This window comes from Serinus canaria, chromosome 6, assembly GCF_022539315.1.
Source record: "Serinus canaria isolate serCan28SL12 chromosome 6, serCan2020, whole genome shotgun sequence".
Lineage (NCBI taxonomy): Eukaryota > Metazoa > Chordata > Aves > Passeriformes > Fringillidae > Serinus > Serinus canaria.
The window spans coordinates 30,909,299-30,965,283 of record NC_066320.1 but is presented as its reverse complement, the minus strand read 5'-3'; the positions used below and the strand labels follow the sequence as shown (position 1 = coordinate 30,965,283).

General features: G+C 46.6%; 1 protein-coding gene across 1 annotated transcript; it reads right to left on the bottom strand.

The window, feature by feature from the left end:
- Nucleotides 1-8,597: 8,597 nt before the first annotated feature.
- DMBT1 (deleted in malignant brain tumors 1) lies at nucleotides 8,598-48,988 on the bottom strand. The gene is given in 34 exon segments (XM_050975972.1): nucleotides 8,598-8,883; nucleotides 9,521-9,909; nucleotides 10,507-10,749; nucleotides 10,834-11,116; nucleotides 11,428-11,605; nucleotides 13,894-13,898; nucleotides 14,609-14,924; nucleotides 15,779-15,805; nucleotides 15,808-16,092; nucleotides 17,312-17,638; nucleotides 18,495-18,806; nucleotides 19,686-20,030; nucleotides 20,870-21,181; nucleotides 22,399-22,716; nucleotides 23,628-23,966; nucleotides 25,245-25,556; nucleotides 27,052-27,495; nucleotides 28,628-28,939; nucleotides 35,934-36,205; nucleotides 37,245-37,633; nucleotides 37,987-38,159; nucleotides 40,352-40,399; nucleotides 40,648-40,959; nucleotides 41,611-41,658; nucleotides 41,907-42,205; nucleotides 42,732-43,105; nucleotides 43,533-43,942; nucleotides 44,867-45,217; nucleotides 45,421-45,468; nucleotides 45,729-46,104; nucleotides 47,556-47,877; nucleotides 48,215-48,230; nucleotides 48,420-48,731; nucleotides 48,973-48,988. Coding segments are annotated over 34 exon segments (8,799 nt in total).
- Between the last annotated feature and the right edge of the window lie 6,997 nt (nucleotides 48,989-55,985).

Genomic DNA, 55,985 nt, shown 5'->3' with positions numbered 1-55,985 from the left:
GCTGTTTGGTAAGGATTCTCATGCCACCCATTAAGACATTTTCCAATTTACAACCATATTGACCAGATTAATTGGTGTGAGGATTGTGCCAAAAGATTAGCGTCCTGAAAGTCAGGCAAGCCTCAAACAAATTCTCTTTGTTTGCCAAAATTACTCAAGTAAGATGCAGTTTTTCTTATTTTCCTGACTTCTCTTTAACCTGGGAGAAGATCCCTCCAGCATGTTTCAGATCTGAAGCTCTCTGTGTCTGACTTGCAGCCCCCAGAGCAATAAAAGATCTTCCAGTCTTCTCCCTGGCATGGGGTGATGGTGGCAACACCACCATGGCCTCTGATATCCTAAAGGATGCCTCCAGCTCTGCCTCATTTTGTTCTGCCAGGGAGAAGGGACTCAGCTACAGAGAGAAAAAAAACCCAAGATGAATTTTCTTAGCTGAATTAAAAATGAACATAAATTCTTTCTTTTCATGAACGCTTCTCTTATTTTCATGGCACAGTACAGCTCTGTTTGGAGCCCTGATATAGGGATGGAAGGTGACATGGAAGGAACACGGCTGAATGCAAAAGTCTTTAGTTATTAAGAAGCACCAAGATTTGCTTTTTCAGCATTCCTCAGTCTCCTTTAGGAAACCAGTAAGGTCCCAGGGAGGTCATGCAGAGGGTAAATCCTGCCTGCCAAGCACCAGCAATGATGACACTAAAGCTGACCTTTGTGGTCTTGGAAGGACAAAGCTGTTCCCCAGAACATCTTAAAGAATTCTATCAAAATCTGCTCCCAGAAAACAAACAGGGTGTGTGGTGAAATCACTTTGGGCTGGAGGGTCAGCGTTAATCTTTCTTCCCAGAGCGAGGTTCTGCTGCTCTGGCAGATCTCCCCCTCTCTGGAAATAACTTTATTTAGAGTTATCATTTCTCTAAGTATCTGGGCCTAAAGGGGCTAAAAGCAGAAGGAAAATGCGGAGCTGTTCAGGTGGCTGCTGCCACTGGAGGGCAGCGGGGCCCCGTCCTTGGGAAGAGAGCGCGGGGCTGGAAAAGATGCTCCAACACCACAGAGCTGCTGTGGCACCCATAAAAACCCTCCACCTGAGCAAATCCCTTTAAAAGTACACGTTTTTGTAAGGAATTTCACTAAAGTGGTTTTGAAGGAATGAACTAGGGCTGACTGCCTTTCTCCAGTGCGTGTATTTATTTGTATTTCTCATTCCCTGGGGAAAAAGAAAAATCACGGCTGTGTGTGAACTCACAACTTTTCCCCATGCTCTAGCAATGTATAAGTAATTTCTTTCAACATCATACTGCACTCCTGGAAAGTTTTCTTATGGGGTAGATCCTGTTTTTTGCTGCACCCACTGCATTCCCCACAATCTGGGGTGGGCCGTGTCCAGTGTCTTGCCACAGTGGAAGTGTTCCCAGTGCCAAACTCAGTTCTGTACCAGCCCCTTCCCCAGCTCTGCTCCCTTCCCTGGACACACTCCAGCCCCTCAATGTCTTTGTCATCCTGAGGGACCCAGAGCTGACCCCAAGGACTGAGGTGCCTCAGCAGTGCTGGCACAGGGGATGGCCACTGCCCTGCTCCTGCTGGCCACACTGTGCTGGAACAGGCCAGGCTTTCTCTCTGACAGCCTTTCCACTGAACTCCAGTAAGTTCTGAAGTGAGAGGTGTTTGTGAGGAATGACTAGAGAAGAGACAAATCCCAGCTGAAGTCAGTCACATCCTCAATACCAAAACATGCACAGTGATTTATGGTGAATTTATTGCAAAGTGAAAGCTTTAGGTATGAAGCCACTGTCTTTGGACAAAACTGAGTATTGAGTGCTGGGCCCAGCTGCCCAGTCCCAGAGGAGACTTTCCTTGGATAAGGATATCACATCAGCCTCTAGAAGCCCCAGTGGGGGAAAATCTTTGTCAGGGGTGAAGGCTGTGCTGAAGTGGAGGGGTGTCAGTGACCTTGTCCCCACACATGGCAGGAGAGGTCATTCCATCCTGTTACCCACTGAGGCTTTCTGTCAACACACCCTGCTTGTCTTGGCACCTGCTGCATTCCTGCAGCTTTTCCTGCTTCCCATTTTCCTGTGGACAATGGTCTTAATGGAGAACTTTCCTCAGCTTCCAGCAAATCCCTTTGACCTCAGCAGTGCCAGGGCAGGGTCACATCAGTGCTGGTGACCTTCTCCAGCACCCTTGGAATATTTGTCATCAAACATGGGAGTGGCCTCGGGGTGCCAGGGACTGAGCTGTCACTACTGTTGCCTTCAAAATTAATTAAATTTTTTAAATGGAACTTTTAAGTCAGTGCAGTGAGACACATGAAGTGTGCAGTGGAGCTTACTGCCAGTGCAGGGAAGAAGAAAGACTCTGTAGGCTGCCAAAGTTAAAGTGATTTATTCCCAGCTGAGTGGTAGTTATGAAATTAGTCATAATTAAATAAATTACCTGTGCTAGACAAATGATGGTGGGTGTTTATTGATATGTTTACAATGAAGTATTTAAATTAATAGAGCAAAATCAAGGTTCAACTCATTGAGACAAGGTTGTGACCAAGACATGAGGTTGATCAAGCCAAAGCAGCACAATATCTCCATGACTTCCCTACAACTGCATTTCCTTTTCTCTTTGCATTTTAATAGCACTTTAGGGCCTTTGAGTTTCATTAGGAACTACAAAAAATTTTCTTATGGTTTTTTTTTGTGTGAGGTAAATCCAGATAACAGATAATATTTAAAATGCTGGTTTATGCAACACCTTTCCTTTTTTAAGACTGGAAACTTTTAACAACCTGATGGAGTGAAGAGGTTTCTCACACTCAAAAGGTCACATCCTTTCAGTCCTGTGGCAAATCAGATTTATATTTAAATTTCATATATTAAATCTCCCTAAATATTAAAAATCTATAGTTAACCTCATGAAAATTCATGTAACTCAGAATTACTGCTTTCACTGTGGTCAAAAAACACTGTATATTAAATTTTTCCTTATGCATAAGCTACTGAAGAAACTAAATAAGGTGCAAATCAGTAAAAATTTAAAGAGCAAGTTTTTTATGGTAGGGAATTTTTTTTTCAAGATAGAAATGGTTGAATAAATATGAAATTGAAATTTCCAGGTATTTCAGTTCCCATAGAAGCTGTCAGAGGAGGAAAGAGACAAAAATATACATTTTAGGAATTTCAGTTTCTGTAAAATTAACTGTATTTTTCAAAGAGGTTCTTCACCCAGAGGGTGATTGGACACTGGAGCAGCTCCTCTGGCTACAGCACAAAACCTACCAGAGCTCAAGAAGTGCCTGGACAGCACTATTAGTCAGGTGGTTTAATTTAGGCAGCCCTTTTGAGGAGCAGGGAGCTGGACTCAAACATCATGGGCTGTTTCCAAATCAAGATATTCTATGATAACACCTCACCTTTTTTGTAAAACCTGTCTTGTTTCACAAAGTGTCCAACAACTGGATAATTAATTAAGAGCTGACTGTCCTTGCCAACAACTTGAAAAATCAGAGGAGAATGAGACTTTGAACTTTTTTTACCATTGGGCAGACATTTTAAAAAGTTGTCAAAGTTAAATTTGGGTAAGGACCAAGAAGGGCCAGAAGGTCATGGCATATCCTTCAGAGGGATCTGACACAGCTCTGGTTCCTTTTTCTTGCTTTCTGCCCCAAAGCTGCAGAGGTGTTGTGACTCTGAACCTTTGCATTTGGTTTATCCTGGCTATCTCACTCAAATAAATGATCCTCAGGTGCTCAATAAAAGCTTTGTCAAGATGAGATATGTGGGATTAGCACTTTAAGCTCAGGAAAAGTCCCTGTCTGAAAGTTTGTTGGTTCTGTGAGGGCAGAATGTGCCTTGGGATTGATTTTGTTGCTCCTCCCAAGCCCTGGTAGAGAGTAAATAGAGTTAGTTAAAGGAGGTTACAGGTGACTAAAAAAGTGTGGGAGTGGTGTAACAGGATGGACTCTGAGTGACACTGCTTAAAATGCTCTAAAAGGTTTTGAATTTTAGTTGGATGGAAGTTTGCCATGTCAAATATGGATTAAAAATAAAGAAAAAGGAGGGAAGCACTGCATAGGACCGAGATTTGGTGGCAGTGTGGGTATTAAGAGAGGCATAATGCTGCTGAGAAATGTGTTTTATAGTTCAGGGCAGCACTTTTGAATTTGACAAAATTAAAAATTCACTGTGGCTCCTCTTGAGCAAGAAAACATTACGATGACAGTGGACTGCCTTATCAGCAGTCAACAAAATGCTATTTTTTTCTGGGTTTTTTTTCCAAAATGCAGTACCAGGAACCTTTTAAGACTGTCCAAATTCTAGCCTGTGTTTCAAACAGTTAATTCCCAGCTTGATTTCTGTCACCCCAGCTGTGACACTGCTGCCTTTAGGCAGCACCTCCTGTGACGCCAGGATGAATCCTTGCAGTGCTGGCAGGGAGCAGCCCTCTTGTGTTCCCCAACAATACATTCCTTAGCAAAATCCACTGACTCCTGGAACAAAGAGGGCTTGTCTCAGGCTGGCAAGGCTCAGATCAAGTGTTTACTCTGCTTGCTCAGAGTGCTGCTCTCAAACCAACGCTGCCCAGGACCTCCAAGGGAAACTGAAGCAGCAGGTTCTGCAGCTGGGGCTGCACCTTTGGATTTCTGAGCCTGAGCTGGGGATAGCAACATCCAGCATTTGGGATAGAAGGTTTGGCTTTGCCAAACAGAGTCATGGAATTGCTGGGGTTGGAAAAGGAACACCTCTGTGTGGAGGCACAGAGCCCTCTCATGAGCACAGCTCGATTCTCATCGTATCTCGTGCAACAAAGCCCTGCTTGAATCCAGCCTTGGCAATAGAAGGTGGCAACTAAAGCCAAATGCCTCCAAAACATCTCAACATCACTAGTCAGCCACTGGGAGGAAACAGAGAACCCACCTTTCTGAAATGATGGAAAAAATACAGGAAAAAGAAAAGTGACAGTCATTGAGACTTGGCAGGCTCTCTAGAACAGCAGCAGTACAATTAATGTCTACATTACAGCCTGTGACTAATCCACTTATTTCAGACAAAAAGAGAGGAAATTTGGTTGGATGGGTACCAGGTGATTCAGGGCAAAAGAGGTGCTCCAAGTGTTATTCTAGGAAATGGAAACAGCTCTCACTCCAGTGACACAGCCAGGTCACTGATGGGTTTCCTCAGCCAAGGGAGTTTTCATTAAAATAGATTTCTTGTGTCCTGAGTCTGAGAGAGATCTCCTAACATTCACAAGCTGCTGTGTGAATTTTAGTGTCTCCTTAGCTTTTGCCATCTAGATGAAAACAGCCAAACATTTTAAAAATACCATAGGGAGATTCTAGTGCAATCCTGTTTAAAAAGCTTGGTTGTGACTTGGTGAGTCTGATGGAGTTAACTAAGAAAATAAAATAATCAGTGGAGTGAATTGATAATCTCCAGAGTATATTCCCTTAGTTGTGTAACTGGAATTTGGTGCAAGCAGCGGGGCTTGGGCATTAAAGAACCCCATGGCCAGAACTGGGAGCAGAAGGTTGTGCTCAATGCATGTCTGTGGGATTCCATGGGAAAGCATGGGGAGAAAGTAATGAAAACCAGAAAAATGGTGTTTCTTACCCATACCCTGCAAACCCTAACTGGCTTTTTGAAATCTCAATCTACATGAGGATTTGTTATTAACAAATCAAAATTTAAATTTACTTGCTGGCTATGAGATGCAGAAACAAAACAATATTGATTTATACCCAGTTATAAATATTTTTGTAACTCCTGGGAAGGAGGACTGCAGAGCTGAATGATCTGCTTCATTCTCCAAAATTAGAATGGAAGGGTAAACAGGACAGGAAATCCAGCATACAAAAAAGCTAACAAGGCCTTTGTCTCTGAGCTTTGCTTCAACCCCAGTTCTGGCCAAGTAGGTGCCTTGGAAGCTCTGGGAACAGCATGAAGTCAGGAACCCACAGACCCCATGCAATTATTTACTAAAAAATACACATGTATTTTAAATCAAATTGCTTTTGATCCCTTCTCTTCCCAGTAAAGAAGCCTTGAGGAGAGTTTCTCAGGGATGTGCTGTTTTGTCAGAGTTCTGAGCACCTTCAGCTGTTTGCTTGTTCCCCTCTCCCAGTGGGATGAGGGAGAGAATTGGGGAAAAATTTAAAATAAAATAAAATTAAATTAAATTAAATTAAAAAAAAATGTCTTGAGCCCCCCCAGGCTCCTCACTGGCAGGGCAGCATGAGGAGCTGACAAATCCTTGACTGAGTGTTGCTCAGAACCATCTCAACATTATTCTCATCCTAAATCCAAACAGGGCACTGTACCAGCTGCTAGGTAGAAAATTACCTACCCCAGCCAGAAGCAGTGCAGGGTGTGATTCTGTCATTGGGTTGACACTTCTAAGGGATTTTCTCATGGTGCTGCAAACAAAATATTCATCATTGGTGCCGAGATGATGAGTGCTGAGTGAACAAGCACATGGCTGAGTCGTGACAGACACACCAGGAGGAAATAAAATAACCCAATTCCAAAGTCAGGCAGTTGTTCAAAGGAAAAAGCTGCCAGGTGGTGGTTGGTGGGTCTTGTCTGAGGGCAGAGCAGGTGACAAAAATAAGCAGCCCCAGAAAGCTCATTTAAAAGAGCAAAAGAAGTGTCCTGCTCGTGCTCCTTGTTCTTGACATCCTTGTGTTTGCAGGCATCAGCCTTCACTGGGAGGTTGGCATAACTGATCCCCTACAAACCAAACAAAAAACCAAAACAAAAGGCCAAATAAACAATTTTAGCTTATATTTTGGCTTTAATTCTTTGTATTTTTTAACGAGGACATGAAAGGCAAGAAATCCCAGGTCTTGCTTTTCATGTTTTCATGCATCAGTGATAAATGTTTATGTGGCATTTGGCTGTTTGCATTTCCAGCATATTTCAGTCTGATTTCTAAATGTGCACAAGACATTCTGAAAGGCTGGGTAAGTCCTGAGAAGCCAAACTCCTCACAACTGCAAAGCATCCAACCACGGAGGGAAGAAAAAATTAAATAGTTTTGTGATTAGCAACCAAAAGTAATAAAAATTGAACAAAACTCTTCCTTCTGGGAAGCAGATATTTCATATCTTTCGCCTCTTGGCATTTGGGTGAGAGCTGAAAACTCTCCTGGCTGAGATTCAATCTCTTGGATGACATTTGTGGTTTTGCTTTGTTTAGGATATATGGAATGGAAGGCTAAAATTGATAAAACAAGCCTTTTGAATAAATTGTGTGTTTCAGCCTTAAAGATTGCAAACAAAATATCTTTAACAGCTCAGCGTATTTTGAATTTTGATTTATTCAATCTAGACGAGTTAAAGCTTAATGGAAAAGATATCAATCAATGCACAAAATAATTAGGATATTGTATAGCCACAAATCCAGTTGCTGTGGTGAGATCAATTTTTACATTTCCTTTCCAGAGATGATCCATTCTCACCAAATTAAATCTTCCTTCCTTTCAAAAAAACTTGAAATATTTCTTGGTGCCTCACTCACATTTTCACTCCAGCTCACAACATTTTGAGGCATTAGATGAATGGTTTTAGAATTATGTGAGAGGAGAATTAAAGAGGAGAAAATGATAAAATAATTGTGCTAAATAACTTGTGGCATGAAAGTTGAAATTGTTTCTTAATCCTTTAAGAGGTGTTAGGACTACAAAGCTGTTCTAAGGCATTGTAGCAGAATTTATTATGTCAAACAGATCACACTCTTCAAAACAGTAAAACATTTGTATTTTAAGCACAGAGACATTAATTGGAGAGACAAAATAGATTTATTGCTTTGTAAACATTCATTCCTTTGATTATAAATTACACTGCTCACAGAACAGATTCATTTTAGCTTGGAAATCTCTGCATTTTATAAATAAGCACAGATCCATCATTGTTTCAATGAGAAATGTAGCACTAAAAGCAATACTCAGAGTAATTAGAATATTTTATGGCTATAATTCTGGTTGCTAGAAGAGCCCAGCCCTATGAGTGAATTTTTTTGGGGTTTGATCTCAGTGTATTGAAGGTCAAGGCACAAAGATCTCCAGTTTTAAAGGGATGGCTCCCAGACCAAAGTCAGAAATAAGCAAACTCACAGATTCATTGCTTTCAACTATTTGGATAGGCTTCATATTAGCAGGGACAACAACTCAACTGAGTAAACTTCATAAGCAGAACACAATTGAGGGAATGAAATATCTCTCAAGAAGTCTGGGAGCTTGCTCCCAGCTGGGTGTCATGGAATCATGGGATTATTTAAGTTAAAAAAGACCTTTAAAGTTATTGAGTCCTACCATGAAACTAGCACAGATAAGTCCACCAAGAAACCATATCCCCAAGTGCCATCAAATCCACAATCAGACTGGAGCTAATTAGCACAGATCAAGGAGTTACTAAAAAGGATTACAGGGAACTCTCCTTCGGGACAGCCAGAGAAGTTACACTTTTTTAAATGTGGGTGAAAGCAGAAGCTTGCAAGGTGTGGCTCTCTTCCTTTTCATGGCAAAGTTGGCAAAAGCAGATTTCAGTGAGAGGCGACAGAGCTGTGGCTTTTCTTGAAGCCCATTGGTCACTCTGGAGCAAACGCGAGAGAAATTTATTCGCCTTTCCCGGTGCTCCCACTGGGAGCATCCCCTCCTCGGAGCTGAAGGGGCCCAACCACCACATCCACTTGTTCCTCAGCAGGGCTGGTGTCTCTCTTGGCCCTGGAGCTGCAGCCCTGGTAGCAGCGGGAGGAGTAGTCCCCGAGCCTGCAGACCAGCATCTGGCACTTGAGGTACACCAACGGGTGCCGGCTCATGAACTCGAAGGCGTTAAACTTGAACCGAGCAAAGTGGCCAGAAGGGGAGTAGTAGGTGGCATAGGAAGAATCTCTAGGACACCTAGAAAGGAGTAAAAGAAGGGGATTAGTCTTCACAGATGCGCACATGCTCATTCCTGCAAAATTAAAATTCAAATTATTCCATTTGTTATGATGAATTCCAGATTAAAACTGAATTATGTCATAGTCGGGTACTAGGAAAGCACTGGGATAAAAATGTAACCTTCATAGCATAGTATGGACTTAAAAAATACAGACTTTTTAAAGTACTATGAAGCAGCTGGAGGGTTGGCAACTCTTCTTCTTTTTCCAAGAGAAGGACACTTTAAGTGATGAAGAGGGAACAAACAGATTGTTAGTAATGTCAGTGTTATACAAGGCATAAAAATTAGTGTGATGCTTGATGTTTTACAAAAATATTTAACTCCTAGGATGACAATTCCTACTGCCAGTTTTCAGTGTGTCATCTACTTTTCTGCCACTATTTCAAATTTTGTTCACAGGACCAAGAAATTAAATGAAAGCAAGGTCTAAATAAAATTTCTTATTTCCCAGCTCATACTGCACAAATAAAAAAAAATCAAAGACCACTTTTCACAGTCTGTTGACAGGGAGTTCTAACCCCATTCAGATTGGCTGTATTATTTAAAATAAATGTGGATGACAGGTGTGCTTCTAGCTTTGAAGACAGCTCTTACCTGTTCCTGACTAAGTAATAGGCCAGCGTGTTAAAATCACGAGGGTCAGGTGATGCCACACACGTGTCCACAACCACCTTCAGGTTTGGGTCCGAGCTGTGAAGACAGGCTTGCAGGTAGAGGTTTTGGTTGAGGTCAATGTAGTAGGGGGAGCCGCGCACTTGGCGCCGGAACGCCGGGGACTCGTAGAAGGTGATGTTCATCTTGTATCTTCCAAACTGGTACTCGTCCACATCCACGGTGTCCTCAGCAGCGTACACCACCTGCTGCCAGCTCTTCCTCAGCATTTTGCAGCTGACGTGCAAGTTGATGTTCTTCTTCCTCCTGATTATGTACCCGGAAGATGCGACCCTGATGGTGTTGGAGTAGTTGATTGTGTCGTTGTTCTCCTGTTGAACCATGCAATTTAAAATCAGGAATTGTGCTTTTGTCACGTGTCACCGTGATATTTCCTGAAAAATCCCTTAGCCAGGATTTCTTCTCCTGGGAAGATGAGAAGCCTCAGCTTCTCCTGTGTTTGCTGCTCTGGAATGTGGTCAGAGATTGTTTACCCAAACACATGAATTGTTTTTACTTAATGACCAATCACCATCACCTGTGTTGGACTCTGAGGAGTCAGTCATGAGTTTTTGTTATTCATTCTTGTTAAGCCTTCTGACTGTATCCTTCTCTTTCTTTGTATAGTATAGTATAGTAGTATAGCATAGTATAGTATGTATAGTAGTATAGTATAGTATAGTATAGTAGTATAGTATAGTATAGTAGAATAGATAGTAGAATAGAATAGAATAGATGATAGATGATAGTGAATAGATAATAGAATAGAATAGAATAGAATAGAATAGAATAGCCTTCTGTGAACATGGAGTCAAGATTCCTCATCTCTCACCTCAAGCTGGGGACCCCTCACAAACACCACAGTCATGTTCCATCCAAGTTTTGCCAAGCTTAGCTATGCAATTGAGTGCCCAAAACAGGGAGTTTACCTCTTGCATGGTCCCACAGCCGTTGTAGGGAATGTTGAATACCACCTCCTGTGAGGTGACTGTGGGTCTGCAGCGACTGTCCTTCAGGGTAACCCTCTGTGCTGAGTAGCCCTGAGACTGGAGGTAGTCTCTGCTGACCACTACGTGCATGTAGTCTGGCAAGCACTGAATGGCTGGTGGAAGAGGAAGGTACAATATATTTGTGACTTTAGGTATTTGGTCATGATTAGAGGCAGGTTTTTTCTGAATTTAGAAGTCAGGCAGTTCCCACCCCAACCCACTCTATCATACACATCATTCAGTTTTCACAACAATCTTTAAATTGACACAGATATTTATTCTGCACACAAAAGCAATAAATAGGCTTGTCTGTTGGGAAACATTGGCCAGGAACTTACTGGTGTTGTGACCTGCTGGAATGGAGGAGTAGTGAGCCTGGAAGCCTCTGAAGGAGTATCTGGAATCGCTGTGGAAGCGAACACACATCATGTTTGAAGAGGACACGTATGTGGGAAAGGAACCAGAACAGAATCTCCCAAGAAGAGGGGAAGAGTGGAGAGGTCCATCATAGACTTCAATGTAGTCGTGTTGGCACGTCCCGCTTTGCATCCTGTTAGAAAAACATCAGCACCTTGTCAAAATCATTTCAGAAACTCTGATTTCACTGCCTAACATGTGATAAAGTCTTTCAGCATTTAAAGTTTCCACAACACAAATTTAATTTTGCTTTTATGCAGCTCTAGCAGAAATTTGTGAATAAAAAATGCAACATCAATCTAGATTTTGATCTGGTCTTCCAACTGTGGATGTTATTGGAAGTATCTTTAAAACTGGGAAGGTTGCTTGTTTCAGATAAGATCACAAACTTCTCAAGTAAGTTTTGACTTTGATATTTGCCCAGGGAATCAAGGTTTTACTTACACAATATCTCTAAATGTGAGCGTTACACGGAAATTGTTCTCCACTTGTATTTCCCACGTGCAGTCAGCGTCGTTTGGATAATTTCCAGGATAGTTGGGACTCTGCAGCACCCCAGAGGGATCTGAGACTGAGCCACCACAAAAATAAGGTGCTGCAGAAAGAAATGGGAAAGAATTTACTCACAGTAACCTCTGCAAAAGTGTACTTGAGCTCTGTTTGCCTCATCCACTGCTATTGAAAAGCAGGTCCCCTGCTGACTGCAGGTGGTACTGTAGGAGCTGAGTCAAATCTAATATTTGTTTTTGCTTTAGGTTTGCTTTCATGTTGGGTTTGGAATTCCCTCAGGGGTGGATTTCCATCCATGGTGTCAGACTACCCTCTTCAGGCTGGGCTGGTAACACCTGGATTCTTTCTGCCCCTTTTTAGAGTTGTGGTCCAACCTGGGAGGTGTCATGACACTTGAAATGGAAGCACTTTCCTCAACAGACAGCCTCTCATCAGTTACTCTGCTGCTTCTCTTTATTCCCCTAAGGTCTTTGGAGGGTAATTAAATTGCAAGTTTTCTAGAAAACTGCAATTTTCTGGTCTCAGACTGAAATAAGCACTTCAGGCTGCTGCAAGAAGTCCCAAGTACAAACAAAGCTGCAAAAAGCTTTAGTGTTCCTGCCAGCATGAATGACATAATTCTTGCCACAGTAATCCTAAAAGTGTCTTTGTAGGAAGGTGAGCACAACCTCTGAATATAAATGCTTCAAGATGTGACATTTAAAGATGAAAATCCATTTTATATTCTGCTTGAAAAAGATCACTCAAACTTGCAGCAATATTGTCATAGAGACAAAGGACAAATTTACAGAAATGTGCAGCAGGGAGACAGACAGACCACAAATTAGCAAGGTGAGAAGAGCCACAGCAGAGCATTACCTGGTGGAGGTGTTGAGGTGGCCACTGGAGCTGTGGGTGTGAAGGAAGAAGAGACACACGTGAGAAATGCAATTCAAGAGAAAGGAACTGGGGCCTGGACATGGCCTCACTTTGAGGCACAGAGTGACAAAATGGGGATCAGAGAGAGGCAGGGAAGTGGAAACAGGAGATGAGGCACAGAGGGCCAGGAGCTCTATGGGAGACCCAGTTGCAAGCACTGCAAATGACCATATTCTCATTTCTTCTGATCATATCCCAAACACCAGGGTGTATGTAGAAAACGCTGGTATAACAATGCAGAAAGTGAAGGATGAAGGGAAATTGATCCCTGGGCCTGATACTCCTGGTTGCAGTGGGAGACAATCCCTCTGCAGAGTTTCATTAAACCAGCAATGGCTGCAGAGTTCCTGGACTCAAAGCACAGCTGTCCCATTTGCCAGTTCTTCCCCATGCCCTGTTTGCATCCCCATTTTAGTATGAGGTGGCCTAACAGGAGAGGCCCATGGCTGGGAGACTGCCTACAGTGAAGTCTGCTCTGGCAAGGGAGATGAGGAGCAGTGGGGAGGGCAGGGAGGGAAATTGGACAGGGTTACCTGGCGTGCTGCTCTCTGCTGTGCTAGCCACTGTGCTTGTAGTGGTCAGCAGAGCTGGGCTGGACTCCTCAGCTGTGGCAGGAGCTGGTGCTGTGCTGTTCATTTCCAGAAGGGTGGATGTCACTGTAAGTTGGGGAGGTGATGAGTTCAATGGCAATGGCCATGAAAAGCAGAGCTGGAGGCCTAATGCCAGGAGAGAGGGTGGAGCTCTTTCCTTCCTTTCCCATATCTTGGCACCAGCTGGACCTGTCCCCAGACCTGCCCCATCTTCCCCAAAAAGCAATCCCTCAATCCACATCATTGTCCCATCAGTGGATGTCAACAGCAGGACTTGTGGAGATCCTGACATTGCTTGTGTTTTCAGCAGTGGGGATTTTGGATGGCATGGGCTTGAGTCCCATGCAGCAGAAGAGCCCAGCCTCACCTCTGCCCTGGCCCAACCCTAAATCATCTTAGAATGATATGTAAAAGAGCCAGAGTTCCGTGCTGGCCATTCACCTGCACAGATGACACTGGCATCCTCCACGTGCCCGCAGTTGTGCACGCCCCAGCCACTGTGCCGGCACATCTGGAGGGAGGGCTCGTCCCCGCGGCACTGCACGTCGTCCAGGAAGATGCGGCCGGAGCCCGGGCCAAAGCGAGCGTTGCCTGGGGCTCCCAGGGGCTGGCCACAGCCCAGCTGCTGGCACACCACCCGGGCATCCCTGCAGGTCCCACTGGTCATCACACACCGTGCCCCAGGTGCTGCCGTCGTACAGCTCCACGCGGCCCTCGCAGCCGTTCCTGCCGCCCGACAGCCGCACGCTGGGCCCTGCCACGTGGCACAAGGCATTGGTTTGTGTCCCTCCAACCCAGCATCCACAGCTCCCACCACCTCCCCTACTGTTTTAGAGATTTGGTCACAGAGACCATGGTCTGTGGTGGTGCAGACTCCGAAAACTAAGGGGACAGTGGCTGAGGAAAGACCCTGTGTTTGGAGATGGCACTTGTGCCCTGTCCAGTGCCCTACTGTTTCTGCCTGGGGACAGAGATGGTCAAGACCCTGTGTCATGTGCAGAAAAGTCCTTTGCCTGCCATGCATGTGGCCCACTGACAGAGAGGGGGAGATTCATGCAGCCTGGAGATGACAGGGGAATAATAGGGGAAGAGCAGCATTGCACTGACCACGATAAAACCTGTTGAACTCACTTCTCTTACTCTGCCAAGTTGGGTCTGGCTTTAAAATTGGTCCTAAGCTGGGTGAGCTGGACTTACCTGTTGTGAGTTGCCATTGAGGAGGTGGGTTTGGCTCAGGGGCTGCAAGAAAGAACAAGGAGTGAACAAATGGGCAGTGAATGCAGCTGTATTGTATCAATGGATGGACATGGACATGGGCATGGATGAAGATGTGTATATGGATGTGCACATGTACATGCATGTGGATGTGGACATGAAAACAGTCTGTAGGATGTAAAGGAGATGCGAGCAAGGAGTTCTGTCCAGCCTTTCCCCCATCAAGACACCAGTGTGATGTGCTCCCAGTCCTGCTCCATCTTTCCCACTCTACAATCTCTCAATGAGTTTTCTGTGACATCGTCACTCAGCCCCAGCACAGCCAGGAGAAGTCAGCATGCCTGCCTTCAGTGGAAGAGCCCAAAACCCTTCAGTTGGACTGTTCTGGCTACTCACCTGCACAGATGACACTGGCATCCTCCACATGCCCACAGTTGTGCACGCCCCAGCCGCTGTGCCGGCACATCTGGAGGGAGGGCTCATCCCCGCGGCACTGCACGTCATCCAGGAAGATGCGGCCAGAGCCCGGGCCAAAGCGAGCGTTGCCTGGGGCTCCCAGGGGCTGGCCACAGCCCAGCTGCTGGCACACCACCCGGGCATCCCGCAGGTCCCACTGGTCGTCACACACCGTGCCCCAGGTGCTGCCGTCGTACAGCTCCACGCGGCCCTCGCAGCCGTTCCTGCCGCCCGACAGCCGCACGCTGGGCCCTGCCACGTGGCACAAGGCATTGGTTTGTGTCCCTCCAACCCAGCATCCACAGCTCCCACCACTTCCCCTACAGCTTTAGAGATTTGTTCACAGTGACCATGGTCTGTGGTGGTGCACATTCCAAAGACTAGGTGGGGACAGTGGCTGAGGAAAGACCCTGTGTTTGGAGATGGCACTTGTGCACTGTCCAGTGCTGTACTGGATCTGCCTGGGGACAGAGATGGTCAAGACCCTGTGTCATGTGCAGAAAAGTCCTTTACCTGCCATGCATGTGGCGCTTTCACTGAGAGGGAGATTCATGCAGCCTGGAGATGACAGGGGAATAGGGGAAGAGCAGCATTGCACCGATCAGGATCAGACCCTCTTCACTTACTCTGCCAAGTTGGGTCTGGCTTTAAAATTGGTCCTAAGCTGGGTGAGCTGGACTTACCTGTTGTGAGTTGCCATTGAGGAGGTGGGTTTGGCTCAGGGACTGCAAGAAAGAACAAGGAGTGAACAAATGGGCAGTGAATGCTGCAGTATTGTAACAATGGATGGACATGGGCATGGACAAAGATGTGAATATGGATATGGACATGTAAATGCATGTGGATGTGCACATGGATGTGCACATGAAAAACCAGCCTCTAGGACTAAAAGGGGGAGAGAGCATGGAGTTCTGTCCAGCCTTTCCCCCACCAAGACACCAGTGTGACATGCTCCCAGTCCTGCTCTGTCTTTCCCATTCTACAATCTCTCAATGTGTTTCTGTGACTTCGTCACTCAGCCCCAGCTCTCTACCATGAGAAGTCAGCATTCCTGCCTTCAGCAGAGGAAGCCAAAACCCTTCAGATGGATTCTGCTGGCTACTCACCTGCACAGATGACACTGGCATCCTCTAATGCCCGCAGTTGTGCACGCCCCAGCCGCTGTGCCGGCACATCTGGAGGGAGGGCTCGTCCCCGCGGCACTGCACGTCATCCAGGAAGATGCGGCCAGAGCCCGGGCCAAAGCGAGCGTTGCCTGGGGCTCCCAGGGGCTGGCCACAGCCCAGCTGCTGGCACACCACCCGGGCATCCCGCAGGTCCCACTGGTCGTCACACACCGTGCCCCAGGTGCTGCCGTCGTACAGCTCCACGCGGCCCTCGCAGCCGTTCCTGCCGCCCGACAGCCGCACGCTGGGCCCTGCCACACGGCACAGGGACAAGGACGAGCTCACACCAGCCCTGCACTCTCCTCTGCCCACATGGGCCACGGCAACAGGGTGGCTGCATGGCCAGGCATGGGGCTGGGGGGGCTGGAATTACCTGTGGAGTATGGCCTGGATGTGGTGGGTGCTGGAGCTGTGGATGTAAGGAAGAATTGGTGGCAATGACAAAGGTTCCATACAGAGTAATCCCAATGTTATGCAGATGAGTGTAGCCCATTTCTAGGGGCCCTGTTCTCTGATTCCTACAACAGCCTGGAGAGCTCTTTCACTCAAATCACCATCCTGACTTTGCTGTTTCACATAGGACCCCCATGCACACAGAGACCTCTCCTGAATGTCAAAATATTTAAGGCAGCATCTTTCTTTGCTCCTCCCACACCCCCAGTGCCAGAGCACGTCTAGGAAATAGTTCTGGTACTACCTATGCAGGACATGAGGCAGTTAAGTCAGAATGAATTTTTTGCTCCTGGTCACAGTGGGAGACAATCCCTCTGCAGAATTTCATTAAACCAGCAATGGCTGCAGAGTTCCTGGACTCAAAGCACAGCTGTCCCATTTGCCAGTTCTTCCCCATGCCCTGTTTGCATCCCCACTTTAGTATGGGGCAGCCTAACAGGAGAGGCCCAGGGCTGGGAGACTGCCTACAGTGAAGTCTGCTCTGTCAAGGGAGATGGGGAGCAGTGGGGAGGGCAGGGAGGGCAATGAGTGGACAGGGTTACCTGGTGTGTTGCTCTCTGCTGTGCTAGCCACTGTGCTGGTCAGCATTGCTGGGCTGGACTCCTCAGCTGTGGCAGGGGCTGGTGCTGTGCTGTTCATTTCCAGAAGGGTGGATGTCACTGTAAGTTGGGGAGGTGATGAGTTCAATGGCAATGGCCATGAAAAGCAGAGCTGGAGGCCTAATGCCAGGAGAGAGGGTGGAGCTCTTTCCTTCCTTTCCCACATCTTGGCACCAGCTGGACCTGTCCCCAGACCTGCCCCATCTTCCCCAAAAAGCAATCCCTCAATCCACATCATTGTCCCATCAGTGGATGTCAACAGCAAGAAATTGTGGAGATCCTGACATTGCTTGTGTTTTCAGCAGTGGGGATTTTGGATGGCACGGGCTTGAGTCCCATGCAGCAGAAGAGCCCAGCCTCACCTCTGCCCTGGCCCAACCCTAAATCATCTTAGAATGATATGTAAAAGAGCCAGAGTTCCGTGCTGGCCATTCACCTGCACAGATGACACTGGCATCCTCCACGTGCCCGCAGTTGTGCACGCCCCAGCCACTGTGCCGGCACATCTGGAGGGAGGGCTCGTCCCCGCGGCACTGCACGTCGTCCAGGAAGATGTGGCCGGAGCCCGGGCCAAAGCGAGCGTTGCCTGGGGCTCCCAGGGGCTGGCCACAGCCCAGCTGCTGGCACACCACCCGGGCATCCTGCAGGTCCCACTGGTCATCACACACCGTGCCCCAGGTGCTGCCGTCGTACAGCTCCACGCGGCCCTCGCAGCCATTCCTGCCGCCCGACAGCCGCACGCTGGGCCCTGCCACGTGGCACAAGGCATTGGTTTGTGTCCCTCCAACCCAGCATCCACAGCTCCCACCACCTCCCCTACTGTTTTAGAGATTTGGTCACAGAGACCATGGTCTGTGGTGGTGCAGACTCCGAAACTAAGGGGACAGTGGCTGAGGAAAACCCTGTGTTGGAGATGGCACTTGTGCCCTGTCCAGTGCCCTACTGTTTCTGCCTGGGGACAGAGATGGTCAAGACCCTGTGTCATGTGCAGAAAAGTCCTTTGCCTGCCATGCATGTGGCCCACTGACAGAGAGGGGGAGATTCATGCAGCCTGGAGATGACAGGGGAATAATAGGGGAAGAGCAGCATTGCACTGACCACGATAAAACCTGTTGAACTCACTTCTCTTACTCTGCCAAGTTGGGTCTGGCTTTAAAATTGGTCCTAAGCTGGGTGAGCTGGACTTACCTGTTGTGAGTTGCCATTGAGGAGGTGGGTTTGGCTCAGGGGCTGCAAGAAAGAACAAGGAGTGAACAAATGGGCAGTGAATGCAGCTGTATTGTATCAATGGATGGACATGGACATGGGCATGGATGAAGATGTGTATATGGATGTGCACATGTACATGCATGTGGATGTGGACATGAAAACACAGTCTGTAGGATGTAAAGGAGATGCGAGCAAGGAGTTCTGTCCAGCCTTTCCCACATCAAGACACCAGTGTGATGTGCTCCCAGTCCTGCTCCATCTTTCCCACTCTACAGTCTCTCAATGAGTTTTCTGTGACATCGTCACTCAGCCCCAGCACAGCCAGGAGAAGTCAGCATGCCTGCCTTCAGTGGAAGAGCCCAAAACCCTTCAGTTGGACTGTTCTGGCTACTCACCTGCACAGATGACACTGGCATCCTCCACGTGCCCGCAGTTGTGCACGCCCCAGCCGCTGTGCCGGCACATCTGGAGGGAGGGCTCGTCCCCGCGGCACTGCACGTCGTCCAGGAAGATGTGGCCGGAGCCCGGGCCAAAGTGAGCGTTGCCTGGGGCTCCCAGGGGCTGGCCACAGCCCAGCTGCTGGCACACCACCCGGGCATCCCGCAGGTCCCACTGGTCGTCACACACCGTGCCCCAGGTGCTGCCATCGTACAGCTCCACGCGGCCCTCGCAGCCGTTCCTGCCGCCCGACAGCCGCACGCTGGGCCCTGCCACATGGCACAAGGCATTGGTTTGAGTCTCTGCAACACAGCATCCACAGCTCCCACCACCTCCCCTACTGTTTTGGAGATTTGTTCACAGAGACCATGATCTGCAGTGCTGCAGACTCCGAAGACTAAGAGGGGACAGTGGCTGAGGAAAGGCCCAGGGTATGGAGATGGCACTTGTGCACTGTCCAGTGCTGTACTGGATCTGCCTGGGGACAGAGATGGTCAGACCCTGTGTCATGTGAAGAAAAGCCCTTTGCATGCCATGTATGTGGCCCACTGACAGAGAGGGGGAGATTCACGCAGTCTGGAGATGTCAGGGGAATAGGGGAACAGCTTTCTTGCACTGACCAGTCTTGCACTGTTGAACTCCCCTCTTCCCATATTGTGCCAAATTTGGGCTGGCTTTAAAATTGGGCCAAGGATGGGTGAGCTGGACTTACCTGTTGTGAGTTGCCATTGAGGAGGTGGGTTTGGCTCAGGGGCTGCAAGAAAGAACAAGGAGTGAACAAATGGGCAGTGAATGCAGCTGTACTGTAACAATGGATGGACATACATATGGACATGGACATGGACGAAGATGTGGATATGGATGTAGACAAGTACATGGATGGGCATGTGGACATGGATGTGGACACGAAAACCCAGGCTGTAGGATGAAAAGGAGACAGGAGCATGGAGTTCTGTCCAGCCTTTCCCCCATCCAGACACCAGCCTGATGTGCTCCTAGTCCTGCTCAATCTTTCACACTCTACAATCTCTCCATCTGCTTTTTGCCACCTTGTCACTCAGCCCCAGCTCTCTGCCAAGAGAAGTCAGCATGCATGCCTTCAGTGCAGGAAACCAAAAGGCTTCAGATGGTCCCTGCTGGCTGCTCACCTGCACAGATGACACTGGCGTCCTCCACATGCCCGCAGTTGTGCACGCCCCAGCCGCTGTGCCGGCACATCTGGAGGGAGGGCTCGTCCCCACGGCACTGCACGTCGTCCAGGAAGATGCGGCCAGAGCCCGGGCCAAAGTGAGCATTGTCTGGGGCTCCCAGGGGCTGGCCACAGCCCAGCTGCTGGCACACCACCCGGGCATCCTGCAGGTCCCACTGGTCGTCACACACCGTGCCCCAGGTGCTGCCGTCGTACAGCTCCACGCGGCCCTCGCAGCCGTTCCTGCCGCCCGACAGCCGCACGCTGGGCCCTGCCACACGGCACAAGGCATTGGTTTGTGTCCCTCCAACCCAGCATCCACAGCTCCCACCACTTCCCCTACTGTTTTAGAGATTTGTTCACAGACACCACGGTCTGCGGTGGCGCGGACTCCGGAGACTAAGGGGACAGTGGCTGAGGAAAGGCCTCGGGTTTGGAGATGGCACTTGTGCCCTGTCCAGTGCCCTACTGGATCTGCGTGGGGACAGAGATGGTCAAGACCCTGTGTCATGTGCAGAAAAGCCCTTTGCCTGCCATGTATGTGGCCCACTGACAGAGAGGGGGAGATTCATGCAGCCTGGAGATGACAGGGGAATAATAGGGGAAGAGCAGCATTGCACCGATCAGGATCAATCCCATTGAACTCACTTCTCTTATCGTGCCAAGTTGGGTCTGGCTTTAAAATTGGTCCTAAGCTGGGTGAGCTGGACTTACCTGTTGTGAGTTGCCATTGAGGAGGTGGGTTTGGCTCAGGGGCTGCAAGAAAGAACAAGGAGTGAACAAATGGGCAGTGAATGCAGCTGTATTGTAACAATGGACGGACATGGACATGGGCATGGACGAAGATGTGTATATGGATGTGCACATGTAAATGCATGTGGATGTGCACATGAATGTGTACATGAAAAACCAGGCTCTAGGACTAAAAGGGGAAGAGAGCATGGAGTTCTGTCCAGCCTTTCCCCCACCAAGACACCAGTGTGACATGCTCCCAGTGCTGCTCTGTCTTTCCCATTCTACAATCTCTCAATGTGTTTCTGTGACTTCGTCACTCAGCCCCAGCTCTCTACCATGAGAAGTCAGCATTCCTGCCTTCAGCAGAGGAAGCCAAAACCCTTCAGATGGATTCTGCTGGCTACCCACCTGCACAGATGACACTGGCATCCTCTATGTGCCTGCAGTTGTGCACGCCCCAGCCGCTGTGCCGGCACATCTGGAGGGAGGGCTCATCCCCACGGCACTGCACGTCATCCAGGAAGATGCGGCCAGAGCCCGGGCCAAAGCGAGCGTTGCCTGGGGCTCCCAGGGGCTGGCCACAGCCCAGCTGCTGGCACACCACCCGGGCATCCCGCAGGTCCCACTGGTCGTCACACACCGTGCCCCAGGTGCTGCCGTCGTACAGCTCCACGCGGCCCTCGCAGCCGTTCCTGCCGCCCGACAGCCGCACGCTGGGCCCTGCCACACGGCACAGGGACAAGGACGAGCTCACACCAGCCCTGCACTCTCCTCTGCCCACATGGGCCACGGCAACAGGGTGGCTGCATGGCCAGGCATGGGGCTGGGGGGCTGGAATTACCTGTGGAGTATGGCCTGGATGTGGTGGGTGCTGGAGCTGTGGATGTAAGGAAGAATTGGTGGCAATGACAAAGGTTCCATACAGAGTAATCCCAATGTTATGCAGATGAGTGTAGCCCATTTCTAGGGGCCCTGTTCTCTGATTCCTACAACAGCCTGGAGAGCTCTTTCACTCAAATCACCATCCTGACTTTGCTGTTTCACATAGGACCCCCATGCACACAGAGACCTCTCCTGAATGTCAAAATATTTAAGGCAGCATCTTTCTTTGCTCCTCCCACACCCCCAGTGCCAGAGCACGTCTAGGAAATAGTTCTGGTACTACCTATGCAGGACATGAGGCAGTTAAGTCAGAATGAATTTTTTGCTCCTGGTCACAGTGGGAGACAATCCCTCTGCAGAGTTTCATTAAACCAGCAATGGCTGCAGAGTTCCTGGACTCAAAGCACAGCTGTCCCATTTGCCAGTTCTTCCCCATGCTCTGTTTGCATCTCCACTTTAATATGGGGAGGCCTAACAGGAGAGGCCCAGGGCTGGGAGACTGCCTACAGTGAAGTCTGCTCTGGCAAGGGAGATGAGGAGCAGTGGGGAGGGCAGGGAGGGCAATGAGTGGACAGGGTTACCTGGTGTGCTGCTCTCTGCTGTGCTAGCCACTGTGCTGGTCAGCATTGCTGGGCTGGACTCCTCAGCTGTGGCAGGGGCTGGTGCTGTGCTGTTCATTTCCAGAAGGGTGGATGTCACTGTAAGTTGGGGAGGTGATGAGTTCAATGGCAATGGCCATGAAAAGCAGAGCTGGAGGCCTAATGCCAGGAGAGAGGGTGGAGCTCTTTCCTTCCTTTCCCACATCTTGGCACCAGCCAGACCTGTCCCCAGTCCTGCCCCATCTTCCATGAAGAATGATCCCTCAATCCACATCATTGTCCCATCAATGGATGCCAACAGCAGGAATTGTGGAGATGCTGGTGTTGTGAGTCTGTGCAAGAATTGGGATTTTTGATGGCATGGGCTTGAGTCCCATGCAGCAGAAGAGCCCAGCCTCACCTCTGCCCTGGCCCAACCCAAAACCCCTGCAAATTAGCCAGAGTTCCCTTCTGGGCACCCACCTGCACAGATGACACTGGCATCCTCCACATGCCCGCAGTTGTGCACGCCCCAGCCGCTGTGCCGGCACATCTGGAGGGAGGGTTCGTCCCCACGGCACTGCACGTCATCCAGGAAGATGCGGCCAGAGCCCGGGCCAAAGCGAGCGTTGCGTGGGGCTCCCAGGGGCTGGCCACAGCCCAGCTGCTGGCACACCACCCGGGCATCCCGCAGGTCCCACTGGTCGTCACACACCGTGCCCCAGGTGCTGCCGTCGTACAGCTCCACGCGGCCCTCGCAGCCGTTCCTGCCGCCCGACAGCCGCACGCTGGGCCCTGCCACACGGCACAGGGACAAGGACAAGGACAGGTTTCCACCAGCTCTGCACCCCTAGCCCAGAACTTCCCAAAATCTTCTTTTCAGATTTTGCCACAGTGGCCATGAGGTGGAGTAGGGCAGAGCCAAAGGTGCTCGGGGAGGTTTGTGACTGAGGATGGACTCTAGGCATACAGACAGCAGTCTAGCCCTGTCCAGGGACCTATTGGTGTTCTCTTGGAGCTGCCTGGTTGAAGAAGTCATGGATTCACTGAGGCATTTCCAGAAAAACTCTTTGCAACCCTTGGGAGCAAACCAACCCCAGTGGGGACCCTCCAAGCACTCTGGGGTCGTCACAGGCCAAGGCAGTCATCAGCCTTGCACTGAGCAGGATCAGCACTGTTGTACTCCCCTTTTCTCATCTTGTGCCTGGCTAGACCTCACTTAGAAACTGGGTATAAGTTGGGTGAGCAGGACCTACCTGTTGGGAGTGGCCATTGAGAAGGAGTGGTTGGATTGGCGGCTGCAAAGAAGAAGAGGGAGGGAACAAAATCATAGTGAGGCTTGTGGCAGTGTATGGACTTGGATGTGGACATGGTCATGAACATGGACATGAAAATTCAGGCTGTAGGACTAAGGGGGAAGAGAGCTTGGGTCCTGCCTCTTCCCTCGTTCCTCTACTAGCCGGACCTGTCCCCAGTCCTGCCCCATCCTCCCCAAAGAACAATTCCACCCTCCTGCTCTTTGCCTCGTCATTTATCGTCTAAAGCAAGACGTATGGAATACCCAGTGTGCCCTCTCTGTGTAAAAGTTTGTCTTTTGCATTGCAGAGGATTCAGCCATTAGTGTCAAAAGACCCCTGGTGGCAGCCTCTGCCCAGGCCCTACCAGGGTAGCTCAGCTTGGCTGTTCCCAGAGAACCCAGAACACACTTAGGGTGTGTGCAAAAGGCCACACACCTGCACAGATGACACTGGCATCCTCCACATGCCCGCAGTTGTGCACACCCCAGCCGCTGTGCCGGCACATCTGGAGGGAGGGTTCGTCCCCGCGGCACTGCACGTCGTCCAGGAAGATGTGGCCAGAGCCCGGGCCAAAGTGTGCATTTTGTGGGGCATCCAGGGGCTCTCCACAGCCCAGCTGCTGGCACACCACCCGGGCATCCCGCAGGTCCCACTGGTCATCACACACCGTGCCCCAGGTGCTGCCGTCGTACAGCTCCACGCGGCCCTCGCAGCCGTTCCTGCCGCCCGACAGCCGCACGCTGGGCCCTGCCACATGGCACAAGACACAACATCAGGGTTCCAACACCCCAGCATTCACAGTCCCCACCACCTCCCCTACTGTTTTGGAGATTTGTCCACAGTGACTTCGATCTGAGGTGGTGCAAAGCTGAAGAGACCAAGGAAGGGGAGTGAGAGAGCAAAGGCCTCAGGTGCATGGAAGGCTGATGCATAATGAGCAAGGATCTGCTGGGGAATCCCATGAGAACAGCCTGGGGGTCCTGGGAGCTGCTGGGCGCAGGGGGGCATTTGCCAAAAAGCCATTTTTGCACACTAAGATCATGTGACATCCCCCCACACCACCTTGCACATGTTTGAGGCTATGGGCCCTGGCAGGGCATCCACAAGGACCTGGCTGCCTCTGCTTGATGACTGAACAGCAACAGCCATGACCTGGCATCAGGACAGATACCCGTGTCTTGGGCTGGGCTGGCAAGCACATGGGCTTGAGGGTAGGGATTGCCTCCATCCTCTTGGTACTTGCTGCCCCACAGCCAGGAGCCATGGAGTGTCTGGCAGACCAGGGCTTGGACTCAGCACCACTGCAGCTGCTGCTCTGCTGAGGCTCAGATCCTTCCTGGCAGAAGCCCTCAAATGACCAGACCCTTTGCCATGGGCAGAAGGGACCAGCAGCATTGCAGTGAGCAGGCTCAACACAGCAGGCCCCCTCTCTTCTCCTCTTGGTCTGGGGTGGGGCTCACTATAAAACTGGAAATATGCTGGGTGGGAAGGAATTACCTGTTGTGTATGGCCCTTGAGCAGGAAGGGTTGGATTGGCAGCTGCAAGGAAAAAGAGGGAGTGAATGAAAGAGTACTAAAGGCAGCAAACTTGTGGCAGTGGATGGACACAGACAAGGACATGAACATGGACATGAACACGGACATGGCATGGACGTGGGCATGGATATAGACATGGACTTGGAAATGCCATGCTCAAGGAATAAAGAGATGAAAGGGCATGGAACTCCTGCCACTGACTTATCCAGACACCAGCCTGACACGTCCCCAGTACAGCACATGTCGTGATCCCACCAACTTACTCTTTGCAACCACATGGAGCACCTACACCTGTGAGACTGGAGAGCCTGTTCTGAACTCTCTGTGCAAAAATCAGGATTTTGCATGACACGTATTTCAGCACCGGGCAGCAGAAAACCCCAGGCTCTCCTCTCTGCCCTGGCTCTGCATGGCTGCTTCACATGGAGGGCACCAGAACCCATCCAGTCTGAGCTGCTGGAGAGCTGATGGTCTCTGCTGGCTACCCACCTGCACAGATGACACTGGCATCCTCTACATGCCTGCAGTTGTGCACGCCCCAGCCGCTGTGCCGGCACATCTGGAGGGAGGGCTCTTCCCCACGGCACTGCACATCGTCCAGGAAGATGTGGCCGGAGCCCGGGCCAAAGTGAGCAGTGTCCAGAGCAGCCAGGGCCTCTCCACAGCCCAGCTGCTGGCACACCACCTGGGCATCCTGCAGGTCCCACTGGTCGTCACACACCGTGCCCCAGGTGCTGCCGTCGTACAGCTCCACGCGGCCCTCGCAGCCGTTCCTGCCGCCCGACAGCCGCACGCTGGGCCCTGCCACACGGCACAGGGACAAGGACGAGCTCACACCAGCCCAGCACTCTGCTCTTCCCACATGGGCCACTGCAACAGGGCAGCTGCAAGGCCAGGCATGGGGCTGGGGGGGCTGGAATTACCTGTGGAGTATGGCCTGGATGTGGTGTGTGCTGGAGCTGTGGATGCAAAGAGGAATGTGGTGTCAGTGACAAAGGTTCCAAACAGATCAGCACATGTCATGCAGATGAGTGTAGCCCATTTCTAGGAGCCCTGTCCTGTGATTCCTACAGCATCCCGCAGAGGATCTCTCATCTCTTTCACTCATCTGAAATGACCATCTTGACTTTGCTGATTCACACACTGAACAGTGAGTGAGAGTGGACAGGGTTACCTGGTGTGCTCCTTTCCTCTCTTGCAATCCCTGCTGTAGTCTCCATCTCTGCTGAGGTGGTTGTCACTGCTGAGGTGGCTGTCTCTGCTGAGGTGGCTGTCATCTGTGCTATGAAGGTTGTTTCCTTTATCTTCTGCTCTATCATGGGCATCCCTGCTAGGGAGGTAATTCTTACAGTGGCCACAGCATTTGGTATGATAGGCAAGGATGGATGATTAATGCTGGTAGAGAGGGTAAAGCTCTCTCCAGTCATTTCCCATAGAGATGCCAACTCAAAGTGCCCTGAGTCCTTCCCTGGCTTCCCAGCTCTGTCACCCCTCTGTCCTGCTCTTTGTCACTTCTCTGAAACCCTATTCCTGCAGGCCAGGAGAGTCTGCTGTGCTCTCCTTGTGCAAACAGGAGTATTTCTTGGCACATGCTCTGCTCACCAAGCTACAGAAAGCACCAAGGTTGCTGCTTTGCCCCACATCTTCCAAGAGAGGTCAGCATGGCTGCTTCCAAGGGAGGGCACCAAAATCCACCAGCGGGACATGTGCCAGGGGTTAGAGTGACTCAATAAAGAGCATTTAGGAGACCAATGAGTGAGAGATGACAGGTTTACCTGGTGTGCTCTCCTGTGGTCTCATAGCTGTTTTCTCTGAGGTGCCCAACAATGGTGAGGTTATCATCCTTGCGATTGTGGTTGTCTCTGCTGAGTTGGACATCTCTGCTGGGCTGGACATCATTGCTGAGGTGGGCATCTCTGTCATGACACTGGATGCCACTGTGCTGGTCATCTCTGCTGAGTTGGACATCTCTGCTGGGCTGGACATCATTGCTGAGGTGGGCATCTCTGGTATGCTACTGGGTAGCACTGAGGTGGTCATCTCTGCTGAGGTGGATGTCTCTGGCATGCTAGTGGGTAGTGCTGTGCTGGTCGGGTATGTTGGGCTGGATGTTCCTGCTAAGGAGGTCATTAGTGCAGTGGCAATGGACATGAAAAGCAGAGCTGGACAAATAATGGGGGAAGAGAACCTGGAACTCTCCCATGTCATTTTGGGAGTCTGTCTGCAGTGCAGTCAGGTCTGGGAAGGAAGTCCAGGGGCACTAAAGAGGACACTGAGTGACAGTGGACAGGGTTACCTGTTGTGCTCTCCTCCACTGGGTTGATGATATCAGGCAGTGAGTACAGCAGCGGTAGGGCAGAGGATGACACTTCTGTCTCTGGTAAAGTGGACATCTCTCTCATGGTTGTTTGCCATGGGTTGGGTGTGACTGCTAGGGTTGTCATTGGCACTGTGCTGGACATCTCCGCTAGGAAGGTTGTCTCTGCACTGGAGGTTGGTAGCAGCATGGAGGTTGTCTGCCATGAGGTTGTCTCCTCCTCTGTGTTGGTTGTTAATCCAGTTGTGGCCATCTTCCATGGGGATGTCATCTCCTCTGTGAAGACTGTTGATGCTGGCATCGATGTCTCTCCTAGAGACATCGTTGATTCTGTGGGTGTTGTCCCTCCTATGGAGGTTGTCTCCAGTGCTGAATCTGTTGCATACGTTGTTGTTGGCTCTGCTTGTTTTGAATCAGACTCCTCTGTGAAAAAAAAAAAAAAAAAGAAGAAAAACACCCCACACATGGGCACTGTGCAATGGATATGTCTGTGTGGTAGCTACAAACCCGGATCCTCAAGGATGAACTGAAATCAAGAGCAATTACTCTGATGGGATAGTCTTTCTTATCTGGGGTCAGTGGAGAGAATGGAGGTGGGTAACAGCAAATTTAAAATTTTTATTGGAAGGAAATGTGGAAAACTGCAATATTGATACAAAACACCTGAACAGTCTGTTGTCATCAGCAATGCTCAGTTCATGATGATCAGTTGTTAATACATGAGAAAATAAGATACAAATAACCCACATTCTCCTAAAAAATAATGGTAAAGTAAAATGAACACAGCAAGGTGAGAGAGTACTCAAAATGGATGGATACTTGCAAAGGAAAAAGGCATTGATGGACCTAAACAAAGGAAGACTTGAAAAATATAGAAACAGTCCAAAGGGAATTATGAACTATGACAATCTGAGCTGTGATTGTGAAATTATTATTGCCCATAAGAAATCCATTAAGAATTCACCTAACCCCATGCTACCTTGATAAACATTGCCTATCAGACGTAGCTTCGTCACTAATTTTGAACAGTTTCCTTATTGCCACTGCCAGGTGATAAGATGGAACAGTTGTCCTGCATATCTGCAATGTATATCTGATTCTTGGGGTTTAAATTGCTTTGCATGGATGAGCAAGTGCAGTTTTTACATAATGAGAAAAACCACAAATCTGTAGGGGGATAGAATATAAGAAAATAAAGATAGTATAGAAAGTAATCTTACCCCTAAGGAGCTGCAGCTGGGCCAATTATCAAAGATTAGAAACAGGCCTGACTTTAACAGCACAGCTGTAACTAATGAGAAGAAGAGTCCTATAAAAGAATGGGCTGGCTGGTTGAAAAGGGAAGTGGAGTCAGTTGGCTCTTTGTGAAGAAAAAAAAGGCAGTGCTCTGAGGAGCTGCCCACAAGAAAACACCAAGAAGGTGTGAAGCTTTTGTGATAAGGAGACAACAGTATGGAACCCCTGCAATAAGATGGCAACACAAATCCATGCTGGTTCTGCAGGGTCAGTGGAATGAAAGGACAGGATTGGGGGGGAGAAAAAAATGTGGGAGTACCTGAACAGACAACAGAAGCATCTTCATAGTGGCCACAGTTGTGGATCCTCCACCCCGTGTGGTCGCAGCGCAGCAAGGACGCCTCATTTCCGCTGCACCTCACGTTGTCCAGCACGATGTCACCTGAGCCTTGCCCGAAGTAGGCACTTCCCAGAGCTGCAATGGCCCTGCCACACCCCAGCTGCCTGCACACAACCTGGGCGTCAGCGAGGTCCCAGAAGTCATCACAAACTGTCCCCGACTGTCCCCGGTAGTAGATCTCAACGCGACCTTCACACCGGTGCCTTCCGTTCACCAGATGGACGTAGGGAGCTTTGGGAGAGAGGGCATGGGCACAAAACAGTCAGGGAGGTGGACTGGAAGGAGTATCTATTCTGCTTTCTTCCCCTTTTGTCCCTAGAAGGTGTTGCCCAGCCCAGTATTAAGTGCCTGTGAGGACAGAGGTGATTTTTTCCTTTTTTTATTCCTCTTTTCCAGTTCTCCAAATCAGCCACGTGTGTTTTATGCAAGACCCCTGCAGTAAAGTTAGGCAGCAGGCCAAGCACAAGTGGTTTAAGCAAGAAAAGAAATTTTGGGACAAGTTTAAGGACCAAGAGTCCACACGTCACCAAATCCTATAGCTTATAAGAGTAACTTAAGTGGAAGAATTCCACCAAATGTTCTACAGAATGGATGATGGTCTCAACAGGATTATAAAGATTTCAATAGGAGTTCAGTGGCTTTGTTTCTTATGTACCAGTAAAATTTATTACATTTTGAAATAAAGAAATAACCTATCCTGTATACAGCTGGTTACTGCATTCATTTAGGTAAAGCCCATCTGCTTTTCAGTTTTGTGTGTCTTGTTTAGACATTGTAGTGTGAGCAGCATGAAAATCCTTATTTTAGAGATCCATTTTTGGTGAAGAAGTTTATTAAAAGCTTTACTATCAAGTGTAAGCAAGCAAATAAATGTTTTAACTTTGGATTTGCAGTATTTACACTCTGGAAAACATACACCTGCACTTGTTATATTTTGTATTGCTGCCAAGTATATATTTACCTTATTATTAAATACTAAGTCATCCAAAGCAAAACAAATTTCAAAAGTTAACACCTCCAGGATTTCTTCACTGCACCTAATTCTTTGCTATTGATCCAGAAGTACAGTCACGATGGTGACCAAACTAAATTTGCCCTGATTTGTATGACTTTCAAAGGGCAAAGCTATAAAAGTGCCCCTTGACTTATATCTGACTTGTTCCTTCAAATATCTACTTGAACATGCACATTTTTGAACCCTACTCACAGGGTTTTTGAGAGGTGAAACAGCAAACCTGGCAAAAAGTCAGAGTGGGATTAGGAAATTAAAGCCAAGCTAAGCTAGTTTTATTTGCTTTCATTCAAGGGCTGTCATCACTGTGAGAGCATAACCATCAGCTGGGGATGAAATTGGATAGGCTGAATGCTTCCTCACACTTCAAAGGTATCAAAAAGACAAAAGGCTGTGATTATACAAATACAGCAAATATTCTGTTTGAGACTCAGAGGCAGAGAGCAGAGCCAGAGCAGCCAGAGTGAGATGAGTTATCACCGGAAAAGCAGGAGACAGATGGAGAGAATTGATGAGGTGAATGGTGGCAATGTAAATTATCATCACAAAGCTTAAATAACTCATTAGAAAAGTCATCAGCAATTATTCTAAGATATACACAGAAGTGTTAACTAAAAGTCACCCAAACCACTCAGGAGATAGAAAGTAATCATGGAAGGAAAAATTCTGTGATCATTAAAAATGTTGAACTAAAAGTATTTAATATCTTATAATTTTTAGATGTCCATAATTTAACCACAGTGCTAGAGTGTGAAAACCTAACTTCATGTTAAATTTTGTTAAATTGTGCATAATACCAAGAATAACCAAATAATACAAGCAATATTAAATATATAGCACATGTGTGCACACATATACTCTGGAATAAAATACACATGGAAAATAAGTAAAGAAATAAATCTTTCCATGATTTTTAAGTCAGATTTCTGGAACTGGAAGAATACCTCATTCACGGCATACTCACAGACACAATTCTCGCAATCATACAAGGCACTAAGATGAGTAGGATCCTGTGGCAGCAAAATGAGCTCCACAAAATGGTTCAAATAATTTTTATTATCCACTCTGTGGATAATAAAAATTTTATTATCCACTCTGTGGATTATTTTGTTCTACTGAAATGATTAGTTCATCATTTCAGTAGAACAAAACTCTGCTTTTTCATCCAATTCCTAATCTTTTGCCCAAACCAATACCAGCCTGAATTTAATTTCTGCTCTTGGAATCTAAGCAGTCTTTATAATTTATTTTTTTTTTTATGTGCCCTGGAACAAGTCTAAGTCTTTTACCTGTTTTGGCCTCCAGAATTGCTGGACCCAACAAGAGAAGCCATGCCAAAATCATGGTGGTACCCACCTCACCAGGTGTTGTTGGTAAAGAGGACCTCACAATATATACTCTATTTCTGAAGGGGAGTGGCTCTCCAGGTCTCTTTCTCTTCAGCAGAACAATAAAACAACCACAGCCCTCTAATCTGAAACAAACATGTGTTTGATTTGTTATTTAATATTTTGTAACTTCCTGGGTTTTGCAAAAAGACAATATCTCAAGAGCAACATTTTCCATTGCCTGGAAGGAACTATTTATGCTACCATAGGTTTCACAATCATCTCATTGTACCAAAAAAAAGAGAGCTCCTGTCCAAAGACACCTTTCAATTCTGGCTGATGCATCTCAGCATTTTTTGTTTCAAGAGGAGGTTCCTGGTCAGGTATTGGGTTGGCAGTGGAATCTTGAAACTTAAATGGGTTTCTTCCAGCAAAATAACAAGAGACCTTTGCCAACTAATGTGGCAGAAGGTCTTCTTGGGGAGCCATAAATGTCTTAAAGCAGACTTTAAATAAAATGAGATCAGACCTGGTGGCCCTGTTTAGTCTGACTGGGGGGGTCTCTGAAGAACCTTGCAGCTGAAGTCAACAGCTCCAGCCCCGGTATAAACCAACTGTTTTGGAGCACATTTAAGTACAAGCCAAAATTCCAGTCAAAATTCACTGACAAACAGATTGCAAGGAAATGTCACAGAATCAGGGTCAACTGATAACTTTTTTGTGCAAACACTGTGGAAAAACTCAGTGGATTTCATGCACAGCGAAGGAAATTACATAGATTGAAACTAATTTTGTTCTAAAATTTAATTTGATCCTTTGAACCAACAAATTGAGGAAAAAAAGTTCTGATTTCTTCAGATAAGGAAAATGCCTTGTTTAATTTTACACAGGGACAATAACAGTTGTATCATTCTTTGAAGAATGAATCCAAGGTTTTTCCACAATATGAAATAATGCTTAATTCTCATTCATCACTCTCTTGCCAGAGTGGTTACTTTCCTCTGTTTCTGTGTTTCTAACAATTTAACAAGAAACTTTGATGATTATCCTAACTCTGAAGAGTCAGAACATTGTTCTCCATCTCATCCCTACCTCCACAGCCATCATGTCTTGCATGGAATTATCACCAGTTAAAATTGTTGCCACATATGAATTTATTGCCTCCAGGGACAGCCATCAAGCAGGAAGACCAAAGCCCAGGGGGAAAAGAGAATGATCTAAAACATCTTTCCACACAGGCCAATATCATTGGAATGGAAGAAGGAAGTGAAAAATATAAGAGGCCAAAGATAACTTTGGAAGGCTTGAAAGTGAACATTCAGAATGGTAAATATGTTTCTTCTTTATCCAAACAAGCACATTTGCACATGAATGAGGATATGTACACAACACCTGTTATTCACTATTCATATTCTGGTTTTGACACCCTGACAAGAATGAAAAATCCAGTTTATTTGACTGGCCAATCAAACACTGCAATCAGTGAAGCAAGAGTGAGTGATGGATCACAGCTCTTCTCCAAACCCTTGCAATAACTGATAAAGGGTGAGAAGGAAGGGGAACACAAAAGGGATTCCCAGGTGGCTCAAGTGTAAAAAAAAGTCTTAAGCTGCCCAGAAAAAAGATCAAGATGGATTGATTTATTGATTACTTCTTCACTATCTTCTTCATAAATAAATTATGAGTTTCAAAAATCTAGCTATTTCTAGAGATCTTGATTATCAGATAATCTCTGCACAATGGAAATAGATAAATAATTTGTTTTAATTCACCTTAGTTAGTGCAAATACCATACAGTATTTCACCCTTCCCACTGGCTAGATAAATCTCTTGCAGTAACACAGTTTTGGTCTCAAGGTCTTCTTCTGGCAGCTTGAGGTATTTCCCAGCACATCACTCTGAATGAAGCTACACTGAGCCTTGAAAACACCTTTTCTTCTGCTGACAGTTGTGAGGGCACTTTGCAAACATACTGGGTTTTTAAAGGTAAGCATGGAAACCAGTGAAAGGACAAAAAGATTAATCAGCTTTCACCCATAACTGTAGGAAAGTATCTAAACTGGAGTAAGGATATCCACAGCCTTCTCCACAAAGGAGTGATAGTCTGAATCCAGAGAGGAAGGTTTTAAGGCAGAGAGATCATTTCCCAAGCACATGACCCTTTCCTCATCATCAAACCCAGTTTTCTTGAATCCTGCATTTCTATAATGCTTGTGGATCAAGGGAGATAGCAAGAAATGAGGAGGAGTCTGAAACATCTACCACCTGAGCAGTTTGGCAACGCTTTCTGCAGCAGTATTTAATATGGAAACTAGTGAACTTGGTAATTCTACCTTGCATTTTCATCCAGCCTTAGTATTTCTCCATCTGGGAGCCCTGGCCCATACATGTTATGGGAAAACTCAGCTCTGAACAGTACAGGCATGGTGAGGATTGGAGACACCAGGATCTGGGCCTGGGGTCTTTCTGCTTGTCTGTGAAAAATAATATTGAGAGAATAGGAGAAAGCACCATCCAGCACCATCAAGATGGTGTGGTAGCAACACCACAGCAGCAAGGACAGGGGAAGGAGAACACAGCAGGTGTGGGAAGAGAGAGGGGAAGGTCCTGTGCTACAGAGTTAGGAAAGCCCAGGTCCAGCAGAGTCCTTGCTGTGCTGAGCAGATGGCTGGATTCCTCTGACAATCTCTGGTCCAGAGAACAGGGGAAGGCAGTCAGCCTTCTGAGGTGCTCTGCCTTCCAAATGTGGCTGCAGGCAGAGGGGGAGGAGGACCCTAAATCCTTGCTCCTCAAGGGTGGAAAAAACCTCTCACTTTCTGTGTGCAGTGCCAGCCCCTACCTGTGTGATCCCTTCTTTACAGCACAGAGGTGATGAGAGCCCTGCCTGGAACCACGAGGAGAAGGCAGCTTGAAGGAACAAATGGTACAGGCTGTGGGGCTGGTTCCTGTCAGAGCTGCCCTCATCCTCCTGGTCAGGTCAGGCTGTCACCCAAGAGTACAGCTCACCTTCCTCACACGTCACCACTTTGGCTCTCCTTGCACATCTGACACTGCTCAGTTCCAAATGAACTTGCCTCTTTCACAGCTGGCTGGAAAACAGGAACCTCTCAAGAAGGGCATTTCTCAATCAATACCAGTGACCTTTCCACCTGTATTAAGTAGCTTCTTCCAATAAATTCTTCCTTTTTTATTTTTTTTTATTTTGTTTTCACATGGGGTAGGAGGGAGATCACACTTCCTTATGGGAACTTATGTCCATTCTCTCCTTCCCACCCATTCTAGGTGTAGAAATGTGTGAGAGCAAGAGCAGGAATCATTGCTTGGCAAAGTCACTTTGTCAGAAGCCACGTTCTCAAACCCAGCAGTGTGTTAGCCACGAGTTCACACATACAAGTAGGATGTTTGCAAGTACACACACACAAAAAAGTATTGCTCAAATACCATTTTCTTTCCTGTTGTTTTTATTACACATTTATGTAATGGGATTACATTCATCCTCCATACAAAATTGTATAAATGGCCTACATTTATTCAGAGAAATATGGATTTGGGAAGAACCAATCTGCCCAAAGTCAGGAATGCCGTACAGCAATAATTCTTCACATGCAGCCCCTGAGCATATTTACTTATGGCTCATTATTGAGATTTTTTACTGCGAAGAAACATTTTTCTTGTACTACTTCTCAGTGTATCTATGGTGCTACACAGGTGTTTCTTCTGTATATCAGCAAGGGCCAAATAAATCTGTTCTTGTTTCTCAAGTCACCTATTTCAGTCCTCTCAGGCAGACATTCAATGAGGAGTTCAACAGAAAAGCTTTGAAATGTCCAGCACTGAAGGTCAATCAATCCTTTTTTACACCTCAGGTTTTAAAATCAGGCTGCTTTATGAATTTAGTTCATGGTAACATCAGGTGTAACCTTGACTCTTCAAACATGATCTGGATGGTGGAATAGCCAAGTAAGAGCTGCCCTTCACACAGATTGCAAACTGAAATGACAAAGCAGGTGGCTGGGGAAAGTGTCCTTCCACCTCCATGCCTGGAGCTGCCTCTCACATTTTCTGGTATGGGATGGCCTCCTGCAGTTTCCTCTTCCAAAGAAATCCTCCCACTGCGAGAGCAGCAGCTACCAGCACCACGGTGGTCACAGCCAGAGGAACGTGGGAGCTGTCAGCAGGCTCTGAGCTCAGAGTCTTCCCTTTTGCCTGCATGTCAGAGGCCAGTTCTGCACATAAAAGAGTCAGAGAGAAACTTACTGTTTTTTTTTTTCCCTGAGCTAGTTAATTGCAAAGATAATTAGGCAAATTTAGAGAATTTGAGTTAAAAAGCTCTAATCTGATCTGACCAGAAAACTGCACATTATTCCACAAATTATTCTGTGGCCACTCAAAACAAGTAAAGATTGTGGCAAGAAATTAAAGAGAAACTGGGAGTCTGTAATGATTGCACTAAAACACCTCAAGATGTTGCTTTCTGGTAGTGGAAACAGCAACTACAGGACACTGAGAAACAGAATTTCCAAGAGGACCTAGAGATTGATTGCAAATAAATAACAGACATGCAAGTTAGACACAGACAGCTTTGGAAAATTAAAATAAATCAGATTAGTTACATCTCATCCCTCTTCCCATAGAGCTTAATCAATTGCCACTTGATATGTGCAGAACAAAGAATGGATCTAATCTATGATAGAAAGGAAAGCGCTTGTAAATCTAATAGAACTATTTTGTATATATAAAAAATAATAATCCCCCATAAGAATTATATCTGAATTGTAAATAAACCAGTAAAAGTACATTTCAGAGCTGTGTTTCCTGTCTGAACTGAAATGCAAACAGACAGTAACACACAGAGTCTTACGTTATTCAAGATATTTAAACTTACCAATGTTCCTGCTCTCAGCGTGAGCTTCCCGAAGTTGCACGGGTCCAACAACAACATTCACTTGCTCGTGGGAAGAATCTGCATTCCTCTTGACCCTGCTAACACAGCCTTGGTAGCAGCGGGAGGGGAAGTCGTGGTACCTGCACACCAGCAGCTCACAGCGCAGGAACACCGACGGGAATCGGTTGGCGAACGAGAAGGCGTTAAACCCAAAGCGAGCGACGTCGCTCCGTGGCGAGGGGAAGAGAGAGTAGGTAGAGTCACTAGCACACCTGGAAGGACATGAAATCAACAGATGAGCTATTAACTCACAGCTTCTCAGGAGCAGAAGCACTATTACAGCCTCTCTTTGCGTTAAACCCCAACCAAGCGACGTTGCCGCGTGGTGAGGGGAAGAGAGCGTAGCTAGGGTCACTAGCACACCTGGAAGGACATAAAATCAACATTTGGAAATAAAATCAACGTAAAATCATTAAGATTAGCTATTAAACCACAGCTTCTCAGGAGCAGAAGCACTATTATATCCTCTCTTTGCAATGAGTTTCAAGGTTAAGTATAAAACCAGGAAGTAAAATAGAAATCAAAAGGTTAAAAAAAAACCCAGTGCTTTTAGAAAGAAGAAAAATTACTAAATGTGCACAGCACAGAAATTTTGTAGCCTAACAAGGTCTGTGTAAACATGAATAGCTGAAAAATGGCTAGTGGTTCTGCTGGTTTCTGTGTTTCACGTGAGAGCTTGTTCTGCATTTGCAAACAGGAATAACTGTATAAAAAGAGGCCCTTGAAAGTTGTTGCAGAAAGAGAAAGTTCTCCTTTCTTCTCTAGAAGCATAAACCTAATTTTAATATATTTTTATTTTTTAAATAAACATTCTCTAGTGCTTCAATGTACTTTGGTATAAATTTAAACAAAGTGGTTTAGGCTTCTAGAAGAGTAAGAAAAGGCTAAGGAAATTCTCTTCTTTTTGAGTAGACAGTTTTGTACTCCAGTTATAATACATGGTGTACAGAAATGTAGGGCCATGGACACCCCTCCTTTTTATGCATCTATTTCAGAGACAAAGTCAGACCTCAGTTTCCTCACTGACTCCTTGAGTGAAATCTCAGAGCTTGACTGCAACTTCTGATTGACATTTGGTTGCCATTCTGAATTTTACTCTGGCTTTGCCAAAAAGTTGTTTTTAGAAGAACATTTGCCCTGAGAATTACAACCAATGTACACTGGTCCTAAATCCCCTCATTTCACAAATTTAAGTTCTTTTAGAAAAACACATAGAGATGCTTTTAAAGTGATTTTTTACAAAGTTCTTACCCACTCTTGCTCAATTCATAGACCAGTGTTCTAAAATCACTAGAATTAGGCGATGCCACGCAGGTGTCCACAAACACGGTCAGATTTTGGTCAGAGCTGTGAAGAGAAGCTTGGAGGAACAAATTCTGATTCATGTCAACATAGTAAGGGAAGTCATGCACTGGCCACTGGAAAGATGAGGAGTTGTAGAACGTCAGGCTCACATCGTATCTGCCATACTGGGTTTTGTTGACATCAATGACATCGTCAGCAATGTACATGACCTGAACCCAGGTGTTCTGCAGCATTTTGCAGCTGATGTGCAAGTGAAGGTCCTTTTGCCTCTTGATGACTTTGCCAGGAGCAGGTACTTTAATCACGTTGGAGTAGGTGATTGTTTCGTTGTCACCCTGTGTGACACATTAAATGAGCGTTGAATTACCACATCTGGTCATGTTCACTGTAAGCATTATGAACTTCTGTATGAGCCAGGTCCTGGCAGTCAGGATGGGATTGCTCACTTAACTCTCCCCTCTATTTTTGTTCTCTAGAACATCATTCTGAAATAGGTACAGGGAAGGATGCAAGTACCCTGGGAAGGATAAGTATAAATATTTAACCCAATTCACCCTCCAGAAACACATGCTCCTTTTCTGTGTTTTGCATGCCTGTGGCCTACAACACCTTTTGCAATCCACAACAATTTTCTAAATGTCTATTAAATTCCCATGGCCAGAGCTGTCCCAAATGTCCTGACACCAACCTGTCTACTTGTACCACAGCGGCTGTATGAAATGTTGAATATAACCTCAGTTGATGTAATTTTTGGTCTACACTCAGGGTCTGCCAGGCTGATGGTCTCCACTGAGTAGCCCTGGGACTGGAGATAGTGCCTGTCTACCACTGCATACATGTAGGTTGGCAAGCACAGAAGGGCTAGGGGGGGAAAAATATGAATTATTAGTGATTTTGGGTACTTGATAATGCTTTCATATTGCAAGTCCAACGAATGCAATCACTGCTGCCATTTAGAGAAGAGAATTCATGAGCCAAACCACTGATTTTTACACTTGAGACTTAGATATGAGTAAGCAATAGGACAGTACTGGAACAGGTCACCCAGAGTAGTAGCTTTCAATATTTCATCCTTTGAATGTTTCCAGACATTCAGCCAGACCAGCTCTTAATGGATCTGACCTGGTGTTGGCAGTAGCTCTGTTTTGAATAGACTCCAAAAGTCCCTTCTAACCAACATTTCTATGACTCTGTGGAAGTTTGTCCAGAAAGGTACAAAAATACACATGAATTATGATGTGGTACAAGGAATATGAGTTTAGAAAATAACAGAAAACATCTAAAGGCAAATAAATTGAATATTTTGAAAGAAAAGTAAGTAGTTATTTTCTGAAAGTGAGCAGTCAATAATCAGTCACAAAACTCAAACAGGAATACCACCCATGTGAGATTCCTTCAACAGTATTAACAAATACTTATTTAGTAAAAAAGCAGTGTCTAAAAGCTTTCTTTTGAGCAAAGAAAACATTACAAAGAGAACAGAATTACAAACAGAATGGAAATTTACTGGTGTTCTGGTCTGCTGGAAAGGACTGATACTGAGCCCTAAAACTTCCACTGGAATATCTGGAGTTGCTGTAAAATCTCACAGACATGAAGTTTGAAGATGAGGTGTATGTGAGATGAGAACTAGAACAAATTCTTCCAAGTAGAGGAGAAGATTTGGGTGGCCCATCATAGATCTCAATATACTCATTCTGGCATCCACCTTGCAACCTGAGGAAAAAATGAGAATATATAAAAAAATGCACTTGCTAAACTTTGGGGATTAAATGCTGAACAGACAATTTAATAGGATTCTGCACTCACACATTTCCCATATATATTTATAATTCAGTTATAGTATGGGAAACGTGCCCAGGAACTGCGAATGCAGTTGAGATTTGGAATTTTTTTATTGCCCAAGCATAAAGTGGTTTACTTACTGAATGTTATCAAATGAGAGTGCAATGAGGAAATTGTCTGTTACATGTATTTGCCACAAACAATCTGCTTTATCTGAAGGGCTCAAAGAAGGACTCTGGAATGTTCCGGAGGACTTAAAAAGTATATCACCACAAATAACTTTTTGACCTGAAAAAAGAAAGAAAGAAAAAAAAAAAGAAATTAAGAGATAGAAGTGATTAATTTAGATTTATTTCTGATCAAATGAAAATATGTTCAATACACAGAAACCGTGGCAACACAAGTTTAAATCTCAAAAGAAACATAATTATTGTGCTCCTCTCAGGCTACAAAAGTGATGAAATTTTCAGAGAATTATGACCTGTGCTTGCAGTTATTAACTCTGTGGGCTTCAGGCACATGGGTATGAAATAAAGTAAAAAGTGGTGGCCTAAATACCATAAAATCAGAGAATGAACAAAAGAAAATATCCCATGTAATCAGCATACCCTGAAATCCACCCCCAGCCATAGAATCACTCAAACAAAAAAGATTAATGAATAGCCAAAAGATTAATGAATAGCATATAAAGAATTAAAAGCAGAAAGGATTTTCCCCAATGTATTATACTATGCAAATGAAACAGCTCACACCTGCAAAACAGTAATAATGACACTTCAAGAGTAATGGATTGGAGAAATGGGAAAATACATAAAAATATAAACCAGGAGGATTTGTACCAAGGGCTGTGGTTGTGGCAGCTGTATGTGACAAAGAAAAGGAAGCAGGTGAGGTGCTGGAGGATGAGGTAAGGTTTTCTACCACCCCTGGGGATGTTGGTGCCACCCTGACACTGGGAAATGGAGAGCATGGGGGTCTCACCAGAATGCTCTTCCACAGTACATCAATGAAAACCAAAATCCCACACTCATCCCCAAAAAAATTTGATGTCCAGTCAAAACAGACCACAAGCAGGAATCGCCCCTTGACAGGGCCTTGACAATGCTCTATGGACTTCAGGCCACCACGACTCTCAGTCTCAGCTGTATCCTGCTCTGCTTTTCCTAGATTCTGCTCTCCCTTGAGGGAGACAAAACCCCAACCGTTGAGGAACTAATTGTTTCTGCAAAAAACAGCAGCCAGAAAACCCAGGAGAAACTCAGACCTACATGGAGGAACGGAGATGGTGGGGCTGTCTGTAGTTGTGCTTTCAGCATCTGTAGGGGAAAAAAGGAAAGAGTCAGGTGAGACCAGTTGGATGAAGATCCATGCCTGCCTTTCTCCCAGTGCTGGGCACAATGCTGCCAGCTTGGCACATGGGCAGTGAGAGCCTGGGCGTGTCAGCAGAATGGTCTCTCATGGTGGGAGCAACCAAAAACATAATCCCCAACACACACCCATGTCCAGCCAAGAGGGGACACTTCCTGAAAGAGTCCCAGCATGCAGGCAGTCAAAGCAGTGTTACCTGAGCACACAACACCAGCATCTTCATGGTGGCCACAATTGTGGCTGCCCCAGCCACGGTGGCTGCACTGGAAGAGGGACGATTCTGATCCTGCACAGTTCACATCGTCCAGGTAGATGCTGCCATTGCCTTGTCCAAAGGAGGCCCCTGATGTTGCAGAAACAGCAGCTCCACATCCCAGCTGCCTGCACACCACCTGGGCATCATTCAGGTCCCAGCCATCGTCACAGACAGTGCCCCGGCCCCCAGAGTGGGAAATCTCCACGCGACCCTCGCAGCGGCTCCCGCCGTTCACCAGGCTGATGGTGGCATCTGGGAAAGAAGGACATACAGATCCTCTAGCACAAAGGCACCTCTTCTTGACAGGTGGTGCCTTTGTCAACCTAGTAATGAAATAACATCGCTTTTTGGTTAATTTTTGTATAGGAAGTAATATAAAAGTGGATCTTCATTGGAGGCCTCCAGGGCAGATATGGAAAAAGAGCCACAAAAGTCACAAAGTATCCACAAGTGGTGTTGCAACTCCTTCTCATCCGAATCCTTCAATTTCCTCTCTGCCTTCAGATGGGACTGTACTTGGTTCATGAAATATGTCTGAAGTGCTGTTTTTCAGCCTTTTTAGCCAGGAAGAACCATGATAGCGTAGGGATGCTGGAATGAGTTTTGACTTCCTGCCTAGGAAAATGCTGTAGCTAATTACAACAAGAAGCTGCAAAGCTACAAATACATGTGTGTAAAGGATTCAAAGAATATATAAAGGGAAAAAAGATAAATCAGGATGATATCGAGGCGTTGGAGTCATCCTATGACTTTCAGGCCATCACAACTTCCAGTCTTGGCTGTCCTAAACTGCTTTTTCTGGGTTCTCCTCTCTTAAGGAGAAAACCAGACACCAAACTCGGAGGCATTAATTGTTTCTGAAAAAAGCAGCAGCCAGAAAACCCAGGAGAAACTCAGACCTACCTGAAGGAATGGAGATGGTGGGGCTGTCTGTAGTTGAGCTTTCAGCACCTGTAGGAGAGGAAAGGAAAGAGGCAGGTGAGGCATGTTGGATGAAGATCCATGCCTGCCTTTCTCCCAGTGCTGGGCACAATGCTGCCAGCTTGGCACATGGGCAGTGAGAGCCTGGGCGTGTCAGCAGAATGGTCTCTCATGGTGGGACCAACCAAAACCATAATCCCCAACACACACCCATATCCAGCCAAGAGGGGACACTTCCTGAAAGATTCCCAGCATGCAGGCAGTCAAAACAGTGTTACCTGAGCACACAACACCAGCATCTTCATGGTGGCCACAATTGTGGCTGCCCCAGCCACGGTGGCTGCACTGGAAGAGGGACGATTCTGATCCTGCACAGTTCACATCGTCCAGGTAGATGCTGCCATTGCCTTGTCCAAAGGAGGCCCCTGATGTTGCAGAAACAGCAGCTCCACATCCCAGCTGCCTGCACACCACCTGGGCATCATTCAGGTCCCAGCCATCGTCACAGACAGTGCCCCGGCCCCCAGAGTGGGAAATCTCCACGCGACCCTCGCAGCGGCTCCCGCCGTTCACCAGGCTGATGGTGGCATCTGGGAAAGAAGGAGGTGTGGAAAACTGGGAAGAGCCTCTAGCACAAAGGCATCTTCTCTTGCCAGGGTCTTGAAATCAGACTACAAATTTCAGTCCACCACGTCTCCCTGTCTTGGCTGTATTAAACTGCTTTTCCGTGGGTTCTCCTCTCTTAAGGAGAAAACCACACACCAAACTCGGAGGCATTAATTGTTTCTGAAAAAAGCAGCAGCCAGAAAACCCAGGAGAAACTCAGACCTACCTGAAGGAATGGAGATGTTGGGGCTATCTGTAGTTGAGCTTTCAGCACCTGTAGGAGAGGAAAGGAAAGAGGCAGGTGAGGCATGTTGGATGAAGATCCATGCCTGCCTTTGTCCCAGTGCTGGGCACGTTGCTGCCAGCTTGGCACATGGGCAGTGAGAGCCTGGGCGTGTCAGCAAAATGGTCTCTCATGGTGGGACCAACCAAAAACATAATCCCCAACACACACCCATGTCCAGCCAAGAGGGGACACTTCCTGAAAGATTCCCAGCATGCAGGCAGTCAAAGCAGCGTTACCTGAGCACACAACACCAGCATCTTCATGGTGGCCACAATTGTGGCTGCCCCAGCCACGGTGGCTGCATTGGAAGAGGGACGATTCTGATCCTGCACAGTTCACATCGTCCAGGTAGATGCTGCCATTGCCTTGTCCAAAGGAGGCCCCTGATGTTGCAGAAACAGCAGCTCCACATCCCAGCTGCCTGCACACCACCTGGGCATCATTCAGGTCCCAGCCATCGTCACAGACAGTGCCCCGGCCCCCAGAGTGGGAAATCTCCACGCGACCCTCGCAGCGGCTCCCGCCGTTCACCAGGCTGATGGTGGCATCTGGGAAAGAAGGAGGTGTGGAAAACGTGGGAAGAGCCTCTAGCACAAAGGCATCTTCTCTTGCCAGGGTCTTGAAATCAGACTACAAATTTCAGTCCACCACGTCTCCCTGTCTTGGCTGTATTAAACTGCTTTTCCTGGCTTCTCCTCTCTTAAGGAGAAAACCAGACACCAAACTCGGAGGCATTAATTGTTTCTGAAAAAAGCAGCAGCCAGAAAACCCAGGAGAAACTCAGACCTACCTGAAGGAATGGAGATGGTGGGGCTGTCTGTAGTTGAGCTTTCAGCACCTGTAGGAGAGGAAAGGAAAGAGGCAGGAGAGACCAGTTAGATGAAGATCCATGCCTGCCTTTCTCCCAGTGCTGGGCACGTTGCTGTCAGCCATGCACATGGGCAGTGAGAGCCTGGGCGTGTCAGCAGAATGGTCTCTCATGGTGGGAGCAACCAAAAACATAATCCCCAACACACACCCATGTCCAGCCAAGAGGGGACACTTCCTGAAAGAGTCCCAGCATGCAGGCAGTCAAAGCAGTGTTACCTGAGCACACAACACCAGCATCTTCATGGTGGCCACAATTGTGGCTGCCCCAGCCACGGTGGCTGCACTGGAAGAGGGACGATTCTGATCCTGCACAGTTCACATCATCCAGGTAGATGCTGCCATTGCCTTGTCCAAAGGAGGCCCCTGATGTTGCAGAAACAGCAGCTCCACATCCCAGCTGCCTGCACACCACCTGGGCATCATTCAGGTCCCAGCCATCATCACAGACAGTGCCCCGGCCCCCAGAGTGGGAAATCTCCACGCGACCCTCGCAGCGGCTCCCGCCGTTCACCAGGCTGATGGTGGCATCTGGGAAAGAAGGACATACAGATCCTCTAGCACAAAGGCACCTCTTCTTGACAGGTGGTGCCTTTGTCAACCTAGTAATGAAATAACATCGCTTTTTGGTTAATTTTTGTATAGGAAGTAATATAAAAGTGGATCTTCATTGGAGGCCTCCAGGGCAGATATGGAAAAAGAGCCACAAAAGTCACAAAGTATCCACAAGTGGTGTTGCAACTCCTTCTCATCCGAATCCCTTCAATTTCCTCTCTGCCTTCAGATGGGACTGTACTTGGTTCATGAAATATGTCTGAAGTGCTGTTTTTCAGCCTTTTTAGCCAGGAAGAACCATGATAGCATAGGGATGCTGGAATGAGTTTTGACTTCCTGCCTAGGAAAATGCTGTAGCTAATTACAACAAGAAGCTGCAAAGCTACAAATACATGTGTGTAAAGGATTCAAAGAATATATAAAGGGAAAAAAGATAAAATCAGGATGATATCGAAGCGTTGGAGTCATCCTATGACTTTCAGGCCATCACAACTTCCAGTCTTGGCTGTCCTAAACTGCTTTTTCTGGGTTCTCCTCTCTTAAGGAGAAAACCAGACACCAAACTCAGAGGAATTAATTGTTTCTGCAAAAAGCAGCAGCCAGAAAACCCAGGAGAAACTCAGACGTACCTGAAGGAATGGAGATGGTGGGACTGTCTGTAGTTGAGCTTTCAGCACCTGTAGGAGAGGAAAGGAAAGAGGCAGGTGAGGCATGTTAGATGAAGATCCATGCCTGCCTTTCTCCCAGTGCTGGGCACATTGCTGCCAGCCATGCACATGGGCAGTGAGAGCCAGGGCGTGTCAGCAGAATGGTCTCTCATGGTGGGACCAACCAAAAACATAATCCACAACACACACCCATATCCAGCCAAGAGGGGACACTTCCTGAAAGATTCCCAGCATGCAGGCAGTCAAGCAGTGTTACCTGAGCACACAACACCAGCATCTTCATGGTGGCCACAATTGTGGCTGCCCCAGCCACGGTGGCTGCACTGGAAGAGGGACGATTCTGATCCTGCACAGTTCACATCGTCCAGGTAGATGCTGCCATTGCCTTGTCCAAAGGAGGCCCCAGATGTTGCAGAAACAGCAGCTCCACATCCCAGCTGCCTGCACACCACCTGGGCATCATTCAGGTCCCAGCCATCGTCACAGACAGTGCCCCGGCCCCCAGAGTGGGAAATCTCCACGCGACCCTCGCAGCGGCTCCCGCCGTTCACCAGGCTGATGGTGGCATCTGGGAAAGAAGGAGGTGTGGAAAACGTGGGAAGAGCCTCTAGCACAAAGGCATCTTCTCTTGCCAGGGTCTTGAAATCAGACTACAAATTTCAGTCCACCACGTCTCCCTGTCTTGGCTGTATTAAACTGCTTTTCCTGGGTTCTCCTCTCTTAAGGAGAAAACCAGACACCAAACTCGGAGGCATTAATTGTTTCTGAAAAAAGCAGCAGCCAGAAAACCCAGGAGAAACTCAGACGTACCTGAAGGAATGGAGATGGTGGGGCTGTCTGTAGTTGAGCTTTCAGCACCTGTAGGAGAGGAAAGAAAAGAGGCAGGTGAGGCATGTTGGATGAAGATCCATGCCTGCCTTTCTCCCAGTGCTGGGCACGTTGCTGTCAGCCATGCACATGGGCAGTGAGAGCCTGGGCGTGTCAGCAGAATGGTCTCTCATAGTGGGACGAACTAAAAACATGACCCTGCAGTCATCCACAACAAATCATCCAATTCCAACTAACTGAGACCACCTTCTGAAAGAGTCCCAGCATGCAGGCAGTCAAAGCAGTGTTACCTGAGCACACAACACCAGCATCTTCATGGTGGCCACAATTGTGGCTGCCCCAGCCATTGTGGCTGCACTGGAAGAGGGACGATTCTGATCCTGCACAGTTCACATCGTCCAGGTAGATGCTGCCATTGCCTTGTCCAAAGGAGGCCCCTGATGTTGCAGAAACAGCAGCTCCACATCCCAGCTGCCTGCACACCACCTGGGCATCATTCAGGTCCCAGCCATCGTCACAGACAGTGCCCCGGCCCCCAGAGTGGGAAATCTCCACGCGACCCTCGCAGCGGTTCCTGCCGTTCACCAGGCTGATGGTGGAGGCATCTGGGAAAGAAGGACATACAGATCCTCTAGCACAAAGGCACCTCTTCTTGACAGGTGGTGCCTTTGTCAACCTAGAAATGGAATAACATCGCTTTTTGGTTAATTTTTGTATAGAACATAATATAAAAGTGGATCTTCATTGGAGGCCTCCAGGGCAGATATGGAAAAAGAGTCACAAAAACCACAAAATATCCACAAATGGTGGTGCAACTCCCCCCCGACTGAGTCCCTTTAATGTCCTCTCTGCCTTCAGATGGGACTGTACTTGGTTCATGAAATATGTCTGAAGTGCTGTTTTTCCTGACTTTTTAGCCAGGAAGAACCATGATAGCATAGGGATCCTGGAATGAGTTTTGACTTCCTGCCTAGGAAAATGCTGTAGCTAATTACAACAAGAAGCTGCAAAGCTACAAATACATGTGTGTAAAGGATTCAAAGAATATATAAAGGGAAAAAAGATAAAAGTCAGGATGATATCGTGGCGTTGGAATCATCCTATGACTTTCAGGCCATCACAATTCCCTGTCTCGGCTGTCCTAAACTGCTTTTTCTGGCTTCTCCTCTCCCAGGGAGAAAACCAAACAGCAAACTCTGAGGCACTAATTCTTTCTGCAAAAAGCTGTGGCCAGAAAACCCAGGAGAAATTTAGACCCAATGTAGGAGCAGGGAAGGTGTTTCTGAGAGTGGTTGTGCCTGTACTTGTGGCAGCTGTAGGGGAGGAAAGGAAAGAGGCAGGTGAGGCTTGTTGGATTAAGGTTTCTGCCAGCTTTTCTCCCAGTGCTGGGCACTGTAGCAGGCACAGGGCCGGCTACGGCTCCGTGGAGGGATGTTTAGAGATAGGTATTTGCTGAGTCATAGGAATTGTACCAGGAGTCCTCTCTCTGGTCCTTCTTATCTCTCTGTGACCCCAGAGGGTAGTTTCCCTAACCTTTACAATTGATCAGTTTTCAATCCTCCGTAACTGTATAAAAGAGGCCGTCTGGGCCCATTTTCTCCAGAAGAGCAGCTTCAAGACCCTTTGCGAGACCCTCAGAATAAACCATGGTGGAACACTCTTGGCGGCCTTCTCCTCTCTCATTTCTTCTGCCTTCCAGGAGCCACGGCCAGCCACAGCCCCTACGAGCAAGCTGAGAGCTGAAACCATAAAAGAGCTGATTTCACTGAGAGCTGACAATCACTGAGCTTGCTCGGGGTCTCGGCTGTGTGGCAGTCTGGCCTAGGGCAGCCCAGCCTGCAGAAGGCTGAGGTGTTCAGCCTTGGGCCGCTTGCATGGGGCACTTACCCTGCGGGGAACCAGCTGTCCGGCTAAGAAGCCAGCCTCTGTGGCTCCATTTATTTTACAGGGCACGTTGCTGCCAGCTTGGCACATGGGCAGTGGAGAGCCTTGGGTTGTCAGCAAAATGGTCTCTCATAGTGGGATCAACTGAAAACATGACCCTACAGTCATCCCCAACAAATCATCCAATTCCAACTAACTAAGACCACCTTCTGAAAGAGTCCCAGCATGCAGGCAGTCAAAGCAGTGTTACCTGAGCACACAACACCAGCATCTTCATGGTGGCCACAATTGTGGCTGCCCCAGCCACGGTGGCTGCACTGGAAGAGGGACAACTCCCATCCTGTGCAGTTCACATCGTCCAGGTAGATCCTGCCATTGCCTTGTCCAAAGGAGGCCCCTGATGTTGCAGAAACTGCAGGTCCACATCCCAGCTGCCTGCACACCACCTGGGCATCATTCAGGTCCCAGCCATCGTCACAGACAGTGCCCCGGCCCCCAGAGTGGGAAATCTCCACGCGACCCTCGCAGCGGCTCCCGCCGTTCACCAGGCTGATGGTGGCATCTGGGAAAGAAGGAGGTGTGGAAAACTTGGGAAGAGCCTCTAGCACAAAGGCATTTTCTATTGCCAGAGAGAAATCACTCTATGAATTTCAGTCCACCACAACTCCCTTTCTTGGCTGTATTAAACTGCTTTTCCTGGCTTCTCCTCTCTTATGGAGAAAACCAGACACCAAACTCGGAGGCATTAATTGTTTCTGCAAAAAGCAGCAGCCAGAAAACCCAGGAGAAACTCAGACGTACCTGAAGGAATGGAGATGGTGGGGCTGTCTGTAGTTGAGCTTTCAGCACCTGTAGGAGAGGAAAGGAAAGAGGCAGGAGAGACCAGTTAGATGAAGATCCATGCCTGCCTTTCTCCCAGTGCTGGGCACGTTGCTGCCAGCTTGGCACATGGGCAGTGAGAGCCTGGGCGTGTCAGCAGAATGGTCTCTCATGGTGGGAGCAACCAAAAACATACTCCCCAACACACACCCATGTCCAGCCAAGAGGGGACACTTCCTGAAAGATTCCCAGCATGCAGGCAGTCAAAGCAGTCGTACCTGAGCACACAACACCAGCATCTTCATGGTGGCCACAATTGTGGCTGCCCCAGCCATTGTGGCTGCACTGGAAGAGGGACGATTCTGATCCTGCACAGTTCACATCGTCCAGGTAGATGCTGCCATTGCCTTGTCCAAAGGAGGCCCCTGATGTTGCAGAAACAGCAGCTCCACATCCCAGCTGCCTGCACACCACCTGGGCATCATTCAGGTCCCAGCCATCGTCACAGACAGTGCCCCGGCCCCCAGAGTGGGAAATCTCCACGCGACCCTCGCAGCGGTTCCCGCCGTTCACCAGGCTGATGGTGGCATCTGGGAAAGAAGGAGGTGTGGAAAACGTGAGAAGAGCCTCTAGCACAAAGGCATCTTCTCTTGCCAGGGTCTTGAAATCAGACTACAAATTTCAGTCCACCACGTCTCCCTTTCTTGGCTGTATTAAACTGCTTTTCCTGGCTTCTCCTCTCTCAGGGAGAAGACTAAACACAAACCTCTGCTCCACTGACTCTTCAGCCAAGAGATGTTGCCAGAAAAATGTGGAGAAATTCAGACTCACCTGAAGGAGTGGCCATCCTGAACTTGGGTGGATCTTTGACTGTGGCATCTGTAGGGAAGAAGAAAGAAGTAGCAAGTGAGGTCCTGGTGGATGAAGGAGCATGGCCAGGTTACTCCCAAGACTGGGGATGTTGGTGCCACTGTGTAACATGGGAGATGGAAAGCTTGAGGATGTCAGCATGGTGGTCTTTCATTGTGGGATCAACCAAACCATAATCCCACACTTATTCCCATCACACACCAAATTCCAGCTAACAAAAACCACAAGCAGGTGCCTTTCCTTGCCAGGGGTTGGGCAATGCTCTATGAATTTCAAGCTACCACGGCTTCCAGTCTCAACTGCATTCTGCTGTGATTTTCCCAGGCTCTGCCTTGGAGAAGACTAAACCCCAGACTCTGAGGCATTAATTGTTTCTGCAGTAAGCAGAGGCCAGAAAACCCAGGAGAAACTCAGAGTCACCTAAAGGAGCAGAGACAGTGAGGCTGGTTGTGGCACTGATGGTATCTGCAGGGGAGGAAAGGAAAGAAGCAATTAGGGCTCTGTTGGATTAATAGGATGGCCAGGTTTCTCCCTGTGCTGGGCATGGTGCTGTCACTCTGTCACATGGCAGATGGAGAGCTTGGGAGTGTCAGCAGGGTGGTTTTTCATGGTAGGATTAACCAGAAACATAACCCTCATCACCAACACACACCAAATTCCAGCCAGCAAAGACCACAAGCAGACACCTTCCCTTGTTGCCACCTTGGCATGGGTCTACAAGTTTCAGGTCACCAGGAGTGCCACCCTTGGCTTCAGTTATGATGTGCTTTTCCTGGGCTCTGCTGTCCCATGGAGGTAACCAAACCCCAAACTCTGCAGAAATTACTGGTTCCTCAAAAGCACTGGACAGAAATTTCAGAGAGATTCAGACCCACCTGGAGGAATGGAAGGCATTAACATGGATGTTTCAGTGGTTGTGGCATGTGGAAAGATGGAAGATGAAGCAGGTGAGTCCTTGGCGGGTGAAGAATCACGATCAAGTTCCTTCCAGTGGTGGGGATGTTGGTCCAACCCTGTCCAATTGGAGATGGAGAGCAATGTGTCAATCTCAAGGCTGATCTTTTGTGGAAGGAGTAAGGAAACCAAGAATTTTTGGACACGTATTCAAAACACTTTTTTCCCTATAGAATGAGCCCTAATTTTTTTGGTCCCGAGATATTGCGGATTTCCCTTCAGTGGCCACTTTCCAGGTCAGACATGGCTCTGAGCATCTGTTTTAAACTGTCTCTGCTTCTTTTGGGAGGTTTAAGCCAGAAGATTATTAAAATTGCCTTGTAACCCAAATCATTCTATAATTCTGTGACTTCACGAGTGCATTACTTTCAGATTCTTGTTGTACATGGCTGCTTTCAGTGACTTAATTGACAATACATCTGATAAACAAATTCATATCAGGTATGTTTTCCCTAGAGAGCTGCATCTTCTGGGATGCAGGGCAAAGATCTGGTCTCTGCAAAATAAGAGAAAATTAGTAATGTCATATTCCACAAGAGCATGGCAGCCTCACAAAATTATCTTTTCAATTAATGAAAGTATGTGAACAAAGAAAACTGAGGTAAAATCTGTCAGTTAACAAACCTATTTTTCATACATGTATGTTTGGATTAAAATTTGGTCAGACTAAAGAGAATAATTTGGATTTTTGACTAATATTTTAATTTTTTAGTTACAATTCTTAATGTGTATTTGCTAGGAATAGACAGAATTTGCTGGGAGCTCAATAAACCAAGCATTAAAGCCTTACTGATAATTCTGATTTCCTTGGATTAGTTTTAATTTCTCTGTTTCTCTTTGTATAATTCAAGCATTTTGAACTGTCTTTTGAAAAGCAGTGGGCAAAATTAGCAATGCACACTCTATCACCAATATTCCCATGGATATAATTGGTGTTTTTATCTTATTTATAGCTGCAAAAAACAGTGAAGAAAGAGGTGTCTAAGAAGAAATTATTAGCAGGAGCATAGGACTTGTGTGAAAGAGGAGTGAGAGTCATACATTTTTCATTAATTTGTTGGAATTTTGTTATTTTAGCTTTTTAAAAATACTGATAGTGCTTAGAAGTCCTAGGCAATACTAAATATTGGTTTCTGAGGAAAACCCACACTGTTTTGTATTTTTACACATGCAGGCTGGATTGTTACAGTCTCCAGATTTTTATTCCACCTGCCTGAAAGTCCCAAGTTAGTAAAATGCACACACCTGGGGCTTCCTGACACCCTACAGCACTGCAACTCTCTGTTGCAGTCCCATTAAATTATATAAAGCGAAATAAGTATTTCCCATTAAATGATATAAAGCTAAATAAGTATTGGGTGGTTCCATGTGCATTTGCAAGGTGGAATTTGAAGTATTGCAAAGCAGAAATGCATTACAGCCAAAGAAACTATAATCCCTCATAATTCCATACTGGAAGCCATAGATTTATAAGAACAAGATCTCTCAGTCTTTCTTGTCAGATTTCTTTTTAAATTTAGTTCAAACTTAGCTAAAAGACACTACTGCAAAAAAATTATAATTTCATTGCACTAAATTCACTTCAACAAAAATAATACTGAATTGTGCTATTGATTGGTTCATATTTTTAATAAAATAATTTGATGTTATCTAATTCCAATCTGTCTTCTAACCTTTCCAAAGGGTTGGTTAAGCTGGGCTGTGAGTGCCATGTATAGACCAGAGTAGCAAAGTAAGACACCCTTTTTCCTACCTTTTTGGGAAGAATAATTTTTGTGTGGATTAGGTGAGATGGCATCCAGGAGTGCTGCATTTAGCAGGAACAACCACAGCAAGTCCCTGGTGGCACCCATCTTGCCAAGGGATCCCAGTAAAACTGAGCATTAGGTTTTATACTCTTCCCTGCTAAAAACTGGGGCTCCCAAGGTCAGCCTGGCCCATGCTCTGTCTGATTAATTATGCAATATTTTTTATGATTAACTGATCTTTGCAGAAGGATTGCATAGGAGTGATAAAGCTTCCATTTCCTAGATAACTTGTGTTACCAGGAAGAAAAGAAACTCTATGCCAGCCCAGACCTTTATTATGCAATATCTTCAACCGAATGTGCTGCCCCAGAGTTACCTTTGGATCCAGACTGGTGAATAGATGTGTTTCTTTTCCTCAACCATCCCAATTTTATTTATTTATTCTTATTAGGTAATTGCTTGATTATTCAGACTGTAAGTTATTGCAGGATGAAGCAGCAAATTCACAGCAGATTTTCTGATAAATTCTTCAGCAGAGAGTGCTGGTCTCATAAATGATTATATTTTAGTTCTCCATTTGAAACTGTAGGTTTGTTTCCCTGCTGTTTGTACACAAAAAACCTCTCATCATAAATGGGATTAAATCAGGAATAAAAAGTAAATTCATGGCATTTTTTGTAACATACCCCAAGTGGACCTCACCTGCAGGCCTCTGTTGAGCTTGCTCTGCTTTACCAGGGTCTTCCCTCAATCTACACCTGTGGTGCTCAGATGCATCTGCCAGCAGGATTCCCTTCAATCCCCTCAATCTCAAAGTTTATAAAACAGAAAAGAAGGATGAACTGAAATCAAAAGTCCTGTTGAGCTGGTTTCCTTGGTTGGTCTGTGTGAAGTCTTAATGGAGTTTAGGATGACTTTGGGGGCATGACAAGTCCTGTCTGCTGGGGTCATTTCATTGCATTTCTACTCTTTCTGCTCACCAGATGAGGGGAAATAGAGCTCAGCTAGAAACAGGCCAGTTGTTGGTCTAATATTCTTTTCATTACACCCCATCCAAGCTGTATCTCTCTGTTTATTTTGGCTACCAGACCAGCCACAACCAAACTGCAGTAGTTGAAAATAACTCAATATTCTTGCTGGTGTGTTCCAACCCTCCTTGTGTAGAAAAGCAGAGCTTGGGTCTAGAACAAGGGGAATAAAGAGTGCTCTTCCTGCAAAGGTTCACAGTGCTCAAATTGAGGAAAGAAAGACAAAAGGCCAGAGTCCAGAAACAGAATCAGAAGCTGTTAAAGCTGTTACTGAGAAGGGCAAACAAACTGGAGGACAATGGTAAATACAATCAATTGTACTCACATATTAATAAAGAAATGGAAGCCTGAACATTGCTATTCACAGCTCTACTGCTCCTGACTGCCTGACAAGAGCAAAAACAATACCATGTGCTCAGTGGAGTGATCACACACTGTCATTGGAAAGGGCTCATGAGGTCAATCCTGCTTTAAGATTCTTAAAAAATGAGCCAGACCTGTCTCAGTGGTGCCTGGTGGCAGGCTGGGAAGGAATGGGCATGAACTGAACTACAATAAACTCAACATGAGAGAATTCCACTGTGAGACTGGACAAGCAGTGGAATAGGGTGCCCAGCAATTTAATAGATTCCTCAATTCTTCAAGATATTCACACCAACTGGACAGTCCTGAGCAGCTTGATTTCTTTGACCCTTCTTTGAGCAAGGGGATGGACTGGAGGGTCTCTAGATTGTCCAGCCATAGCTGCTCTGAGATGCTGTGAACAGAAAATTTATAGATGATACCAGGGAGTTTCAGCAACAGAGAAGGACTAAATGTTAAATGTACCCACAATAATTAAATCTGCTAGCAAAGTTCATGAACACATGAACATGTCAGGCTGCTTCCTGGGTCTCACCAGTTTCAGGTGCATTACTGTCACTTCCAGTAAGTGTTTTTAACTTATATGAGGACCTATGCCTTAATTACAGGCACCTTTGATTTGTAGAGGCTAAAATTCCAATGCAATCTACAAAACATGCCTTAGATTATCTGTGTTACCTATTGCACACACTGAGATTAGAGCAGCAGGAACTTTTGTGAAAAAAAAGTAATATAAGAGTCCACAAAAAACATGAGTTAAGAGACTGCATTCCTGCTAGCAGAACATATATGTGTGTGTGTATATATAGATCACATCAGGAATAAATGAAACTTTTGCCTTGGCTCTTGACCACTGATTAGTGAGATAAAATACAGAGGATCAAATTTGTCTTACTGTGATCAAAAGCCTTGAGACAAAGGAAACTTTAAGACATTTGTTTAACAATATCAATTAATTGTTAATTTAATTTAACATTAACAATTAATGTATAACCTGTTTTTTTCAGAGGTCAGTTGCTTGCTGGAGCAAGTGCTGAATAAATTATACTGTTATAGTTGGATTAAAAACCAAATATTTTTTATGCAATTTCAATCAAAAATGAAGTAACTGTTGAATTTTTCAATCTCAGTTGTCATTTTTAGTGGCTCTTAGAGCTGTTTAACACCACAGAAAGCTCTGCTATCTTCATTGATCAATCATTTTCTTTCAGTTTAACAAAGGAATAAGACTTACAATAACACTTTGTGCTACAGATCCATGGGCTGGTTTTCTGTCATATGCTTCTTGCAAGAGGAAGCTCGAACAAAATCAATCTCTGTATCTGTCTGGGAATGCTCTGCAGGACTTCATTCCCATATCTGTCCCTATTCATTTTGTGTTGCACCATACCCAGCCAGGGGAGCACCCAGCACTCAGACTTTTACTCTTAGTCTCCTTTGCTTTGTCCCCACAAAAGGAAAAATGTTCAGTTTTAAGTCTAAGAAAGAGGCAAAAATAAATATCAGATGTTTTATGAAAAGCCAAATGCTTTTCATAAAACATCTGATATTTATTTTTGACAAGGTGAAATCAGTCTGTACACCACCCATGCCTGTGTCTGATATTTGGGGGGTGTCCTGGATCTCACAGCCTCAAAACCCCTCTATGAACAGACCTGCACTTCCCTTGTGATGTGATACATTTTTGTCACTTAGTGGATGAATGTCCCCAACAGCCAGAATTTCCTGTATTTGAAGGGATTCTGGGATAGAGTGTGAGAATAACCTTGGTGGGTGCTCCTTGTTGGGCCATATCCGCTCCTGCCTGAGTGACCTTGCAGCTGAATTCTTTCCTGCTGTGTTACACCTGATCCTCAAGCCTGCCTCTTGACCTCCACCCCCTTTTTACACTCCTCTATTCAAATCACCCTCAGTTCTTTGAAGTGTTTTTAGCTGCAGTGTCCATTTAATGCCAGTTTCCTTTCTGAGCTTTACAGAGAGAAGAAACACCTGACTGGGGGAGTCTGGGGCAAGTGGCTCCTGGAAGAGGTGGTGTGAACACAGAAAGCAACTTGGCTCCAAGACTTCCAGCTCTCTGCAGTGTTCATCTGCTCACCTCCTTGCCCTGGCCTTGCCTTTAGGCCAGCAGGACCAGCAGGAAGGAAAGGATGCTGCCAGTTGCCAAAGGGACTGACCCAAGGAAAGTCAGCTCTCCACGGGTAAAAATGCCTAAATGCAGGAAAAGCCACTGGTGCTCAAAGAGAGAATCCAGCAGAGGTGTTGAGCTGCTGCTGGGGGCTTTGTGGTGGACATCTAAACCTAAAGGAAGTATAGAGGAAAGGAATATGCATTTCTAGGCAAGAAACAGAAAATGAATCAGTCATTTAGCAGTCCTACAGTAATTGCTTCCCATCACCAACCTGTTTATAATCTCTTGCTCAACTTTTATGATACTTTAAAGCTGATACAAACTGATAAACTTCAAAGTCCTTCTCCAGAAAGATAAAACTGACCTTATATACAGCATTTTGTCTAAGTGCTTTTACCTGTTCACCTTTTCAAGAACGTGTTTCTATGTCTGCCTTTAGCCAGCCTCATTATTTCTTCCTTTGTTCTCACTACTTGACAAGAATTACATATTTCTGAAGCCTTTTAATGGCCCATGAGCTTTGAAAATGTATTTGAAACTAATTCCTTGGCCACAATAGTACATCTTTGTCACAGATTTCTGTTCATCTTATATACCTCCCAGAAACTATCAAAATTAAAAAGAAATCATCTTAAAGTAATATTCCTTCTGCTTAAATACATAAATGCAAAAAAAAAAGCTGAATTAAACTACTTTGAAAATAATGAACTGTATTTACTTGGAATGCTAGCTGGTTAAAAAAAAAACTTGTTG